At 33.5% G+C, this 72,089-nt stretch overlaps 2 protein-coding genes, 2 long non-coding RNA genes and 1 pseudogene across 4 annotated transcripts; 2 read left to right on the top strand and 3 right to left on the bottom strand.

Moving 5' to 3' along the window:
• Positions 1-3,711: 3,711 nt before the first annotated feature.
• On the bottom strand, positions 3,712-5,004 carry LOC111892162 (uncharacterized). The gene is made up of 2 exons (XR_002850464.3): positions 4,083-5,004; positions 3,712-3,997 (listed from the first exon to the last, which is right to left on the bottom strand). It is a non-coding gene; the product is annotated as an uncharacterized LOC111892162 (long non-coding RNA).
• A 17,636-nt stretch (positions 5,005-22,640) lies between these two features.
• On the top strand, positions 22,641-25,738 carry LOC111892155 (protein FAR1-RELATED SEQUENCE 5-like). Its single transcript, XM_052771180.1, has 7 exons — positions 22,641-22,770; positions 22,845-22,949; positions 23,131-23,445; positions 23,508-23,946; positions 24,015-24,210; positions 24,466-25,109; positions 25,285-25,738. Exons 1-7 carry the CDS (start codon positions 22,641-22,643, stop codon positions 25,736-25,738), a joined length of 2,283 nt encoding a protein of 760 aa, XP_052627140.1.
• Positions 25,739-31,691: 5,953 nt separating this feature from the next.
• LOC122197790 (uncharacterized) lies at positions 31,692-33,008 on the bottom strand. Its single transcript, XR_006191470.2, has 2 exons — positions 32,307-33,008; positions 31,692-32,221 (listed from the first exon to the last, which is right to left on the bottom strand). It is a non-coding gene; the product is annotated as an uncharacterized LOC122197790 (long non-coding RNA).
• Positions 33,009-39,316: 6,308 nt separating this feature from the next.
• LOC111892156 (BTB/POZ domain-containing protein At3g05675-like) lies at positions 39,317-40,325 on the top strand (annotated as a pseudogene).
• A 3,060-nt stretch (positions 40,326-43,385) lies between these two features.
• Positions 43,386-44,967, bottom strand: LOC111892160 (FHA domain-containing protein At4g14490). The gene has a single exon (XM_023888226.2). It carries the CDS (start codon positions 44,912-44,914, stop codon positions 43,670-43,672), a length of 1,245 nt encoding a protein of 414 aa, XP_023743994.1. The 5' UTR covers positions 44,915-44,967; the 3' UTR covers positions 43,386-43,669.
• Positions 44,968-72,089: the final 27,122 nt, after the last annotated feature.

The following is a 72,089-nucleotide window of genomic DNA, read 5'->3' as shown; positions in this document are numbered from 1 at the left end:
ATGTTGTTGGATCCTAGCCTTAATTTCTCATTTGGGTGTTTAATTGGGGATTCCTTTCTAATCACACTTGTCTCCTTTCTATTAACGCGAACAACAACACTTCTGGTTCCTTTGGCTCGTTCTTACTCATGAACTTATGTGGGAGAGTGATCTTTGACAGGTCCAATTTCAATGATTGGATCCGCAACATTCGGATGGTCACTTGTTACGAGGACAAGGAGTATGTCCTCGATGAGAAGCTAAAGGAAATCAACATCAACACTACCTCTGCTGAAGAGATCGCTGCCTATGAGGCCAATGAGCGTGATGCCATGAAAGTCCATTGCATCATGCTGGCGACTATGACCGCAAAACTCCAGAAGTCCTATGAGGACATGTATCCCTATGAGATGCATCAAGATCTGCTGGACCGGTACCACCAAAGCGCTAGGCAAGAAAGGTACGAGATCATCACTTCGATGATCACTGCAAAAATGGGTAATGGAGAGTCCATTACTGCTCATTTGCAAAAGATGTAGAGATATGTCAATTGCCTGCTAAAGTTCAATGTTAACTTTTATGAAGAGTTGGCAATTGACATCATCCTTCACTCCTTGCCACCCTGCTACAACCAGTTCCGCATGACCTACCACATGAACAAGGAGGAGGTCACTTTGAGCAAGCTTCAAGGCTTGCTGAGGACTGTTGAGAGCAACCTCAAAGACAAATATGTTGTATCAACTCCTACTGCTGCCCCAGTCTTGGCAATTGGGCAAGAAAAGGGTAAGAAGAGGAAGGCTCCCTCAAAGGGCCACCATAAGGGAAATTCCCATGATGGTACCTCTTCTAGTGGAACATATGCTGGTTCTGGTAAACCCAACTCCAACCCCAATGAGGCAGACCAACCATTGAAGGCATATAGCAATTCATCAGAACTATCCTGTACATAAAACATAAGCAATCAAATCTATGACACACTTCAAAAACAAAAGTATGTTTATTGTTAAAGTGATGGGCGATGACAGTTTACATGAAAAGATTATGAAGCAACTTAATGCATTTTGAATCTATATATTTTTCTTGCACCAGTCACACTCATAAGTCTGTTGAAGCATGAAACTATCAATATTATTATAAATCAATTGAGAATATTGAAGTATGAAAGCATGAAAACAAAACCTGTAAATACCACAACCACAACAATGATATTTCGAATAAGTAATTTACTTTTTCTTTTGTTTTTATTCTTGCACCAGTCCCCTGTCACCAAGTCAGCTTCTTCTAACTATCTATTGTGTGCATGTAGGATTGATTCTTGACCAATCATTTTAGTTATTTTAAGAAAGTAATTAATTCATATTACATTTTAAAGATATAACGAGTATTAATTAAATCTTCAACATTTAATATGCATTAATTACTTTCTTAAAATAACTAAAATGATTGGTCCAGAATCAATCCTACATGGCGCACACAATAGATAGTAGAAACATTTGAACCCAACTCTCTCTCTCTCTCTCTCTCTCTCTCTCTATATATATATATATATATATATATATATATATATATATATATATATATAAGCTTCTTTAAAAAAAAATTGTGATCATGTTACTCAATCTATTACTTCCAAGTAATTATAATTCTGATTAAAATGTGTCAATGTAAAAAAATGATTCTAAAAAAGGAAATTAACATATCTAGTAACACCAATGTAAAGATTATGATAAAAAAGAGACTTTTCTAAACTTTTTTCCTTAAATTACATTAAAAATAAATAGTTGTAAGCATTTTGACGGAATTGACACTCCAATGAATAGAATCTCAATTACAATTCCACATAATCAAACCAAATTAACTAAAAACCGAATATAAACCGCACCAAATAATTCAGACATCATTCTGTTCAATTTGGTTATTCGGTTTTGGTTTTTTCTCATCACCTAGACACCTCTCAAACATTCGAATCGTATTTCATAATTGATTTTTGAATTTGGTTTCTAAACATTAAACTCTTTATTTCTTATAACTGAAACATGGATACCTATTTGTATATAAGCTCTATCAGCCATTCAATTTATGAATTCCATTCCAGCTTTGCCTATTATAGTCGATTTATGGATAGTGTATATCCTTTGTCCCGATTTCTGGCTTCTTGATACTTTATTTTTAATTGATCTTTGTGATTACTAAGTACTAACTTTTAATCCGGAGAGCAAAAGAGTGAAGACAAGAGTTGGAAACTTGGAATTTAATGTTTTCTTAAACATTAAGAGTTATGGTTTTCTATTCCTGTAAACAGTAAACTTAGTAATGATTTCTCAGAATATCTACATTTATAGAGTTCTGATTATTGTGTTGTTCTTGTGAAAACTAATTTATATCTTTACTTGAAGTTTCCTCGAAGCATTTAGTGAGCTTTTAAGTTGGTGACGTCATGATACTTTTAACGGCATGGGTTAGAATTTAACAAATTTAGTTTTCATGTTGGCATTTAATGGCTTACTGGCTATTTATCATTCTACCTTCTGATTCTGATTCTCAAAGGGGTTGTTTGGTTGGCAGGAATGGAATGGAATTCGGGGGAAAAGGATTCCAATTCCTTCGAATTCCTACGTTTGTGAATTGCCTCGATCTCAATCTCGCTATCTCTCATGCTCTTAATTCACTGTCAAAATCGATGGTTTCTTAAAACCGATTTATCTTCCTGTTTATCTCAACCTCATCTCCTGAAAATCAATGTCTCTTCCTGTTTGTCAATTTCTATTAGTTGAATGCTTGTTAAAATTGTTGTTGTTGTCTACATTCTGTCAAAATTGATGGTTTTTTAAAACCGTTGTTATTGTTTTTTGAATACTTGTTAAAATCGATTTCTTAAAATCTTTGTTACTGGAATGGATTGCTGTCAATTTTTGTTAACTGAATGATTGTTAAAATCGATTTCTTATCCTGTTTGTCAATCTCTTTTTTATTTCACATCATTGTGAAAATTGATTGTGCTATTTTAGTTATATAGATATGAGTTTTACTGTTGGTGAATTGTCTTTTGCAAAAACATAAAAGGTGTGTGAAATCTCAACTTCTTTTTTGTTATAAGTTTACTATTGAATTTAGAAAGATTGGTAACACAATTATGCTCTTTTTTATTGACATGAAAAGATGAAAGAAATAGCATGTAGAAGAATCTTGAACATGAAAAGGAAGTTGCTAAAGATTTCGTTTGATATTTGGGTTTCAATTGTTGAAGAAATATGAAAAATAAGTTTAATGGTATAGTAAATTGGATTTTTTTTACTATTTTAATAATTTATATAATATATATTTACATATAACATAGAAACAAAGCAAATTAAAGCATAACAGACAAAAGGTCAATTATGGCATTTTACATGAATTCCAATTCCATTTCCAACGAACCAAACAGAATCTGAAATTAATTCCAATTCCATTTCCTGCTAACGAAACAACACATGGAATTGGATTCAAATTCCTGACAGATTCATTTTCCAATTCCAATTTAAATTCCTTCAGCAACATTCGGCGAACCAAACAGCACAAAAGACATTTACACAAAATTGAAAAGGAAAACTCTTCCTTTTCAGAACTCGATGTTAAAGGAGCAATAGGAATCAAAAGTTAACAATTATTTATGTTCCATAATGCAGTTTTAAGGAATCAAAGACAAATGACTAACAATTATTTATTTCTCACAATGGTCGCTTAAATGGGCAGTTTGCTAAGAGAAAAGAATATTTCTTTAATGTGTTGGGTATGTATAATATTTTGATGTTGATATCAATTACAATTGCTTCTATAAAAAGATTGAATAGATTAGTAGTTTTAATGTAAAAAAATATCCAAGATTCAGAAAACAATAATACAACTTACCATCAAAAGATTCTACATCTAAGATTAGATCAAGTGCAAAATAAAAATAAGGAACTTGAATGCTTAACACACAGAGGTTGAAATCATCTTGAATGTAATCATCATCAACTTCCACAAACCCCTGAACAGGCTGTCAAGAATATCACAAAAAATTTCAATTTACAATGAAAAGCATATCAAATTGGACAAACATAAACAATTTTTTTATCCTTTACCTGTAGTAAGCGCGGAAAAAAATATAGTAAAGGACAATCTGGTTCAAGCATTTCATCAAGCAGCTAGGATACATTGTGAAACTCAACTTAAAAATTCAATATCAACTGGGTAGGGCATAATTAAATTTCATGTGTAATTGGAGACCTGTTCTATTAAACTGTAATGGATTTGACCTCAGCTGTAAGGAAATTGAGTGACCTACTATCCATTAATCCAGTCACACACTTCAATTTTTCTTAGCAAGAGCAATCCTGCCAGTATTGGGGTTTCCAGGTCTTCAATGAGACATGAAAGGTAGATTAATGTTGGGAAACTGAAAAGGGTAGGCCACCTGATTTCGAATGAACAAAATATGAAGCTACCAAAAGAAGCAAGGAAAATTACCTTGTCGCAAGTAGCTTTGATGGAACCGTCACCGCCAAGAACGAAAACCCACCATGAAGTCTTCAGGCTCGGCACATAAGACTGTTGGTGGTAGTGAGGCGACGAAATTCCACCAAAAGGGGTCGTTAACAAAGAGGCAAGAAAAGGGAGTCGGGAATGGAAACAGGGAATCCGCCGGCGAAACCATCACACGGTGGACGTGAGAAAAGAGGTAGTTGGATTCTGGATTGAAAATCCTTAGTGGTGTGAGTGATGATTGGTTGAGAAGAGTGCGATGAAAAAATTAGAACGATCGGGAAGATATTAGATGAAGCAATCGGTAGCTAGAGAAATGACACCAATCCTAATCTAATTGGCTTACAACGTCGGTGAAGCAGTGGAGGGTGAAATGTATTCACCGGCCAAAGCAGCTCAGAGAAAACTTGGAAAACCTCAAAAGTAAGGGGCGGTGGGGAGATAAAAAAATAGGGCGATGGATAATTGAAAGGGTGAAAAGGCGAGAAGAACCGAGAAGCATCAGAAGAAAAAATAAATTGGTCCAATAAGATTAATTCACTATTCCTAATGGAACACAAAATTATTGTATGTATATAATATTTTAACAATAACAAATAATAACTAGATAGATAGTTGGTTGTGCGGAATTATTGTATCTGATGTATTTTGTGTACGTATTTTTATAAATGTGATATTTACCTATAAAAAAACAATTGTAATTTTTTTCATAAATATTCTTTTAAAATTAATAGAAAGTCATTAGTAATAATAAACAATCACAATCACTTTATCATATACTATTTATATATTATAGTATTAATATTAATCATATATTTATATATACACTTTTAGACAATACATATATATTTTTTAGAATTTTTATATGTTATAAAAGTATTATATATTTTATATTATATTTTATTCTTATAATATATATATATATATATATATATATATATATATATATATATATATTATATTTTATTCTTAATATTTTTTTTCAAAGTAACTACTATTGTTTTGCATATTCTAAATAATACGTAGAAAACTGACTCTCAAAAGAGAAGAAAAACAAGAAAAATATATTTGGATAATAGAAAATCGAAAAATATTTTCGCTACGTCAGTACCTCAAAAATCATGGCGATAATAAATTGCGTTGTTTAAAACATTTGTTATGTATTTTATGTATAATATATATATATATATATATATATATATATATATATATATATATATATATATATATATATATATATATATATCGCTACATATGTTTTAAACATAAACGAGAGCAGTGATATTTTTTGTTTGTTTTTTATTTTTATCTTATTAATTTAATAAACAATATTATTTGTTATGTGAATTTATTAATTCTTTCAAGTAATGGTTTATTAATGTTTATACCCTGATAACATTTAACTGTCTACATTTTGTTTTATAGCATCAAAAGAGGACATTTACCATGCTAATGCTAGAGAGAGTAGAAAGCTTAGAAAATTATATTTAGATCATAAAAAATCTAAAAAGGCTCTTTAGCACATCAACCGTTCAAAGTTCGTATAATCCACATGTTTTTAAATGATATTATTTATGGTTTTGTAGGTTAACTAAAAATGTTAAAGAAGAAATATTTAATTTTGAACATATAAACTTTGGTTTTTATGGGTTATAACCTAATAATTAAATATACGAATATAATATAATTGTTTAATGGCATGAAATGGTTTTCCTATAGTGCACCAAATTGAACAAGTATTTAAGGAAAGTAGTTTATAATTTTCGGTAACAGTCATCAGTTGGAACCCAAAATTGCCTCCTTTCATCTCCTAATAAACCATGATGCTCCCTACCACCTCCATTGGTGTTACTAGTCGGCCACAAGAGTCAAAGTAGGTGGTGATGTGGTTTGAAGGTGTCGATCTAGCATATGTTTTTGTTAGATATATAAGGATACCAATAGAGATGATCTGACTTATCCTAGTCTCGTGTATTTAAGGAAATCTACAACCGTGGTGTAATGAATCCTATCATCCTATGGTTTGTTCTTGGTAAACAATTTTATCCAATTGGGTCGGGATTCCAGAATAAAAAAAATAATATCTTATTTTCATTGTTTATTTTTCATAGTTCACCGATTTGATGAACTGGACTACCGGGATACTAAAAATTATAACCTTTAAAATATTTTGATATTTAGGCTTTTAAGGTTTGGCTTTTGGATTAATTTAAGTATTAAGGTTTATGAAATTAGTTGTTAATCCTAATGGACTGAATTGAAGCCCAAACAACAACAAACAACAATAGACTCTTACGAATCAAAAAATGTATCAATTTATGTTAGCAAATTTGTGGAGTTACACACGTACATTGGATTGAAAAATATGCGAGATGTGTGGAGAAAGTTTATGTTTATGGATGATAAACTATTAGGTATGCCAAACATGGAAGTTTTACTATAAATATTTTAGAAGGTTTCAACATGTACTGAGGTGATATTCTTAGGATTAATTATTCTAAGTGGTGATATTTTTTTATGGTAAAGTATGATAATTTTATAACTTTAGAATTATGATTGTTGGCAGAAGTATGATAATTTTATTACTTTAGAATTATGATACTCTTTTATTGTATTTCGTTTAAGGAGGTGGAGATAGATGAGATATTAAGTAATATGAAATACAGTTTTTTTGTCCCACATTGATAGAAGGTAAAAAGATACAGTGATCTCCAAGCCAATAAAATGATTCCAAGGCTTTGATTCAAAGTACCAAAATCACATTTACTTATAGTACTTGCTTCTTTTATTTTCCTCTCTTTCTTTAAAATATAGAAAAATGTTCATAGCTAATTAAAAGTGTTGATGCATCTTTTTGGAGGGGATTGAGAGAGGTTATCTGTTTTTAGAATTGAAAACACATATACTCCCTACCGTACTCCTAAACTACTTCTTTTGTCTCAAGCGATACTTGCACCATGAATACATGGTTGAGGGGCACCTTCTCCATCGACAATTGATACCGTTACGCTACAAGCCTATCAATAGATGACTTTATGTTATAGAAAAATTTATTATATAGTGGATTTTTTTCTCTATGAGGCTTGTGTTTTTTCTCTGATTTTGGAGTCTTCAATGTCTAATATTGAGTTCATATTTCTTTGTCATTTGTCATTGAGAGGGTTATTGAGGATCTTTGAGATGTATAGCCAGGAGGTGTTCTTTTGGTTTTCAAAACATGGTTTCGAAAAATTTAACCAAAGTTAAATCCGATCCAATCCACCCAAATTATAATTCGGTTGTATTACTTTTTATAACTAAGTTTTCAAGAGGCGTGACAGTAACACTCTGAATTTGGGGTTAGGCGTTTTAATGATAGAAAAGATAAAAGTTACTCAAATTATAAAAGAATGTGAAAAGATGAAATAAGGAGTATGAAATGGACTAAACTTTAATCTAAATTAAGAAAAAGGGGTTTACGTGGAAATTAATTTAAAATACAATGAGTTAGATGTCATAAGGAAGATTAAAATATAAATAATTACATAAAATAAAATAGCTGAAAAGATGAAATTAAGGAGGAAACTGATAAATTTAGAAATCAATAATGAAAAATAATTAAAAGAATAATGATTTAGGGGTATATTGTGGAATAAAAAAAAGTTGAGGTATTAAAATATTAACTTCGACTTTAAGTACATGCTAACGGCTGCAAATCATCAAATTCTTCCACATTACGGTGGGTAGATGATGTATTCTTTTGAGAGAGAGAGAGACAGAGAGAGAGAGAGAGAGAGAGGAATGGTTGTGTTAAAGGATTATTATGTATTATATACATTGTATGTTGGAAATATAAAAAGAGGTTTGATGGTGATATTCTTGGTAGGGTCCACTATTGGGCATCATGCAGAAAGTGAGTGAAATTGAGAAGTTCTAGTGGTTACGCATCTATGGCAGAGAATAAACTATTTGACTTTGTGGTGTGGTTTATCCTTAGCATGAGAGAGGGTTCATAGGAGTGTAGATAAAGTGAGATGAAGGCCGGTAGGGGTGTGATCTACAAAACCAATTTTCGTCAAAGATTAACCCCCATCCCATCATTGTACAAATCAAAGGAATAGACAAAATTTTATCCCTATAGTTAGGTACGATTTGGTGTGATTATGATATATGCTTCTTTGGTACATATCTCTTGTTCTTTTGTTTCTTTCTAACGACAATGCTAAGTTGGGAATTCAGAAACATCATGATGAGTTGCAAATTCAAAAACATCATGATGGTAGGTCTCTAACTTCACAAACAATATTTGGTAAAGTTTCCAAAAGGATAAATGAGATACTCTACAGCTCAACGTCCAAACAATATTCTAAATATAAACTTGGGACTAAGAGAAACAAGACATCAACTATGTAAATAATTGGTACATGTGAAAATCATCCCAGCCCCTACGAACTCCTCTAATCAACACATTTTAAGTTGCATCCCGAATGACGACATAAAGTGTCTTGTTAGATAAAATGAATAAGAAAAGAGACAAAAAAAAATCATTTTTCCTTAAACGATTATGTAAAGAAAGGTAAAAAGTAGGACCCATGTTTACCAAAAACAAACGCTCGAGAGGATTTAAGACAATCCTTTATCTAACCCCTTCACTTCGGCCGAAACCCAAGTAAAGTCATAATACAATCCAGATAAGCCTAACTAATATAGTCTTTAGTTTTTTTTTTTTTTTTTTGGTTATCAACTTAAAAAATTAGTGTCCGAAGTAGAACACCATTGGATAGGACAGTCATGAAAAGGCACCTATGATCATGTTCTTGAAAATAGAAGTAGACTTGTACACATGAATTTTTCAAAAAGCAAATCGAAATCGCTTTATAATCCCCAAAATTGTGTTCGTGACCTAAACCAAGCATAATCTAGAAAAGTTAAACCTTAAATGAAACACGGTGGAGGTGGGATGGGGGTGGGGGTTGACGTGAATTGGAAGCTCCTAAACCCCCTTCATCAATGAATTTATCAAAAAGAAGTTGTATTTCTAGCTTGTCACTTAAACCCCCTTCATCAATGAATTTATCAAAAAGAAGTTGTATTTCTTGCTTGTCACTAGTATGACGCCATTACATGAACCAATAATCTTAGACAAATCTGGGAATCACCATACTTTTTATTATGAGATGGAAAAAAATGTTTGACATTCTCCATCATGTAATATAAATCGCAACAAAAGAAAGATGATTTATGTTGACGATTGGTTCATGCTTTTTTTTTGGGCATGAATCTCAATAAAATACACCATCCTTTTGAAATATTCTTACATTTAGCCAAAACTCAGACTAAACTATCTTCGACGAGTTCCCAAAAAAAGATATTCAAATGACGACATTAGCAACGAAAGAATGATTATTAAACAGGTTCTTCATGGTCTTGAAACGACGACATCGGCGTTTAGTTCGGCGGCAGCGTCATCGGCAGGGTCGTTGGTATTAAAAATTTATTAAATTTAAAATATCCGATCGGCAAATTTTTAGATTTAATTTTTAAATACAGTACCGACTAGTTAAAATGTTTTCAAATGTATATTTTTATTTTTCTTTAATTATGTAAAAACCCCATTTAAATTAATTATTCAAATTTGTATATTATATTAGCAATTAATCATACACGGATCCAAATGTAACATACGATCGAACTTTCTTTATAGTGAACTAGAGAAGGATCCCCGCTTTGCGGGGGTTGGATTTTGGTTGTATTATTTTTAATTCAGTGACATGTGTGTGCATAAGGTGGTAAGAAGTTGATTGCTTATATTATGAAAGTCCATACATAAAATTTCATCATTTAAAACAAAAAAGTTAAAGTTTACAAAGACGATCCCTAAATCTCTCTTATGACCTCTGTTCATAACACCATTTCAAAAGAGGAATCAAATTGTTTTAAGTAAAACAAACCGTTACATATTGTCTTAAAATGAACAAGTTGTTTTAGTTCTAGTTCGTTTAACCTGATTAAGTAAATCTTATATTGTAAATCTTCAGATACAGGTAAGAAACAACAGTTTTGATCAAGTATTTGACTTATTTCTTCTCTGGAGTTTGACTTATTCATACAGACAGCAGGACAGCCTGGTAGCCATGAACATAAGCCTTCCGCAAATACATTTAAAATCCTGTGAACTAATTTGATCTATGTACATGTCGACATGTAATTTGGGCTCTTCTATTCCGGTCCCAATTTGGGTTATCCTGTTCAAGTTCCAAATTAGTTTCCACAGACGAAGGGGCGATGCTATCATTTTGCACCATTTTGTACATGTCCACAGGAGAACCTAAATTAGTTACATGCCTATACATTTTGAACCATAAAGTAAATCTTAAATGTTATTAAATAACATGGACTCCATAAATATACCATTTTACAATGATATATGCAGGTTGTTTTTGAAATATAAATGTGCAATTGGATATTTAGGTAGGAGGTAAGGTGAGGGAGTGGGATTTGGTGTGTGTTTATTTAAATAAATCAAAAAATCAAGGGCAAAACAATCTTTTTAGGTAAGACAGTGACCAAACGCGTAACAAAAACAAACAGTAGGGACCTTCCGAGTTAAAAAAGTAAGTTAGGGACCAAACACGCAAATTACCCCAAACCATAGGGACTATTCGTGTAATTTACTCTTTTGTTTTGTTTTTTTTTTTTTTTTTTCTGAGTTTACTAAATATAAATATGAACCTGTAGCAATAAAGATTGGGCATTATTTCAAATTTGTTAGGAAATAATTATTGAATATAGCTATATTATATCAAAAATATTACCGGACATTATTTTAAATTTGCGATGTGATCATTTATGATTATATGTAACATCACATATTGATCATTTATGAATATATCACTTGATGAATTATTTCAAATTCTCATTCGGGGTGTAATTATTTATGATTTTAACCATATTCACATAATAATCATTTACAAATTCTTCATGTAATACAGTGGTTTTTTGGCCATTACAAAAAAAAAAAAAAAAAAAAAAAAAAAAAAAAAAGAAACAAATTGACGATTCATGGCTGATTGAAAGTCATATATTTTTATGAATATATAAGTGGAATGACACAAAAAATAAGAATTCATGATCGTGCAGATCAAAACCTTACATAGGTTTTCAAGAGCTTATGTAATTGACCACGATTTGCCTTACATTTGCAATGGACGTTGGTTGACAACAACTACTGTATGACTTGGTAAGTTCTGAAACGACGTATCATCCCATAGATTCATCTATTGATTTGGTATTAAACATGTATGTTCTATATACAATGGCTGAAGGTTAAGGCTTCTTGAAGGCAATGGTTGAAGGTGCAAGTTTCTTGAATAAACAGTGATTGAAGGCTAATGAAATGATCTGTGAGAGGCAAATGTTGGCCCAATCTTGAAGCCGCATGCATGAGAGAGAAATTGAGAGAAATTAGGGATCGAATTTAATGTATATTTAGCAACCCTAACAGTAAGTCAATAAGGAAACAATTAAAAGTCAAATCCTCTTTATACCTCTAACATCAATTTATAAGTTACAACTTGATAACATAAGTTTTAAAATTTACATAAATGACACTTCAATTGCGGCCATAGATCTATATATTTGGATGGCGAAGATATGTTTTCGTGTTCTCAACTTTTATGGTGTTCTCAAAATAACTTAAATCTCTCTCTCTCTCTCTCTCTCTCTCTATATATATATATATATATATATATATATATATATATATATATATATATATATATATATATATATATGGAAAAACTGTCTTACGTATTAGCCTCATAATCGAATTAGTCTATATACCTTTTTTTTATTCAATTAAGTCCCAAAAACCAGTAATTGTATTCAATATAACCCTTTTACTGGTCAACAGTTCATCCAACTTTTAAAAATTACATTTTTGGCCTAGATTTCAAAATTTGGTCCAAAATTTACACTTTGGGCCCAGATTTTAAACTTTATTACAAATTTGGTCCAAAGTTTACTATTTTGGCCCAAGTTTTAGAATTATGTTATGAATTCATCCTAACTTTAGTTTTTTTTACAACTTTGATGACCTGTTGACCGGGTCAAATGGCTAAATTGAATACGATTACCGGTTTTTGGGACTTAATTGAATAAAAAAAAGTATAGGGACCAAATCGATTATGAGGTCAATATATATATATATATATATATATATATATATATATATATATATATATATATATATATATATGTCATCTTCGAGTCGGATGTCGCAAGTTTATGTCACCTTAAAGCTCTATAACATACTCACAAAAAAGATATGCACATTCTCGACCCATTCTCTCATACATTTCCAAATACTCATCTGAAGCATCTACGACTATGTCGTATGTCAATTGCCTAAGTGAGGCCGTGTATTTTTGTATTGTAGTTAAACCATATTTACCTCTTGCATCTCATCTCAATTGGAAAAACTCATACTTATTTTCCAAATCTTTAGCTATATGTAAGAATAAACTGCTACTAATATGAAAACGTTCTTCGAATTTCGATAGGTTGTATAAACTATTAGGGGCAAAGTAATCACATATCAAAAGTTCGTTTGCCACGATACGATCTCGGTTAATCGGAGTTCTACGCTTCTTCTTGACATTTAAACTTTCACCAGAGTTTCACAAAGTGGGATTAATTTGAACTGAAATATGAAACTTAAAACTTCAAGAAACGAAATCTTAAAAAATGAGAAAATAAGAAAATATTGATGTACCAAACCAAGCGAGAACTTTGAAATCCCAAAATGAGATTACATTAGCGGGAATTATAAATTTTCAGAAGATACAAACACAAATTCAATCGTCTACAACATATAACCTTAAATTTTTACATGTTAAGATTGCAGCTTCATATGATCTTGAGTGGTTAAATATATCTCCAAAGTTCCTCCATTTGAATCAGAACTCACATCAAATCGCACCTCGTGTGCACCGTTTTTCCTTTCGAACCTTTGTAAGGAGTTCGATCTTCTTGCTGGAATTTTCCTTTTTCTCTTTTAAGAATCATATGGAGAAATCCGGTATAACCCCTCTTATTCACTCAGAATACAAAGCTATAAGCTATAACATAGCTCTTTCACTTTTAAATAATATCATATTAGTTTTTTTCCTCTGAGTTTTTAGACCTACTTAATTACTTTTCTTTTCTCCAAATCATTTTCTAAATTTGTTTTTTAATTTGAATCATAAACTCATGTATAACTTTTAGTTACCGCAAAAAATTAATATTATAAAAATAATTCACAAAAACTATATGATTCATTGTTTTTTTTAGGATAACAATCAAAACTTTATACAAATATTTTAACAATAATAAATAATAACTAGATAGATAGTTGGTTGTGCAAAATTATTGTATCTAATGTATTTGTATAACAATCACAATCACTTTATCATATATTATTTATATATTAAAATATTAATAGTAATCATATATTTATTTATACACTTTTAGACAATACATATATTTTTTTAGATTTTTTAAATGTCATAAAAATATTATATATTTTATATTATATTTTATTTTATATATATATATATATATATATATATATATATATATATATATATATATATATATTATTCTTATAATGTTTTTTTTCGAAGTAACTACTATTTTTTTTGCATATTTTTAAAAAATATGTAGCAAATTGACTAAAAAAGAGAAGAAAAATAAGAAAAATATATTTGAATAATAGAAAATCGAAAACTATTTTCACTACGTCGGTACCTTAAAAATCATGGCGATAATAAATTGCGTCGTTTAAAACATTTGTTTATGTATTTTATGTTTAATAATATATATCGCTACATATGTTTTAAACATGAACGAGAGCAGTGATACTTTTTGTTTATTTTTTTATTTCTATCTTATTAATTTTGATAAAACAATACATTTGTTATGTGAATTTATTAATTCTTTCAAGTAATGGTTTATTAACATTCATACCCAATACTAGAGAGAATAGAAAGCTTAGAAAATTATATTTAGATCATAAAAAATCTAAAAAATGCTCTTTAGCACATGAAGTGTTCAAAGTTCATATAATACACATGTTTTTAAATGGTATTATTTACGGTTTTTTATGTTAACTAAAAATGTTAAAGAAGAAATATTTAATTTTGAACATATTAATTTGGTTTTTATGGGTTATAACCTAATTATTAAATATACAAATATAATACAATTGTTTAATGGCATGAAATAGTTTTCCTATAGTGCACCAAATTGAACAAGTATTTAAGGAAAGTAGTTTATAACTTTCGGTAACAGTCATACGTTGGAACCCAAAATTGTCTCCTTTCATCTCTTAATAAACCATGATGCTCCCTACCACCTCCATTGGTGTTACTAGACGGCCACAAGAGTCAAAGTAGGTGGCAATCTGTTTTGAAGGTGTCGATCTAGTATATGTTTTTGTTAGATATGTATGGATACGAATAGAGATGATCTGACTTATCCTAGTCCCCTGTATCAAAGGAAATCTACAACTGTGGTGTAATGAATCCTATCATCCTATGGTTTGTTCTTGGTAAACAGTTTTGAGATTTTCTAATATGTACTCTAAGGGCATAGATAAGAACTATTAATTATGGAAAATATTACCGTAATTAAATATAAAATGCATTAATTATTAAGAATATTTTCTATAATTAATAATTTTCATATTTAATTATGGTAATATTCACAATAATTAATAGTTCAATTAATGCTTTTTATATGTGCCCGTAAGGCACATATTAATTATGAAAAATCCAAACAATTTTATCCAATTGGGTTGGGCGTCGGGAATAAAAAAATAATATCTTATTTTCATCGTTTATTTTTCATAGTTCACCGATTTGATGAACTGGACTACCGGGATACTAAGAATTATAATGTTTAAAATATTTTGATATTTAGGCTTTTAAGGTTTGGTTTTTGGATTATTATATATAGATTAATTTCAAACCCTATAGGGAACAATACAATTGTTTCTTATTGGACCAAACTTTTTTTTTATTAGTTGCTATAAACACAATTGTTTTAATGTGTTGGACACGTGTTGTGTTAGTATATCACCACCACCACCACGACCAATCGTTTTCCTCCAAATACGGCAAATAGGAAGGTGTTTATGATGCTGAGCCACTTGAAGGAATAACATTTTGAGTAGGAGCTATGCTTAGTGGAGAAGTTTGTATATGGACTGAGACTTCTCTACAGTTGATGCAGGTATTATAACATTTTGAAAAAATATTGCCGTTAGGGGTAAATAAGTAAATATACTTACGGTTTGTTATTTTGCATGATAGATTATCCTTCCTTGAATAACCAGAAACATACAATCTCAAAATAATGGAAGCAGGGGCATTTTTGGTATTTTCACATTTTTTATTTACATGCTTTCTTTTGTTAGCACCCTACTTTCTTTTATCTCTTAAAAGAGTTCATTGCTATTTCTTATTTATAGCTAAAAAATGCATACGGTAAAATAAAGTCAGTTTTAGTTTGTTTTGTTTTATTAATCCTTTCTTGATTGATTATGATTCCTTTAGATTCTAGATTTCTATTTCCTTTGTCAGATTCACTTCCATCCAAACACCCTTAAGAAAATCCTTAACGTTATGTGTAATCCATTTTGATTTTGTTGGAAGTAGGAATCAACATGTTTGACCTCAAAAGTGAAAGCTTATATCGACACAAACAAGATCATTTTGATATTATATATATACTAACTTTTCTTCTATTACTTTATAGCTACATGAAGGTCTAAAGAAATTAGGAATCATGGGATTTTGTGAACTGTGTCCCGTTGAAAAGAAAAAAAAATGCATGTCAGTTACACTTATGGTGGTAATAGATTCGAGGTAGTTCCATTGTTTAGATTTATATTGTTTGGTATGATGGAATGGTATCATCCATTCCATCGGAATGACAAAAAAATGTTTGTTTTGCTAAATGAAATGGAATAGGCTATTCAAAAACTGATATTACCTAAGCAAGAACACAAAATATGAACAAATATTACAAATTTCTGATGAGGTTCCTTATGCCATTTTTGAGTATGCATAAGAGTTACCATGGAAATTAGACATATTTACATTGCTTTTGACATATTGTTCGTTTTTAGAATATGTTTTACTGTAATGTTGATAAATTTCATTGTGCATATAATATGATTTTGATGGTACTTCTTTGTAGGTGCTTCTTTTATGTTGGTGTGTTTAGAAGTCATTTTTCTGGTTTTGCATATTCACTTGAGGCAAAATTTGGTATTTTTTTCTGTTATATGTAGGGCTGACAAAATTATACCATGGAAAACCAACCAACATGTTACCAACCGAACCAAAAAACTTGGTAGCCAATATATTTGGTAGTCAAAATGTTTGGTTGGTAGTACCGTACCAATTGATCAATGTTGGTATGGTAATGGTACAAAAACTAGAATATCATGGTAATACCGTACCAACCAATTCATTTGTTATATATATATATATATATATATATATATATATATATATATATATATATATATATATATATATATATATATATATATATAATGTTAATTGTATTTAGTGTTTACAGTGTTAATAACATTATATTAGTCATTTGATCATATTAGTCAATAGTTATTACCACGTTAAACCACAATATTAAAACGCTACTTTAGCGTTATTTTAGTAGAATTCTTTTGTAAACTAAAAGAATGACGTAACTAATTTCTATACTACACATCAAAATCCCTATGTCTTTGCTTACTTTTAAATCTTACAATAGAAAATTAAAAAAAATTGGTATATATCATTACCAGTTTGTACCAACCAAACTTGTTGGTAGCCAAATAAAGTGGTACCAAGTATACTTGGTACGGTACCGATATCAATTTTTTATATCAATTATAGTTGGTACGGTACACGGTTTAGTGAAAAATGAGTTGGTACCGTTCCAATTCCACCCGTAGTTATATGTACATGGGTAAAAATAGATATTTTGTAAATTTTCACAAATTAGTTGATGGATCTACATGTTTGTTACAAAGCATCCCCTAATTTTGAATTTCTTACCAAACAACTTGCTAATTTAAAATTTTCTTACCAAACAGCTTACACGTGTTCATACCATTTGTATTTGATACGTTTGGTTTCCTCGCACCGGATACAGTAGAGCTTCTTAAAAGAGTACAACGAATCATGCATAGTAATGTTATATCCCCTAGATCTTCGGATGTAGTCTTTAAAGGAATTAGCTTTACCATTCAAAAAGGTTTAGCGCACAGCTTGTTGCCCGTTTGTCATCTCACTCATTGTACGATGACAATTAAAATATAAGAACAATTCATTTACCATATGTGATATTTCGGCAAAAAAAAATGGCAACTACTTTTGAAAATTCTTACAAAACAAACCCCAATTTGATTTTTCCTACAAAGGAGCCCTTTTGAGTTTTTTTGACAGACGATAGCAATTTTTAACATATTTTATGCTTTTTGACATATTTCATTTTGTTGTTTTTACATATTATGGATTATATCATCGGTATTCAAAACTTTCTATTAGAGCAATCAACAAAAGCAGCATATCATGCACTCAGTAACAAAATTAGCAACCAAAAGAACATTGTATACTTATAAAACAACATAAGAGTTATACAAAAAAATTAAGAAATGTGTTTCGTTTGCAATCAACCGATGACTTCCAACCCCGTAACCCGAGGAAGCTTCACTAGTTTTTAGTATTAAGGTTTATGAAATTAGCTGTTACTCCTAATGGACCGAACTCAGGCCCAAACAACAACAACCAACAATAGACCCTTATGAATCTGAAAATGTATCTATATATGTTAGCATGTTTGTGGAGTTACACTCGTACATTGGATTGAAAAATATGCGAGATGTGCGGTGAAAGTTTCTGTTTATGGATGATAAACTTTTAGGTATAGATATTTTAGAAGGTTTCAAAATGTATCGAGGTGATATTCTTAGGATTAATTATTCTGCGTAGTGATATTATTTATGGTAAAGTATGTTAGAATTACGATTGTTGCTAGAAATATGATAATTTTATGACTTTAAAATTATGATACTCATTTATTGTATTTCATTCATTAAGGTGGAGATAGATTAGATATTAACTAATATGAAATTCGTTTTTTTTGTCCCACATTGGTAGAAGGTAAAAACATTCAGTGATCTCCAAGCCAATAAAATGATTCCAAGGCAATGATTCAAAGTACCAAAATCACATTTACTTAAAGTACTTGCATCTTTTATTTTCATCTCTTGCTTTAAAATGTAGAAAAATGTTCATAGCAACTTAAAAGTGTTGATGTATTTTTTTTTTAGGGGATTGAGAAATGAGTTTATATTTTTTTAGAACGGAAAAAAAACATACACTCCCTACCGTACTCCTAAACTATTTATTTTATCTCAAGAAAAACTTACACCATGAATATATGGTTGAGGGGCACCTTTTCCACTGACAATTGATACCGTTAGGCTACAAGCATTTAAATAGATGACTTTATATTATAGAAAAAATTATTATGTAGTGGATTTTTTCTCTATGAGGGTCGTGTTTTTTCTAAGATTTTGGAGTCTTCAATGTCTAATAGTGAGTTCATATTTCTTTGTCATTTGTCATTTGTCATTGAGAGGGTTATTGAGGATCTTTGAGAGGCATAGCCAGGAGGTGTTCTCTTGGTGGGATCAGATCCAATCATAATCAAGTTAATCCAGTTTAATTTTGGTTATCAAAATATGGTTTCGAAACAATCAAACCAAAGTAAAATCCGATCCAAACCAACCAAATTATAATTTAGTTGTATTACTTTTTATAACTAAGTTTTCAAGAGCCGTGACAGTAACACTTTGAATATGGGGTTAGGCGTTTTAATGATACAAAAGATAAAAGTTAATCAAAATGTTGTAAAAAAATGCCAAAAGATGAAATAAGGAGTATGAAAGGGACTAAACTTTTATCTTAATTAAGAAAAGGGGTTTACGTTGAAATTAATTTAAAGTACAATGGGTTAGATGTTATAAGGAAGACTAAAATAAAAATAATTACATAAAATTAAATAACTTAAAATATGAAATTAAGGGGGGAAACTGATAAATTTATAAATCAATAATGAAATATAATTAAAAGAATATGAATTAGGGGTAGATTGTGGAATAAAAAGAAGTTGAGGTATTAAAGTATTAACTTCGGCTTTAAGTACATGCTAACAACTAAAAATCATCAAATTCTTCCACGTTACCGTGGGTAGATGATGTATTCTTGAGAGAGAGAGAGAGAGAGAGAGAGAGAGAGAGAGAGAGAGAGGGAATGGTTGTGTTACAGGATAATTATGTGTTATGTACATTGTATGTTGGGAATGTAAAAAGAGGTTTGATGGTGATATTCTTGATAGGGTTCCACTATTGGGCATCATGTAGAAAGTGAGTGTGAAATAGAGGAGGAGTTATTGTAGTTACACATCTATGGAAGAGTATAAACGATTTTGACTTTGTGGTGTAGTTTATCCTGAGCATGAGAGAGGGTTCATAGGAATTGAGATAAAGTGAGATGAAAGGCCGGTAGGGGTGAGATCTACAAAACCAGTTTCCATCGAAGATTTACCCCCATCCCATCATTGTACAAAATCGAATGAATGGACAAGATTTTTATCCCTCTAGTTAGGTATGGCTTAGTGTGATTATGATATATGCTTCTTTGGTACATATATCTTGTTCTTTTTTTTTCCGACGACAATGTTAAGTTGGGAATTCAGAAACATCATGATGAGTTGCAAATTCAAAAACATCATGACTTCATAAACACTATTTGGTAACAAGATTGCTACAAGTTTCAAAAGGGATAAATGAGATACTCAACAGCTCAACGTCTAAACAATATTCTAAATATAAACTTGGGACTAAGAGAAACAGGACATCAACTACATAAATAATTGGTAGATGTGAAAATCATCCCGGCTACTACCAACTTCTCCAATCAACACATTTTTAAGTTTCATCCCAAATGACTACATGAAGAGTCTCGTTAGACCAAAGGAATAAGAAATAGATAACAAATAATCTTTACTAAACTGATGATGTAAAGAAAAGTTAGAAGTAGGACCCCCGTTTACCAAGACAAACGCTCGAGAGGATTTAAGACAATCCTTTATCTAACCCTTTCACTTCAGTCCGAAACCAAGTAAAGCCATAATACAATCCTGATAAACCTAACTAATAGAATCGTTTTTTTTGGAATCAATGATTCTCGATTATCAACTTAAAAAATTAGCGTTGGAAGTAGAAAACCATTGGATGGACAGTCATGACAAACCACTTATGATCATGTTCTTGAAAAAAGTAAGTAGACTTATACACATGAATTTTTCAAAAAAGCAAATCAAAAACGCTTTATAATCCCCAAAATTGTGTTCATGACGTAAACCAAACATAATCTAGAAAAGTAAAACCTTAAATGAAACACTGTGGAGGTGTACTGGGGGTGGGGGTTGACGTGAATTGGATGCTCCTAAACCTCCTTCATCAATGAGTTTATCAAAAAGAAGTTGTATTTCTTGCTTGTCGCTAGTATGACGCGACTCTGGGAATCACCATACTTGATTATGAGATGGAAAAAAGGTTTGGTATTATCCATCATGTAATATAAATCACAACAAAAGAAAGATGATTTATGTTGAGGATTGGTACATGCTTCTTTTTTGGGCATGAATCTCAATAAAGTACACCATCTTTTTGAAATTTTCCTACATTAGGCCAAAACTCGGACTAAACCATCTTCGACGAGTTCCTAAGAAAATTCTTCAAACAACAACATTAGCAATGAAATAACGAGTATTAAAAAGTTTTTTCATGGTCTTGAAACGACGACATCAGCAGGGGGTTTCCGACGGGAGGGTTGTCAGCAGGGTCGTCGGTATTAAAACGTTTATTTAATTTAAAATAACCGGTTGGATTTAATTTTTAAATACACTAACAAGTAGTAGAATCCAACTAGTGTTTTCAAATGTATATTTTTATTTTTCTTTAGTTATGTAAAAACACCATTAATATATATATATATATATATATATATATATATATATATATATATATATATATATATATATATATATAGGTAGAGGTTCATTTGAGACCACCTATATTTTGTGAGACATGGGGACCAAATCTTAGCCTTTGATCATATTTGATCTTGTGGCTCATAAAAAAAGGGATTAACATTAATTAATCTAGCTGATTAGTTAATTAGGGGTAGATTAGTCACTAGGTTAAATTTAAGATGATCAGGTTAGCTTAATTTTCACATCATCCAGAAATCATCTCACTTGTTCCTGTTTTCTACCAATTTATTCGATGAAACAACATTCCTTGTTCTTCAATTCAATTTGATCGATATTCTATCTCCAATCTTATATTCTTTCAACCGATAATCGATTTGATTTGGACATTGATCGAACGATGCTAAATCATAGCTTTTAAATTCACGATTTTTGTGTTGTTCGAGTTCATGTTCTTGATTCTTCTTCATCTGCAATTGATAAGTTGAGTGATTTTGATCAATTTTAACTTTCTGATCATCGATTTCGGTAGAGGTTCAAGTGTTCAACGATTTCTGCTAATCTTCATCTTCAACAATTGTTTACGATCTTTCAAGCCGTGGATTTTACTCAACATCATGAAATCGTCAATTGATCAAGGTTTGAGTTTTCATCGATTTCACTGTTAGTTGCATATAATGTATTCAATTTTTAACCTAGTTCATGAATTGAATCATCAAGCTATTATCGATTTCTCCAATTTTATATTTGTATGATTTGTGATTTCAGCAATCAAACATCATCTGTTGTTGAGACATCCAATTCAGCAATCAAAGATCATTTGTTGTTGAATTTGTTTGAGCTAGAAAACAATTTAATCTATAATATGTTATTTGACAATGCATCATATATTTCATTGTTTGTTTTTTAACTTTCATTCAATCATTATGTTTTCAGTAATATGTCATCTGTTTTCTTTTGATTAACATCATCTATTTGCTTTTCATTAACATCATCTTAGTGATAAGTTCATGAGACTGCATGTTATTCTTATAGAGTATTGTACATACATTGATATATCAATAATGATAACAGTTATGGATGATTTGGATATGCATGACATCGAAAACAATCATCTCGATGAAGAAAATCATCAGTTTGGTTCTACTGATTCAGAGATTTTTCATAACGAGGAAAATCAATCGGAAACCCAAGGTAATCATTGCTTTCATTGTTAGTTGCATATAACATATTCAATTTTTAATGTAGTACAGTTATGTATGATTTAGATATGAATGACATCGGAAATGATCATTACGATGAAGAAAATCATCAATTCAGCTCTTGTGATTCAGAGATTCTGCATAATGATGGAAATCAATCGGAAATCCAAGGTAATTCTGTAACTGATATCGGTTATTCTTTATAGAATGATGTTGGTGACAAGTTCATGTTACTGCATATTATGCTTATAGAATAATGCACATATAACATTGTGGTTTTTTATGATTACAGTCATATGAATGCAAATTATTCTGATTCTATGTTAACATGGTGGTATATTCTTTTTTGTAGTTCAAAGTGACAATGTTGCAGCACAATATGGCTCTTGCAAACAATTCATTGGAGCTGATGGTTCTTTATTTTGGATTCCAGAGGTTGAAGCTAATTGGATACCTATTGTGGGTTCAATTTTTAAAGATATCAAAGATATAATTAAGTGGTATAAAGGATATGCATTAAGATCTAGTTTTGATATTAGAAAATCAACAGAGAGGAAAAAGAGTGGAATCACAACTTCGAAATATTTTATATGCAATAGAGGGGGGTTGCCAAACACTTCTACCTTAGACACAATTAGTGATCATCATAACAAGCAATTGATAAATAGTAATTGTAAACGCACAAATTGCAAATCTTTTTTGCATTCAAAGTTATACCACATTCTTCAGAAGTTTACCTGTGGCGCTTTGAACAACAACACAACCACAAATTGATCAATCAAGATTGTATGCATCTTTCAAGAGCTAAACGTCACTTGAATGTTGTTGATCAAGCTTTTATACATAAGCTTTCGAGTGCAAAGGTGGGGGAAACTACAACATATAGGCTAATGTGCGTTATAAAAGGAGGATGTGAATTTGTTGATGGACTAGAGATAGATTGGAAAATTTTTACAAGGGATATAAATTGTCACATCGGGGGCACTGATGCAAATTTGTTGATTACAAAGCTTCAGAATCGTAAAGAGAATGTTACAAATTTTACATATGAATACAAATGTGACAAGAAGCAGTTAAATGCTCTCTTTTGGGCTGATGACACTTTAAAACAAAACTTTGAGTTATTTGGGGACGTTGTTTCGTTTGACGCAACATATCGTACAAACAGGTATTTATTCTAGAATTATAAACATTTTTAGTTAAATATTATAATGGTATTTTTTTTGTGTTTTTTAGGTATTGTATGGTATTTGTACCTTTTAGTGACATTGATAATCACAAAAGGTGCATCACTTTTGGAGCTGGTTTGTTGTGTAGAGAAGATACAAATTCCTATATTTGGTTACTTCGGTCATTCTTGAAGTGTTTTGGAAAAGCACCAATCATGGTCGTGACCGATCAAGATCCAGCAATGAAAAAAGCTATTGAGATAGTATTGCCATACACAAAACATAGATTTTTGTATGTGGCATATCACAAGTAAACTTCCATTGAAGGTACTAACATTATTGTTATATTCTTATCAGTATAAATATGACATTATTTTCAATATAAATATGACATTATTGTTCTTTTCTTATCAGAATATTAAATGAAATATTTTTTGTATTAGGATAATAGATTAAATGAAATGCCTTTTTATACTATATTATATTCTAACAGAATAATATATGAATTGATTTTGAAGGTAAGCTGGGAAACAATGAATGAATCGGATTTTAAGGCGGACTTCAATAGTATAGTATGGGACCCCAAAATTTTTGTCAATGATTTTGAAATGAGATGGGATGCATTAATGGTAAAATATAAGTTGCAAGACAATAAATGGATGAAAGATATGTTTGATTTGAGAAGCAGTTGGATTCCAACCTATTTTAAAGATGTACCGATGTCAGGTCTAATGAGAACAACTTCTCGGTCGGAAAGTGAGAATTCAGCATTCAATAGGGTATCACATCATGGTTATACGTTAAACAATTTCATGAATGCTTTTGAGTCTGTTATGGAAAGGCAAAGGAATAATCAGATCAAATTTGATTTTGATACATCTACTATAACTCCAATCATCAAAACACCTCTTGAAGATATGGAGAAACATGCATCTATGGTATACACCAGGACTATTTTTCTCATGGTGCAGAGGGAGATTCTTCATTCACTTGTTTCTTGTTCACAGAAGAGTGTTACATCAGGCGTTGTTTCTGACATATGCATTGTCAAACATAAAAGGACAAATATATCAAAGAAGAAGGTAGTAGTTGAGAAAAAAGAAAAAGTTGACATCGATTATGAATGGAATTTTAATACAAGTGAAGGTGATTTTGAGATAATGTTAACATTTTAGAATATACTTAATATTCTAATAATTTTGAAAAAATATTCTAATTTTTCTTTTTTGAATATACTTATTATCCTAATACTTTTGAAACACGTTGAATTCAACAGAGAAGATCTAACGGTGAAATGTTCATGAATGCTTTTTGAGCGGTTTGGAATTTTTTTGTAGACACATCTTCTGTATTCTAAAGATTTATGACATACAAGAGATTCCGTCAAGATACATTCTTAAGAGATGGAGAAGAGATATTATCCCCACCACAGTTTTGAAAAGGACGTTTAGATATGGTGATTCGTCTGGAAATGTTGAGAAGGTTGCATACAAAGCTTTTTCCATGCTTGATCAATGCTTGTCTTCATTAAGTAATGATGACAAGAAGTTAGAAGAGTTCATGCAGAAGCTTGAAGTTTTTATGACTGGTATTGGTGAACAAGGTTCAGGCAAATTACCGGTTACAAAAGAAGCTCATATTGATAAACTTTACGGAACTACTACGAATCCTGAAATTGTTGATGTTGAAAATCCACCTATGGTGAAGAATAAAGGTTCTGGTACAGGAAAACGTTTAAAAAGTGCTTTGGAGAAGGCTACTATTCAAGGTAACAAGCAATCAAGATCATGAAAAACATGTGGAGTTAAAGGGCATAATTCAAGGAAATGTTTGACATTGTTGAATAACTCCAAGGTACAAAGTGCATATTGTGTCTAAAAATATATTTCGATTTTTTTCGTATTTCAATAAAGTTCAATAATACCATATAGATAAAAGTTTGAATTTTTTAATTTGGATATTTTTCAGTTGTTTTGGTTTGTGATGATGTATGATACATTTGGATTGTGATGATGTGTTATACATTTGAGAACATATTGATTCTTCTAATATTTTCAATCTTTAATTTTTTGAAGTATATACGAATGATTGCAGTATAATGTTTTGTTATCAAAATATTATAATACAAGATTATGCATGTAAGAATGTTATATAGGTATATGCAACATCTAATATAATTCTAATAGAATACTGATGCCATTATACATTATTCTATTAGAATATTCTACCATGGTCATTAAGAAGTGATCATAATACCTACTATACATTAAGCATTAATCACCTAATAAACCATATCAAGTTTCTTACATAATAATAGGCATCATTTTTTTTTTCTAATTTGTTCAAAATAATATAGATATTAGAAAAGGAATTGCTATTAATAATCAACTTGAATGTTCATAATAATCAACCGAAAAAAATAAATCCAAAAAAATTATTTTGTTAAGTGTTTTAAAGAATGATTGTTGATACCTTTTTTTAATTCTTTTTCTATGCTGTGAGGATGAATCAGAAGAAGAATCAGAGTCGCTTTTAGAAGTAACAACGTTTTTTTTTTTAATTTTTTCTTTGATTTTCCTTCATCTGCCTTCTTTTTCTTTTGATTTACAATTTGCAAATCTTTTATCATGAAATTTAACAATTAAAATCAATTAGAATATATGATAAAACAAAATTAGAATATTCAGAATAACTAACTTAGAAAAATAAATCCAAACATTTGTTTTTTTTTTTTTTATGAATTATTTGAAAGAAAGTGTGTTCATACATTTTTTAACCCTATCTTGACTCGCTGAATCTGTATGAAGAAAATTATCAAATAAAAACAATTAGAATATTTATTAAAAGCATTTAGAGGTTAATAAAAGCAATTATAATATTTAATCTAAAAGTAATCACAATTTATATCTATATCGATATAAATTTCTTTCCCTGTTTTTCTTACAGTTGCATTTGTTTGCACTTTTTTAGCTGCATCAATAACAACAAATTCCATTAGAATTCATATTAGTTTATGATATATAATCTGGTCACAGTTCTATAAATACATAATAACAAATTTCTAATTATCAATCAACATAAAATTCACTAGAATACAAATATTTTTTTTTGGCTAAACACTATACTACAATCATAATAAGAGATTTGTGTTACCAAAATCTATAGTATTAGACAATTTATGGATCTAAATCTAATTAAATGATGAACAATTAGTTAGAATAACATAACATCTTTGCTGATTTTGATTAAGAATATTTAGATCAAATGAAATGGGGAATAATTAGAACACTATGTAGAGTTAACATTTAGATACATAGACTCTATATAAATCACACACTGAGATTTAGGTTTAGATTGTATGCTTTATAATGCTATATTCCATTACATCCTCACTTCGACATATAAATCACTAGTGAACTATCTCGATTATTAAACATTTATTGAATACACACAACGATTTAAAGTGAAAAAACTTTCTATAATAAGAACAGATAGGTTTATTGAGTAAGAACAAGAGGTTTGTAATATTATACTTACTTGGAACAGCTTTTGATACAAAATCAGAATCAGAATCTATAGAATGAGCCATTTGATTCGATATCAAATTCAAAATCAAAAGGTTTTTAATGTTCTAGTTGATTATCGAGTGGTTTTCGTGTAAGAATCAGAAGATGAATTTCAGGTATAATCAGAATCAGAGTCTGAAACAATGATCGAGATTTGGATCAAATGGGTTTTAGGGTTCGTACCGGGTGTTTTTGTGTGTTGAAAGAAAAAGAATGCAAAATTCCATTCATGCCCCTCCGTATCTTGATCTAATCCTAAAGTTCCATTAATTCACAAAATTGCCACCGCCTATATATATATAAACACACACACACACACTAGCCGTTTACCCGCGCTAAGCGACGAGTGCGAATAAGTTTTTCTGAAATTAGTTTTAAAAGCGATTAATTCTTTTTCGCATATAGTTTACGACTTATAAACAAATATCAATAAAAATTATGCTAACAAATACGAAATCAGTAAAAAATAAAATATGAAGAGTTATGATTGTTTACAAATGTGTATGAACACATGATTGATTTACGTTATTAATCATGCAATACTTCTTTATACACCACAACCCCTATAAAATCCATCACTTATGCCATGCGCCAACGAATAATACTTTTTTTGCGACGAATAGTTTCTTTTCGGCGGACAACATATTTGTTTTTTATTGGATCTTATACTCTAAAAAATGCATATTGTATTAGCGAGATATATATATATATATTTTTACTATAAAGCAATAATGTTATTAACTGGTTGAGACTTTATTTGTTAATTATAACATTCCCTTTTCAGTTGATTTATTAATCTTGAAATAAAAATGATTTTCATAAAACATCATCTTAAAATAAGTATAACTATAAAATGATTTTATACAATGAAATTAGATTCTATAATGTGTAATTGGAATGGTCCCCATAAGTATGATCATTGAAACATTGGTTTCAGGTGTTTCCAAACACCTGGTGACACATAGCACGATTGATACAATTCTAAATACAAAAATTTTGCATAAGAATGAGATAATTGAAGTATGATAATATAAAAATTAATGAGGCACCAATAGCAAAAATATCATCCTAAAGAATACTATAAGTAATAGCATTCATTGTTTGGAAACTATGCTTACAACACAAAATTCATCTAATGAGAGAGCTCTTGACATCTAACTCAAGTTACTTAAATGTACGTTTAACAGAAAATAAGAAAGCAAACAAAAGCAGTAAGCCTAACCCCAAAATTCAAGTTTATTATTTACCAAAATCATTATATATTCAAGAGTCGAACCAAACAAAAAATACAAGCAAATAGCTTTTTCAACCAGAACCTTTACTTACTCTCTTTACCAAAAAAAAACAATATGCACACACATTTTTTACCAATAACAGCAACCTACTTACTATTTTTACCAAAAGTCAGCAATATACTTACGTTTATTTACTAATAATACAATTGTGCATACTCGTTTTCCTAAAAACATCAACATACTCATATTTATTTATCAATAATGATAATGTACTTACTCTTTTTTACCAAAAACAACAATATACTTCCATTTATTTACCAATAATAGCAATGTACTTACTATTTTTTTTTTCAAAACATGAAACTACTAATATCAACAAATTTACATTCACCATTCCAAGGTCTGAGACCTAATTTCATTTGCTCATACAGGACTAAATATGCTCTTGTATATTATCTTTTATGAATTAAACTCCTAATAATATCAATTATACATAAAAATGACAGCAAAACATTGTAAATGATCAATAAAACAATACATAATTCCAATTGCCAGGCAAGGATTAAAAATCATACTTTTTTGTTTGAAAACTCAAAAATATATCTTTGAGCTTTCGTCTGTTCATCTCTTCCTCTTTTCAACCATCTGTCATTTCCTAAATTAGTCTTCATAAAGGTACAAATCTCGTCTTGCATGTGGAAATTCAGAAAAAACCAAATTTAGGGCAAAAAACATAATTATAGAATTTGAAATCACAACTATTCTACAAAACGGGCATTTTCATAATTCAATAGGGAAACACACTTCCATATTCAAGACTACAAACAACATGGAACAAAAATTAACTTTAGATGGCAAAAAAGCTATATTACTTCAACAACATCTGAATCATTGCATAAGAAGCCATAATCAGAAAAAAGATCATTTAAAAACTTGGAAGAAAAAAACATAAATATAGAAGAAAACTAACCATTGGATGGTTTTTTTGGTCTTGGAAATGTCTTCTCAAAGTGATGATATTCAAAACCCTATAGAGGGACATCATTGATTCTTCCAAGTCCAATTTCTAAACCTACAACTCATAAATAAAAGCAAGGTTGTAAAAATCGTTCGACGGTAGCTCGACGATCGACTGGTGTTAAGGGATTAATCGGTATTGGCGGGGATTAATCGGGGACCATAGATTATTAATAAAATATTAAAATAGAATGCAGGTTGATTTTTTATTAATAAGAAAAAGAAAATATGTATGACTATGAAACACTAATTTAAGTATGCAAACTTCAATATAAATAGAATGCAGGTTGATTTTTTATACAGAAGCTTAAAGTGTAATCCAACATATTCAATCCTTAATTTAAGGCCAGTAGCTCCAATATTAACAATGCTACTGGATTTAAAGAGTGTGTGAAGCTATGATGCATGGAAACGCCATCTAGGGTGACGTACCCGTATCCGATACTTGGAGGAAACGGAAACGCATAGGAAACGGCCAGGAAACGTTTCCTGGACGTATCGGCGAAACTCGAAACGTATCAGGTAATTTTCCAAGAAGTTTCCGATTTTTTTTTTTTGCATGGGCTTTCTAGTCCAAATAAGCTAATGGATAATTGGGCTATCGAAATTACCCTACAACTATCAATATTACCGATCGGTGCCTCCCTAATTCGTTGGTTAATTTTAATTTACTATCCTTTAGACGTTTACCTTTACTGCTTGGCTGCTTGCGGCTTGCTGTCGACGAACACCTTGGTGACTGAGAAATCAGAAATCGATTATGGCTTCTAGATCTAGTTCTCAAGAACAAGAAACACAAGGATCAAGTACATTATATTTTGGAATTTTTTTAATATATATATATATATATATATATATATATATATATATATATATATGTGTGTGTGTGTGTGTGTGTGTGTGTGTGTGTTTTTTCATATTTTTATATTTCCGTATCTGTGCCGTATCCGTATCTTAAATTTTTGAGTTTTGCCGTTTCCCGTATCCGTTCCGTATCCGTTTCATGTTGCCGTATCCGTTTCCGTGCAACTTAGGTGTGAAGCTAAATAACTTGTGGTGTTTCAACCATTCTTCTTCATATTCTTCATAAATTTAAAAAAAAAAAAAAAAACTAAATAACTAACCTTGTTTTAAGAAAGTGAAAGTACACGTGAGGAACAAAAAATGTAATTTCATCGTGTGTGTACCTTTGTTTAACTCTAATCATTCATGTCGCAGTGAGCATTGGTAAGCCCATAATAATACATTCATCGACACTTTCAATCTGATAAGAAATGCATCAGATTCTATGATAACATAATATATACATTTCTTAATCAATACACTTACTTATCCCTAATTCTATATAAACAGGGCAATAAATAAGAATCAAAACCATAGAGCTTAACTTTAACATGTTGTTTATTATGTACAGTTAGAAAAGTAAATGAAATTAGAATGATAAATAAACAAAGAATGTTATGTTATAGAAATGCAATTTAATGAGATAAGATACAGATATAGCTAAAATAACTGCATATGGTTATATTTCATGTTGTTTAAAATATACAATATATGTATTTCAAAGAGTGGATAAAGGTTTATTTATCACTTTAAAAAAACTGTTTACAAAAATAGAAATTAGAAAAATTGTATAGTTGTTTTCAGAAGAAAGAACGAAAATTAATTATTTGAAGTTTTGTTTTTTTAATAAATACTATTGTTATTGAACACTATGTATGAAGAAAGTAATTTGTAATTATAAATATGATTTTTTTTTATTCACTGTAATGCTCAATTCCATTCCCACTTCTATTATTATGTACCAAACACTACTGAAAATCTTCACATGTTCCCTTTTTATTAAAAGACCAAAGTATCCTTGTTATATATAAATAGTACTATATGTTTTAATAATTAACCAAAAAATAAGTTTAATATACACAAAAAAAAAAAAATATTTAATTTTTTTTATTAACTTCCATTCTTAGAGACACATTATGATTCCTTTACATTCCAATTTCTTTTACAGATTTTATTCCTTCTAATAACATTCTACAAACTAATTACCCCGTTAACTTCTCCTATATCAAATCTTTCCCTTTGTCTCAAGTAACATTAACCACAAATTTTATACAAAAATTTAAAGCTTCCCCTAAGTCAATCTCAGCAAAAGTGTTCACAGGAGGTGGGACATTATCACCACTTGTCTCTACTGGAATATCTTCATAAGCATCAACCATGAGTACAATTAAAAAATCTGATATAACATTTGTATATGCAGCTCGAAAGAAAAATGTCAAGAAATTTTCATTTGGTCTGTGCAAAAAGGTGAATGTTGTTTTTCATTTACTGTATAAAGAAACAAAAACAATAAAAGACACAACCTGATGTAGTAAAACCATTTATCAATGAAAGAAAGTCAACATTAATTGTGTTGTACCTGTTGATTTTCATTTGAGCAATTCATCGAACACCTGGCATGCAAAAACCAAACTACAATTGAGCTCTACAAATTCTTAGGCAAACAATGATGAGAGTTCAATATCTTCAGACACAGACATGAATTGCCTACGTTATCTCTAGCTTGATTAATTTCGATACAAAAACTTTAATCGTATGTCTTGAGCTTTTGCAAACCAAAATAATACCTACATACATGTAGATGCAATAAACCCAAAACAGAATCAAGAACCAAAAAAAACTAAGCGATTATAAAAACACTTGTACAAAGAAGCCTTAGAACTGAATGCAGATAATATGCTCTATTCTTTAGCAGGTCGTTTGAAAGCCCTATCAATAACCAATTTTTAATAGGAATACACAATTTATAAAAAGATCGAACAAAAAAGTTAAATACTTTATTTATGTTCTTGATCTTAAGACACGTTAGTGTCGGTATTTCTTCTTCATTCCTTTGGTTGGTTAAACCCCAAATCAATGTGGTGCTTCTCTGTATATTAAGTCATAAGTTTTAACGTGGTGATTGCTCAATCACTAATACTAGCAGCCGTATTTTAGCAAGAGCCAAGTCGATGTATTGCAATGCTTATGTGTCCAAGTCTAACACCTATTTTTAAAAACAAATTTTATTTTCTTTCTTCATAAATTTAATTTAAAGATCACAAAAGGGTGGAGAGTTATTTGTTGTAGTTTTGATATAGTTGATCTATGATCTTTTGTGTGTAGGATCTGTTAGTATGTGTGCTTTTAGGATCCGAGTTGGTGGTGCTTTTGATACAGGTTTGGGCTATGTTCTATTTTGAATGCGGACAGATGATTCTTTTGGTTATTTTCGGACAAAACATGGGATTTTTAAAGTCTGCTAATAGGAATTTTTAGCTTTACCTACGTTACGTTTTTTTCATTCCCATTCAGGATTTGATTTTGATCTTTATATTTTTTTTTATTCACATATGTAATGCAATGTAGTAAATAGGTATGCTTATGGATCTCCAACTTCCGAAACCAGAGCATTGTAGTTTAATGCACCCCATTTAATTATTAATGCACATGGGTGATTTAAATTTCCTAATATATTATGCGATCATGGCTAATTCGATTAAGACATTACGGAAAGTGTCTGCATCGATCTCCTGTTAACTTTAAATATTCCTAAGTTAATACATACATAATCCAGGGGTTACTCATGTCCTAAATATACATATTATATATGTTTGAAATCTCATTTTGTTAAATACAAAAATGTAACTTTTGTTTTCAAATCAAGAAGTTCCATTAATTTTACAATCTATGCTTCACAATAAAAGCTAATCACTTTCTCTACTTACATATTAGTATTTTTACAAGTAATTAATTTACATTTACATCCTAACTTCAATTAAAATCACTTTATATTAATAATCCACAATTCAATATTTTGTACAAGTTTGCTAAATTTGAAAGGTCCAAAAACCGTTGAACATTTCCGTGATTTCGAGAAAAAAAACCATTTTTAACTTAAAACTAATAAAAAGCTAAAAAACATATATATAAGATGTTAAGGAATGAAATCATACATTAGATGGAAAATGATGACATTAAACATTTCAAAATTGACATTTATGACATAAGTAGATAGATCTTTGTAAAAAAATCTTTTTGAAATTATTACTTTCAGTTTTTCTCTACTAAAAAAAATATATGTTCAATTGCTATCTGTTTTTCCTTAAAATATGCTACCATGACATATTCATGTTCAACCATGACTTATTTTGTTTTTTAGTGATTAGCTAATTTTTAGTTTTCGGTTTTCGGTTTTTGTCTACAAGTTGTCCCAAATCAATTCATCCTAAGGGGTCGTTTGATAGTTGCTGACTGGGTTAGAGCTGACTAGGTTAGAAGCTGACTGGGTTAGAAATGTTGACTGAGTCCATATCTGACTGAGTTTATGATGTTTGATTATTTATCTGAATGGTTGTGCTGAATGAAAAAATGACCATATTACCCTTGTGTCGTCTCTTGTGCTGGATAAAAAAATTATAAAACCACAAATTAACATATAAAATCCAAATTAAACATACATCAATTAAAATCCAAATACAAAGTGTAATACAAAATCCAAATACAAATTGTCATACATAATAAAAAAAAAGTACACCGTTTAACGTGAACCATTTGAAAATAACTGATTAGCAATCTGGTCACGCAAATTAGTCATATAGTTAACGGCTTCGGAACCCCATACTATGCCTTCTATGTTTTGACCCTCATTTCCTCCACCACCCACATTATGAGTAACCATAGTGTTTTGTTCAAAGTTCGTAAATAATTCATCTTCAATATCGTATTTCCTTATAAAATTATGGACCGCAACACAAGAAATGACTATGTCTCTTTGCACTGGAAAAGGATAAGGAGTCATTTATTTTAAAATTGGAAATCTCGCCTTCAATACACCATAAGCACGTTCAATGTAATTTCTAAGTTGTGCATGAGCATGATTGAACATTTCTTCCTTAGTCAAAGCTCTGTTTCTTCGAAAATCGGCTAACCAATACCTAGTATTGCGGTAGGGAGCCATAAATTCACGGGTGTTGGTGTATGCGGCATCACAAAGGTAATATTTATCTGTAGATGTATGACAAATTTATCATATAAATAATATTAGATAATAAAACGTATAGTAAAGTTACAAACCTGGTGGAGGGAATGGAAATCCAGAAGTTGGGTTAAATGCAACTTCTTTCAAAACTTTAGAATCATGTGCTATGCTCTCCCATCCAGCCCATACAAAGGTGAATATCATATCAAAATTACAAATTCCAATTACATTTTGATAACATTCACCTTTTCCTCTTCCCCTATAACGAGTTTGTTGATCAACAGGCACAACTGCATGTACAAGTGTTCCATCTAGTGCACCTATTGCTCCGGGAAATATCTGCATTAGCCGTCTATGTCGTTCTGAGGTATTTATTGTTGAATTAGACGAGGTTGGTACTATAATTTCCCGTGCAAAACACATCATTGCACGTAAGACCTCATGAAAACATTGATGAATCGTTTGTGTGGAGTGATGAAATCTTTCTTTAACGGCTCGAAAACGTTCATTATGTCCTATAACATGTAAAAACATAGCCATCTTCTCTTCAACGCTTATCGTCCTACTAGATTGCAACCAATTTCTTTGTGTAAAGTGATTGCATAATAGTACAAATGCATCTTGTGAAAGACGTATTATATCGTAACATTGTATAGGACATCCGTGTATCAAATCTTGCGTATACACATATCCCTTTGCTACCTGTTCGCTAGCTCTTATTCTTTTAATTATTCTTTGCCTTTGTCAGACTAACATCAACCAATACCACGAGAATATAAGAAAATATAAAAAGTCACCTTCTTTATCCATGTGTCCTGTTAGATGTCAAATACAGATTACATTTTAATCAATAACATAACAATCCATAACATAAATTCATATAACATAACATTTCATAACATAACCGCACCTAAGAAAAACATAACATTTCATAACATATAAATTCATATAACATAACCGCACCTAAGAAAAACAATCCATAACATAACTAAACCATGGAATACTAATGTCTAACAATGAACCATAACATACTAAAGTCAAACAATGAACCATAACATACTAAAGTCAAACGTAACATGTCAATACTAAAGTCAACCAACTAATCCAAACTTTTTTCCCGCATTTGTTACCCACGACTCACAAGTTGACAAGTTAAGGCGCAACCAAATTTTCCTATTACCAGCACTTTCAGCAAATAACATAAGAGCAGTGGTGTATTTCGGATCATATTCTCCCCACTCCAAGCTTGTCAATTTCGCCATACAAGCATCCATCTCCTTGTCAAGATTATTTGCTTCGGTGAATGCTTGTGCACCCATGATAATCTCTTTTCCAACTTCTTTCAACTCATCATCAAGTGTGGTTTCTTTAGGACCATTTCGTTTGCCCCCCTTGTTTTTTGTCCGCCAAGATGATTCCTCACTAGTAGGTTGAGGTACTGTTGAGCTTGGGGTATCTGCATGAGGTGCTGGCTCATCCATCTCTGTATCCTCAAAATCATGTGTACTAAAGGTTTCATTGGGATGAGGTAATGTCGATGATGGCCCCCAACTGTAAACACCGGTCGAGGTCGTCGAATAGTTGGGTACAAAGTTCAGGGCAAGGGAGGGGTGCATTTCTCAGCTTATCTACATACTTGTTCAACTGTTTGACAAATTTAATAAATATTATTAAAGTAGTAAAAAAAATAATCTACTTTAAAAAATAAGTATTAATGTACCTTCGCTTCCGCTTCCCATTCTTCATTAGTCATGTTAAAAGAATTCGTAACGGGGTTATAAATATTTCCTGTTTTGTTTTAAGTTTTAACCACACTGCATACTTTGCTTTTAAATAGTCGTATCGGTTTTTCATTTGTTTTTTGTCGACAATAAAATTATGATCTGTTTTCAATTTCTCCACGACCACAACCCATGAGCTTGCTTTTAGTCCGCTACCCTCCCGGCCATTGCTTGTTAATTCTTGTATACATGCTTCCAAAAAAAGTTTTGTCCACCAATTCCGACTTCCAACTAACCCTAATTCTTTTATCTGTCATGTCTATTGTAAAAAGAAAAAAAAATCTAATCATCCAACATATATTTTTTTGTTTAAGATAAAACATATATTTTTTTTGTTTAACCTAAAGATAATACAACTTGAAGACAATACTTTGGAGATATCATATACACACAGTACATAACTTGAAGACAAGATCTCATATATCAGTTTGGTAATACACATATACCTAAAGATAATACAACTTGAAGACAATACTTGGGAGATATCATATACACACAATACATAACTTGAAGACAAGATCTCAAATTCTAATCATTGTCTTGACCATTTTGATCTTACACACATATGCACATAAACATATCATATATACATACATTACACAATTCATTCAATTTAACAATTATATAAGGGCTTGAAGACAAGATCTCAAATCACACATTAGTTGCTGCAGATTTCATACACAAGCAATTAATTCCTTCATATAGATAAAATCAGATTTCATCAAAAACACATTATAAATTGATTTCATGCTAACCCTTTGTTCTAATTGAATCCAAGAATAATGAAAGAAGTAATTTCAAATCCTAATTTCAGAATGAAATTATCAATTTGACAGCAAACATTGAAGGGTTTGTGATTTCAGAAAAAAAAAAAAAAAAAAAAAAAAAAAAAAAAAAAAAAAAAAAAAAAAAACGAAGAAATGTACCTGCAGTCGGGCAGTTGTGGATTCGTCGGGACTATGGCTTCGTCGCCGGAGCTGAGTCCTAGTCGGCGCGCAGGAGGTGAAGTGGCCGGAAGCTGCAGCTTTCAATTCTTGTAAACATTGAAGGGTTTTGGGATTTCAGAAAAAAAACAAAAAAAAAAAAAGACGTACCTGCAGTCGAGCAGTGCCTTCGTCGGGGCTGTGGCTTCGTCACCGGTGCTGAGTCCTAGTCGGCGCAGGAGGTGAAGTGGCCGGAAGCTGCAGCTTTCAAATCTTGTGTCGCGTTGAATATCGAAGGAAGAAAATGAATGAGCGGCGATTTGTGTTAGGGTAATCGGTCAGCATCTTTTTTTTTTGGGACCGAGTCAGCCCTTTGGTCAGGGAGTGCTTACCGAGTCAGCCACAATAAAGGCCCATCAAACAGTCTGACTACTGATCGGGTCAGCAGTCAGCTCTGACCAAACTGGGTAAGTGCAAATCAAACGACCCCTAAGACTATTGTGTGACCAAAAGAATTTTGGGATTCCGATTCACTTGATATTGCACTTTTGATTTTTAACTTCACATCTAAAATCTTTTTTGCATTTTCATTTTCCATGTTTGAGTTTTTTGTTTTAATTAACTGTGTTTTCTTTTGGCAATGAAATTATGGACCTGATCATAAATTTGATTTTTTTTTACAGATGGATTCGAACAAACTTTAGATGATGAATCAAGAAACAACCATCACACCATCACCCACAAAACTGGTAAACAAATGTTTTTGTTTTAAAAAAAATCAAAAATCAGTAGGGGAAATTGGAAAATAGAAATCATTACTATATTTGTAACCTGTAAGGCTACTGATTTCAGTTTGCGTTTGAAATTTTGTTTGACTCTGTGGCTTCATTAGAAACTGGTGCCTACCAGATGTTTGTAAAAATGCTTTTTTCTTTTTCTTTCAGTCCTATTTTCCTTTCAGCTTATTGTGATTATTTTTTGGTGGTTGTTTCAATTTGGGATTAGGAAAACAAAAAAGCTACCCTATCACCTTATGATATCACATATATGGTGTGCGTATATTATTCTGTATAGAGAAAAATAATGGGCACATGTAATCCTGGTTTGAAGCCGGCCCATCTCCATTTGATTTCTTTGTTTCACGATTAGGGTTCACACCCACTGTTTCTATTTCTCTTTAGGTTCGATTTAATATGCTTACTGGATAAGAAGAATCTGATGGTGTGAACTGTTTTCCATCTTTATTTGTTTTAGTTTTTAGTTGAAGAAGGCAACAACACAATTCAATTTCGCTAAAAAAATGATTTCTTTATAAGAAATAAGGAGGCAACAACACAATTCAATTTCGCTAATAAAGGTTTTTTTTTAAAATATATAAATAAAGATTTATTTATATCGTACAACGAGTGAGATGGCAAATGGGCAAGAAGCTGTGCCGCTAAGTCTTTTTGTATAGTAAAGCTAATTCTTTTGAAGATTTTATCAATAGATCTAGGGGTATAACATTGATATGCATGATTCGTTGTACTCTATTAAGAAGCTCTACTGCATCCGATACAAGAAAACCAAACGTATCAAATGCAAATGATATGAACACGTGTTGATTATCCATGCACGATTTCTCATGTTTGGTGAATTTGCATATAGCAGCTTTTAAAGCAGCCTATCCTGACGTGAAACCCCTGGTCCTCAAGCCCATGAGAGGGGATACTCCTGTAAGGTCCATACATGTGTGTTTCCCTCCAACTCATCCAAAAATCAAAATGTCAGTACAAAAAACAGAATTTGAGCTTTTGAAAATGTATCCAGTTTGATTAAACATCCATTTTTTTTATCATTTCTTTGTCATTAGCCATACTTTTTGTAACCATTCTTTAACGGTTGAGCTTGAATGGTAGGAGAATATGTAGACTTTCTAGAAGCATCTTCATGGGAGGAAGGTAAGGAGGAAGAGATTTTGAAAGTTATTCATTGAATTGGTTTGTTAGCAAAACCAGTTTTAGATCGCCTCCAACCTGTCAACCCAGTTGACATAGTTAAAATTTTCCTGTCAGCCATTCTTTTTGCCACGTCAGCACTCCCATTGTCTAGGGTTGATTTGAAAACTTTGGCTCAAGAACATATCTAATACATGCTTACAAAAGATGATGATGCGCCATTGATAAAAATATGATAAAGAGGTAAAATCCAAAGTCAAACAATACTTCAAGGGATTATTGACCAGATTCATCAATGTAGTCAACTTAGCTTGTGCAGTGGATGTACAAATGCATCAATTTCAATGTTTTTTAGTAGATATGTCATGGGCTTGTCAGATATTAACAAAATTATAAATTGTAAAATATTTTGTGGAGAATTAGGTCATGGCATCAGAAAATATAGTCAAAGTTGTTGACTAGATAAGTCAACAAGGCGAAATGCTTGAGACAAAGCTAAAGGTTATTGAGGTAACTTCCAAGGTTTTACAGGCAATAACATATGAGAGTGTAATTCTGCTTACTGTAAAACGACTTCATATGGTGAAAATTTGGCTTCCTTTTGTGAGAATTTTGAAGCCTTTGTTTGTTTCTTTAACAACCGATGAAAACGAGAGTTTAGTAGTTAAAATGGATGGTGAAATATGGTAATCTTTGGAGGCTGTATTAGCTTCAATAATTCTTGTATTGTCGGGTGGACAACAAGTTGAGATTTTAAATGAATGGTTAGAAAATAAGCATATTCGGTATCCAGATCTTACAGAGGTATTTTTGAAGTGAGGTGTTATCGATTCAAAGTTGCCAACAAAAGACTTGCACATATAAAGGAAAATAAGGGTATAATACAAATGTTGTAACTTATACAACACTTCTATAACACTCGGTCCTTGCATGTAAATTTATTCCTTTATTTTAAAGTTTAAGTGTTGGAGTTTGGTCCTATGCGGGGCATAGGGTAGTCTCCTACGCTTTGCGTAGGAGGGATCTTAGACACGGGATCTAAATGATCCACGCAGGGCTTAATAACCAAGAACCAAAACCCTAATTCTTGGGGTTGTAAGCCTTATTTAAAGGCACTAACCCTTTAAGGCCCTTCCATCCTCAACCTCCGTCCTCCCAAACGGCCTCCTTAGAAACCCTAATCCCCATTTGTGAGTTTTGAGCCTTTGGAGTGTTTTGTGTTCACTATTAAAGGAAGAAGAAGATTGTGGAATCATTTGGAAGCTCAAATAAGTATAGATCCAGGATTTGCATCTACTCATCCATCTCAAAAAGGTATAAAGTTCCTACATTGATGTTGTTTTATGGCAGATCTAGTTTTGCTTTAGAATTTCATGTTTTTGTCCCCATATCCATGGTGTATATGAGTAAGAGCTACTCCAAACATTTGAGTACCATTTCCAGACATTTTTAGGGTTGTTAAGTCATAAACATGAGAGTTTGGTCACTCCCATCCATCCATGCATGAGCTTTTGAGCAATCAAAGGCTTTTTGAACCTAGAGTTTAGATTAGTGTTCTTTATATGAATGCAAATGGATAAAGTCAGAGTCTTTATCCATTAAGACGTCCATCTAGTATAGATCTGGAAGTCTGGAGGGTTAACTTCTTGATTAAGCACTTAATGGTAAAATTGAACATCAGCATACTACACAGGGCATAGTTTTAGCTACCTTGCGCGTAGCCCCTTTTGTGTTCGTTTTACCTCCTTGAGTCCTACCCGACGCGTAGAGCTTCATGTATGCGGGACATAGTTTGATTGGAAGTTGACTGTTTGACTTTGACCAAGTTTGACTTTAGGTCAAATGGAGTATTTGGGTTGTAGATTGAGACTTAGTCTCTATTCGTTGTATAGGTGACTGTTAGGCTAGTTATCGGATCGGGATCATTACTGTTATCTTCTAGACTAGACTGAGAGGTGAGTTTTCTTACTGTACTCATTGTCGAAGGCACTAATACCGGCCCACTAGATTGTGTTACGTATCCTTATGTATAGGATGTTGTTATGCTATAATGATCTATTCGATTGATAGATCTTTATGATTAACTGAACTTGCTAGTTATTGATTATTTTTTGCATATGTCGACATAATGTGGTTGGATTGAGGTGATCCTGTTTTGTGTTGAATGTCAAGATACCCGAGCAGTCCAGTTGATACTAAAGGCCCAAAGGAGTAATCCAACTTATGTTATAGGCTCAGGAGCGGTCTAGCTTGTTGCTGAAGGCTCAGGTGGCAGTCCAGCAGTCCAGCCTTATGTTGTAGGCCTTGGGTGCATGTTTTGTATGTGTTGTGTGTAGGGTATATTTGGGAAACTCATTAAGCTTTGGCTTACAATTGTTGGTTTCATGGTTTCAAGTATATCAGATGATCAGGGCAAGACAAATGCATGATCGTACACATCCTCCTGGCTGGTTTATGTTGTGAGAGATCGTTGATACTCTTATTATATGATTTCGTTTTGAAAACAATGGTTGTTGTCTTATGGTTTTATGGAAAAATGTTTTATAAAAATGAAAATTTTTATCAAGATTTTTAGAATGTTTCAACCTCTCCTTTGTTCACTAGGTTATAGTCCAACATTTAACTACATATTCTCATTTCGTAAGTGCTTTGATAGGTATGTTCAAAAGAATAATAGAGAACTACTAAACATACACCAGTTAACATATGATATTTTTAATCTCTTTTCACCGGGGTCAAAATCATCAAATTGGTCCGGTTTTGTCCCACCTTTCATTCATTTATTTTAAATATTTTTAACAATAACGTTTTTAATTTTTTGTATTTTGTTTCTTTTCATATGAACACAGATGATACAGTCGGCCAAATATGGGGAGAGGCGGTAGAATTGTATTATGGCATAGACATACGACCTACTAAAATTGAAACTTTCACGATCCGTGCTTGGTATTTGGAAAATGTTAGAATGTTGATACAAAAAAAAAAAAAAAAAAAGAAAGGGAAAGCTACAGATCTAGTCATGGGCAAAAGCGATTATTGCAAAATGAATTTTATTTCATCCCATTTTCGAGTGTTCGACCATGGGGAATCTTTGATATGGTTTATCAACATGAATGCCTAGGTGTCATACTCGGGTTGATCATGAATACTTATTTTGAAGTATTATCAATTTATCATATTATTCACTCGGGCTTTCAAGTCTGCTCTCTTTTTTATTTCTTTCTTCTTCTTTTTTTTTTTCCCATTAAAATATCTCAAAATAAGTATTTTGGAAAAAGTACAACCAAGTTGAACTTTATGCGTGAAATACATCTCTCATGGCCAAAATGTGACTTCTATAATTTTAGACCGATACAACGATACTTATCAATAAAGTTATAATATACAAATTAATAAAGTACATTTCTATTTCAGTATTTCTCACATTTAGCCCTGTAAGAAATTCGTCCATTTTTATGTCCACTGGTTTCTCTTTCTCTTTCTAGTTTTGGATTCAGAATTACTATTATTATTTATTGGTTTAATGCAAAAAATATCAATGCACTTTGATATATTTATGTGATATAGCATCCTACTTTTGTTTCTTTCTATTACAAGTTTACAACATCATTATTTTCAATTGTTATTTTCTTATTAAGGTATTTTGTACATTGATAAATAAAGAAAAAAAAATCTTTCATAAAAGTAAACTGCTATTTGTTTGAAAATACATTTTACATGTTTATATTGTTAAAAAAAAAAGTTTATTTATGAATTTAAATTTTAAATTACAGAAAAATTTTAATTTTAATTTAATTATATAAATAAACATACCATATGGTCATATGTACTGTTATATTTCTAAACATAAATTGCTAATTTTTGGCATTAAGCCCTTACAATATTCCAAAGAACACCCTTCATTTTCATTTTCTGAATTGAAAAAGCATCATGGGTTACTTTCAAAATAAGCAAAGTAAATAAACTTCGCATTTTCACTTTTAACTAATAAACAGCAAAAAACATTGGATTTCACAAAATGAAAAGCCATAACAATGACCAAATATTCTAACTTGCTTATATCAACATATAGCACAATCAAGACTACTTTTTCTTAAGCCTAATACAAGAGACTAAAGGCTAAAAGAAACAGAGCTAAAAGATACAATAAGAACATAGCTCAAAGATTGACAAATCTAAGAGGTGGAAGTTAGATTATTAGTTACCTGAATAGCTTTGATTCTCTTTGCAATTTCCATTTTTAGTCCATAGCTTGCTTTTCTTTATCCTTTTCATTTCTTTGAAGCCTAGCCTCATGGTATTTCCTGTTTTTTTCTGGTAATTGTGAAATGATTTCTTCTGTCTTCTCAATTATCTCTTTAGGTAAGTACCACTCCAAGTAATCAAAAAAGTCGCCTAATGTCATCTTCTCCAAATCTTGCCACCTACTAGTATCAACACTAGTCTCCTTCACTAAACTTTGATCTACCAAGGATTCCCGTTGTTCACAACTTTCTTGAGTTGACACCAATTTCTCTGCAACATGATCTTGAGAAGGCTCATGGTTGGCGTCCAAATTCTCCTCCAAACCACTGTTCTTTACTACATTTTTCTCATGATCTTCTTGTGTTGATGTTGGCTCCTCTGTCATATGAGCTCGAACAGATTCACTGGTTTGTAAATCTTCCAATGGCTCAGGCTCAGTTAACAACCCCTTTCTTCCTCTTCGTGTCTTTTTGACATTTACTGGAAGAACAGTTTCTGCAGGTTTCCCTTTATCTAAATCAGGATCATCGGTGGTATGTGGCACTGGCAACTGCTTTTTCCTCCCTCGTGTCTTACGTTGCTCTACAGGGACGACTTGATCTGCTGCTTGTCTTACATCTGTACTCGTATCTTCAGAGATTTGATTTAGTGTAGAAATGGAACTAGCCTTATCTTCATTCTTAGAACTTCTCAATGTCCTCTTAACATTCAAGCTTTCCACCTCAGTCTTCGAATCCGCAGCTTTCTTACCTCTAGGGCGGAGGTTCCGCTTTGGTACCGGTTCCTCCACCGCATTTTCCCCCAAATCACCATCGAGCCCTAATTTTCCTCCACTCCTCTCCCTCTCAACATCAGCAGCAACTCCAGATTTTCCTTTCCTCCTAGGGTTCCTTTGAGGTCGAATAGTCGATTGAACTCCTCCAATCTTCACAATAATCGACGTCAGCTCACCGATCTTGATGCAGTCGCCGTCTTCGAGAGTGGAAGGAACGTTAGGCAAAAGCATTTGCCCGTTCAAAATTGTACCATTGGAAGAATCGAGATCAGTGACTTCCCATTTGCTCGATTCATTATCGAATTCGATGGAAATGTGTTTGGTGGAGATGCCGGCGTCTTTGATTCCGATGGTATTGCCACGCACTATTCGACCAATTTTGACGATGGATCCAGATGAATACTCTAGGCTTTCACCTTCTCTTGGTCCCTTCTCGATTACAAGCTTCAAAATTGAGCATTCCATTGTTCACGACTGTGTGTGTTTGGAAAAGAGAGAGGGAGAGAAGAGTTTGAAGTTTGAACTATGAAATGTTTAGACAGGATATTTGATTCTGAAAATTTCATTTAACCCCCTTCGTTAACCTAAACATTTCCAATTATACCTTTTACTTTTATAAATTCTGTTTTAAGTCCTTACTAATTAACTGTGTTAATTTATTAGTAGAACTGTAGAAGTATAAATAATTTTTTATTTTAGAAAAAATTGTAAAAATAGTCCCTGTGATATGTATTTTTTTGGGGTTTTGGTCCAAACCACGAGTTTTTTGGTTTTATGGTCCTTTTGGACTGGTTTGTTTGTGAGAATGGTCCCTGTACTTAACACTCATTAAAAAGAATCCGTTAACTCCCACATGTGCCTTGCACATGAGGATATTTCTGTTTTTTTACTTATAGTGACCATTTTTGCATACGAATGTCAACGCTTCCTTCTACCGTTTATCCGTCAATTACAATCCCAAACACCCGTCAACTCCCAACCTCCCTCCTTCTCCATTAAACCTGCAAAAAAACATCCTTTGTTATCCTAAGAACCTAATCGAAGCAAAAGGAGACAAGGTCATACGTTAAAGTCGAAATGGTGTACGTAATGTGGCAGATCATACCAAAAAATGAAGTTGTCGACGTATCATCCTTATATGGTAAGTTGCTATGTTTTCTTAAACATTCCTATTTTTCATTTTACCCTTGATTTATACTGAAATCCGCCAAATTTTGACTTTGTTATCATGTATAATTTTGACTTGTAGCGGGTGCACCCACATGGTTTAGTATTAAGCTTCATCATGGTGGGAAGTTTACTAAGTTACCTGATATAAAGTATACTGGAGGTGAAGTGCGTTATGTTGATTATGTGGACATAGATGAGTTTTATGTACATGAACTTGATGCCATAATGCTTGACCTAGGTTACCCGGACCCACGGATGATTGAATTGACCGATGAATCCCCAGTGATATACTAGCATTTCAAGATACCCAATGGTGAGTTTCAATTTAGTCTTAGAGCTTTAGGGAATGATCAGGATGTTATCAATCTTTCTAAATTTATTCTAAATAACAAGTTGATTAAGGTGTACACAGAACATGGGAAGACCAATCTACTCACTTACTTCATGTCTCCAAATGCAAAGGGTAAAGTTGTCATTGAGGAATTACCAAAAAATGATGATCAAGGGGTTGAATATGAGGTTGAAGTTCATGCAGAATCTCCATTGAGAAATATGAACTGTGTCAATGATGAGCCAATTGGTGAGTACATGTCTTTGATTCTTTTTGGGAGTAAAAGTGATGCATTCTCACCAGAGGCTTAATTTAGAAGGGGTAGAGTTGGGAATTCAAAAGGAGGGGAAGGTTCTTATAGTAAGAGGCTTAATTTAGAGGATATTGATGATTTAAAAGAGAAGGAAAACACTAATGAGGGTGTTAAGGAGGTTCAGGGGGCTGCAACTGTTGTTAAAGGATGCTACAAGCCATTTACTTCAAATATTGCTAATGTAGGGTATGAGATGATTGGGGTTCAGGATAATGACCATATTGATGGATGCTACAACACCCCACCTATTAATGATGATGAACAATATAATGTGCTTTTTGATAACCTTATGGAGAATTTACTTGGAAGTGATGAGGATGTTGAAGAGTATGAAGGGGATGATGAATCTGAAGAGAGTGATGAAGAGTATGAAAAGGATGAAGGTGATGATCAGGATGGGAAACAATCAGAAAATGAAGATAAAGTGGATGACATAATGGATGAGGAGAACAATATAGATGTAACACCCAAAATTTCAAACCAATTTAAACTTTTAAAAAGACATGTCAAATTCATCAAGCATTACATCTTTGTTTTAAAAATGTTAATTATCAGAGTTTTCCCAAAAACATAAACATAATAGGAGGAGCTGTACGATCACGTCTTTGCCTTGTCGCGATCCCCTGATGTACCTGAAACAATAAACTGAAACTATAAGCCCGAAAGCTTAGTGAGTTACCCCCAAAATACCGATACACATACAGTCCACATAACGATGTCAAATAATAAGATATCATAACAAACGGAACAGAACAGCACGTAACGGGTCCACAGCCCTACAGACTGTAATACCCACGAGCCCACAGTACGAGTCTCCCTTAGCTCGTAACTGGAATGCTCCCGAGCCCACAGTACGAGTCTCACTTAGCCTGTAACTGGAATGCTCCCAAGGTTTGTTGGCTACCGCCCGAAGCAGTACAACCTCAACTTATCCCATATAACAACACATAAATCATAAGAATCGAGCATGTAATATTCAGATAACATCACAGGTAGTCCTACAGACCTACCTAACAAGCATAACCACTAGCATGCAACACTAAGTCATACTCAGCATCTAACACAACTCGAGGTAACATATCAATTGGGACGGCCTTGGTGCCTTAGACCCCTTAGTATAGTGAGGATAACTCACCTCGCAACTGTCGTATGAACTAGAGAGGTCAACTCCAGGATCACCAACACGAACTTCACCACCTATAGTTACCATAAAACCCCTTTTCATAAATCTTTAAATTACCAAAATACCCTTAAAAGTCAACTGGTCAACCGTTGTTCTAAGTCAAAGTCAACAGTCCATGTTGACTCGACTCGTCGAGTGCAGTTCACCGACTCGTCGAGTCCTTCCTGAACTCGAGAAGTCGAGAAATCCTCGATTGGCTCGTCGAGTTCCCCTTTAACTCGTTGAGTTCATACGTGTCCAAGAATTAGGAGAAACCCTAGCCGACTCGCCGAGTCTTCGAACGACTTGCCGAGGTCAAGGCAATCTTCAACGGGCTCGTCGAGTTGTTCATCAACTCGTCAAGTCCATGACCATCTTCAATGGGCTCACCGAGTTGTTCACCTAACTCGGCGCGTCCTTGCAGACCTCTACCCATGCAGACACTTTTTCAGCCATGGCAAGCTTCCAGATTACAGATCCAACCTTCTAAGGCACATTTATCACGTAAAGTTGTAAACTTTACGCACATGCAAGGCTCTAAAGGACCTAAATGACCAATCTAAGCTTCCAATGGAACTTCACACCTTGGGAGAGTCTCATCCTTGCACAAGCTAGAAACTTTATGGACTAAGAAGCCCAAGGGAGCTCAGTTCTGAAGTTGCAACTTCAGATCTTAGCTTGCACACAAGAATAGCTTCCAATCATACCATGAAAACCCTAGGATTTGTCCAAATAGGGGATCCATAATGAAATGAGGTTAGGGTAACGATTTATACCTTCCAGAAGATGCCCAAAAGGTAGATTTCAGATCCCACAAGCTCCTTGCTTTCGAATACTTGTTCTCCAAGCTCCCTTTCTCCACAAAATCCTCTTCCAAGCTCAAAAGCACACAAATGGAACACACACACTCGATTAGGGTTTGAGAAGGACAATAAGAAATAAAGGGGAGGCTGGGGGAGGCCGATGATCCTTTAAATAAGGTGCAAAACCCCAAGATCTAGGGTTTCATCTGCCAGCTCCTACTCGTCGAGTCTTTTCCTGGACTCGACGAGTAGGTCATTAAAATACGTGGACCAGCCCACTGCTACTCGACGAGTAGGGCAATCAACTCGTCGAGTAGCCCTTGAAATCAAGAAATTCACCCATTAAATCAATACCTAAGAAACGGAGCGTTACAATAGAAGATGTTGATGTGGACATGGCAGATTTACGTCTAAATGTTAAAAGTGATGTTGAAGGAGCATGTATTAATGATGGTAATGAACCTGAAGATATAGAAGTGATCAAAAATGAGGAGTTCGAATCATTGGATGAAGGATCAGACCAAGACAGAGAAAGAAGAGCACTTATAAAAAAATTTGGGAAAAGAAAAAAGGTGCAGCCTTGGGTCAGTACATATACAATCATTCTCAGTGGGACAAAAGTTTAAAAGTAAAAAAGAATTAAAGGAGTTAGTTGATGTGCATGCACTAGAAAAAAGAAGGAATCTATTCTTTAAAAAAGATGACAATCAAAGGCTTAGGGCATAGTGCAGAGGAGTTGTACCTGTCATCAATAAAGTGATGGGTTTTGGTCATAAGACATCCTATGTGCTCATATAAACCCTAATGCTTGGATCTAGGTTTCTCTATTGTACATGCTTTGAATCCAAGACTATAAACCCTAATTCTAGCATATGGAAATCAGAATTCACATGTAAATAGGTTTAAGAACATACCTTGATTGTTATATAGCAATAACAATCCAATTCCTCCTTGAATTGACCTTGGAAAGCTGAGAGTCACAAGTGTCACTCCTCTAATGGCTTACAAACACCATAAGCAAGTGGAGAAGGTATAAAGAGAGAGGAGGGAGGTTAGAATTCGTCCTTAGATGCTCTTGGGAAGGGTTGGACGAATTCCTAAGCCCTATGGGGTTTATATAGGTGTAAAGATTAGGGTTTTAGTCCTTATCCTTATCTAGTTGCTTGTCCACCAAGCAACCATAAGATAAGTCCTAGAAATCCTTATCTTAGTCGAATTCTAAGGGATTTACACCTCAAATTCGTTCACCATATATATAAGATAATCCTTACCTTATTTTGTAACTATCATATAATTACAATTCAGCCCCTCTAGTTTAATTAATTACACTTGATCACAAAATTAATTCTTAATTAATTATTGACCAATATTAATTAAACAAATATGATTTCTCCTTTAATATATTATTCTTATAACATATTAATAAATCATAATAACCTCTCTCTCTATTTATTTCTCCAATCAAGTTGCATTGGTGAAGGCAACCCAAAAGGACCATGCACCATCGGGTCAAGTACATACCAAAATAGTTATGGACTTAGACACTAATCCAACAGTAACCCACTTGGATAAGTCTAACAACTATTCTGCGTATGACTTCGGATCCCGATCTGCAATCGTAGCTTTCTAAAGCCGCTGTCAACTCTGATCATATCAAATACGCGTGTCCTTAGATAAGGGATCATATATTCCTCCATTCTAGATATCGTATGAGATATGATTTCAAATCATTCTCTTTGTACTATATCTCGATTTCCGATTTATGACGACTGACTAATTGAACAAATCAAATTAGCCCTAGCCCGGCCGAGCATTTACGTTTGTCATCACTAAACCATCGAGGGGCCCAAAGATATCGCTTTTATCCTACTTTGAATAAAAGGAACGGATAAACTTTGATACAATGCTCGCTTGCACTCACGCACCGAATCACACACAACAATATGTTTTATAACACCAAGTTACTAGTGCGTTTACATATTATCAATGTGCAACCGATTTGCAAGATACAACTCACACATCTCGGTTTCAAGAATATAAGATGTTATCGTCTCACCAATCACTCTTGATACAATCCATGGAGTGATCCAAGTGAGCGTGGGTTTAATCCAATGCTCAAATCATATTCGTAAGCACTCATGAACGTTGCAGCAAACATTTGCTTATGTCTAATACTTTTCTAGACAATCCACACACCAATTCACGACAGTCTTCATTCATATCTACTTCCAACATATGAACGACTGTGGCCCGTTTGAATAATTCGATTATTCTTAATAAACTCAATTATTCTGGAAGTCAAAACATGCAAATGTGAAACACAAGAATAATACTAATCCCATATGGCCTCAACCCTTTGAGCATAAATAAAACACCTTTTATTTATCACCATATTGATTACTCATTATTTGTAGTTCCGGGTAATCAACTTCTTACTTGAATTACAACACTTGTCCCATGCTCCTAGCATGCACACAATGTTTACCTATGGTTCTTACTTTGTGAAATAGATCATATTGAACACATTTCCAATCATTCTCATTTCTCAACTCCAAATCCTTTTTCTCATAAGTTTAAGAATGTCAAATTCTTGCTTCTTATAGATTATGCTAGATTCTAACATTCTATGCAACTTATCCTTTCGTAATGTCACTGCACCAAAATCACAAAGATTATTGCCAATGATATTACAAAGTCCTCTATCGGAGATTGTTACAAGACAATTCCATAGACGTGATGTCTCTCACTCAAAGTACATTCTTTGAACATCCTTTTGCATAGAAGTTTCTAATCTAATCATAGATTTCTCAATATTCAATTCCCAATATGGACACACTTCCATATGTTCCATATGACAACTCATTCTTAATAGAATCTTATCTATTCGTAATGATGTCGATATGGTCCATCCAATATGGAAACATTTCCATATTTTCCAATACTATACTTCCAACTACTCACAAGCGATCAATCCTCGTCGAACTTGGATTGTCCTTTGATAGTTGTTTAATTATTTTAGTCAAAACCAATTCTAGTCCCTTTTCCCTCTAAATGCGCTCGACATTTGGAAAATTTTAGAATGGTCAAACATTAAAGCATTTGCAATCGATCCTATACCCGAAGCGTATGGGACACGACGCATAATGTTTTATTTGCTATGTTCTCAAAATTCGAATTGTGAAGAGGAATGCCGTAATCATAATCGAAATTTTAAGAACACACTTTGTACCTTTGACTAAATTTTATTAACATTTCTCAACCTAAACCTTTAGATTTGAAATGAAGCATAATATTCTCTCCCTTAATTATAGCAAAACAACTCTTCAACTATTGCGACTTTGCAAAGTATGACTCTTGTTTTCTATAATTAATATTGCTAACCTTGCAATACTTTCCTTAATAATCATACAATCATAACTTTTATGCTCGCACTATCATGATGATTATTATAAAACATATTATGCTCCCACTAGCTTTGACATGTATTCAGAAACATCTTAACTTTCAGAAAAACAATGCTTATTGAATTTCTTAAGTTCATGTTTCTAATACTTAGTGCTTTGATAATCTTTTATCAATGTTTCTTGAACTTATACACCTTTGCCTTCGATAGTTCATATGTGTGTCTAAACAATTAAGACTAATTGCCAAACCTCACAATTCAAATTATGGAAAGGGATGTCGTAACCATAATTGAATTCGAGAATGCAATTTTACAATCACTATCTTCTTAAAATCTGTCTTAGTGAAAGCATTTCCTCACAATCATTTTCATGAAGGAAGAAATCTTATGACACTTAGATTTAAACAGTGTATTTGTTCCTATCCATGTGAATTTGTCAAAACCAAAGTTTACGACAAATTCAAACTCTTATGGATCGAACTTTCTTGATCTCGATTTCTTGCCTTTATGGTAGCATAGTTGCCCACCATGTCTTCCAAGTAGTTAAGCAGCTCACCCTTTCCTATCAATGTACCTTTCATTGATTAAGGTGCTTTGCCTTTTATGCATTCAAAATGAGAACTCATAGAACTCACATGCATAATTAACTCGATTGGATTGGCACAGAATCAAAATAATGTCAACACGATAGGTTGTAAACCTCAACTCGTGTGCTAGTGATGATCGATAAGGTTTATTTGATTTGTTCTTGAGACCTTTCAAGACCATTAAGACTCCCACTGACTCCTTGACATATAAGATTCTCTTGTCAAAAAACCATTTCTTGACAAATATTCAGGAGTTAGTGTAGCTTTTATCAAAACACTTCATAAATTGGTCCTAGTTGGTCTTTGTCTTATCCAAGACATCACAACTTTCCACATTTAATGAAAGTTATAAACCTTCTTAATACCTTTTCACTCAATGTCACAATCTTAACTTTAAGACTTGTTTTGGAACGAAGTATGATTGACTTTTTAACCATTTCTTCAATTCTTGATTCCTCTTCTTGGACATACAATTGTACCAAGACTCACTTAGAGGATCAATTGAGATATGGTTCTTAATCATTAAGACCTATCATAAAGCATAAAAGGTACTCTCCCTTCTTCTTAGAATGGAGAAACTTTTATCTTTCTGCCTTTTTGATTCTTCTTATTCGTTCTGCTATTGATCTAAACCCTTTAATCAATTCAGAATTACACTTAATCTTGTAACTATAATCATATTTACTAAACCTTTAGTAAATCATGACGAATATCATTGTTACTCTTATGGTGGACTTGATCAACACGCAACATTGTGTGCTCGATCTCTTATTCCTTCACTTGACACTTTGTCAATGAATTTGTCTAATTTCCAAATATGAAATTTCTCATTCATCGAGCAACCAAGTTGCGTGATTCCAAATTTCTGTCCAATTGAAACTTTGGGCGATGAGAAACTCTTCCTATTTGGTAAATTCTTGACTTTCCATAAATAACAATATAAGAACCAAATCCATTATTGCTAATAATAGAAACATTTTAACATCAATTTTTCATACACGCCATTGTGAGGATAAATAAATAAAATTTAAAATCAAAATTTATTTTATTGCGGAAAAATTTGTCCTTACAATGCAACTCATTGAAAAACTTATGCTAATACATCTTTCTTAGCAATCTAATTCTAACTCTAAGTAGTAGCTCAAGAATCTAATCTTCGAGAAACGCGATTGAAATCCATTCCTTCACGGTTAGATTCTGCTCACTTCTTCCTTTAAGCTTCCTTTCTTTTCTTCGATCCTTCAAAACATCTATTGTAATCTTATCACATTATGTATTCAGAATCTAGAATGAAGCTTAAAAGAGTTAGTCAATGGATTTTACCTAAATTAGAGCCATACGTTTCGACTCTCCCATCTCTTAGATCTCTTAGGTAAATAGGGCAGCTTCGTCTCCAATGCCCCTTCTCTTGGCAATAAAAGCAAATCGACTCTTTTGGAACAGGACATGGAGCTACTTCAGACATCGCCTTTTTCTTATGATCAAACTTTTCGATCATAGCATGTCTTTCGTTGCCGTTGTCTATATCCATAGAGGTCTCGAAGGCAGATTCACCAATCAACTTTGCTTTTCTATTGCGCCAAATCATTGCAGATTCAGCAGCAATAAGCATATAGGTGAGATCTATAAGGGTCACGTCATAGTTCATCATATAGTACTCTCTTACGAACTCACTATATGAGTTAGGAAGTGACTGAAGAACCCAATCAACAGCCATTTCCTCACAGACAACAGATCCCAACATTCTTAACCTATCAATGTGTGACTTCATCCCTAGGACGTGTGCACACACCGGCTTTCCTTCTTCATGTTTACTTGCCAAAAGGGCTTGAGTAATCTTGAACTTTTCAAGCCTTTGAACTTGTGGGTTAGGGAGAATAATTGGAGGAGGAGGAGGAAGTGAAGCATAATCTCTTGTTCCTCGATCGAATCGTGGAATATCATCTTCATGTGGAATGCTTGTTCCATGGGATTTGAGAAGACCATAGTTGTCAAACTTTGACATCTACAAAACGGGAGAAAACAAATTCAAGTTAGTTGATTGATTGAGTCCTTAGTAAATCACCCAAATGAGATACTAAGGCTAGGACCCAACACAATATTCTACAACTCGGGAGAGGGATGCCGTAACCCAAATTGCAGAACATTTGAAGGTAAGTGAATGACGATTCACTAATTTCCACCATGAAAAACGAAAAAGAATTTAAGTTTTAAATCTATGAAAACTCCTAGATCCTTTGAGATTCATTGAACTTTCAATGGCATGTTTAAATCTCGATATGCCCCTCTTGTTTGTGACTGGGATGCCGAGGATCACAAAGCGGGTGTGAATAACCATGCAAACTTACATGGTGCCCTCACATGTTACAGTCACCTATTTGATGTGCCGGTAAACCACACACGCTCCACGGAACTATGACAAACATTGAGTAACCCTTTGCTACCTTTGCTTAGACCCATTTAGTGTGCCGATTAACCACACACGCTCCACTAACGTCTTCGCAAGGGCATAAAGTGTAATTTCATGGAATTGCATCAATTCACTTTTTCCTAAGTAACTAAGATTGGGAATTTTATGAAAACATTTAGTTACTTTTATACTTCATTATACTTATAAAGGAAGGTTTCTTCCTATCCTACCCGTTCGGCTAACGACCCTCCACTGGTCAAGAGTGCGGTGGGTAAGAGTGGATACCCATTTAATCGCCATTTTATAGGCAATTTCCTTAAACACCCCTTATAGACCAGCTTCGTGAATGAGGCCTACTAACGGTAAGACTGACTTTTACTCATACATATATATAATGTTAGACTTTTAATGTTATATATAGTATAGGGTGTATTTTACACTTTTAAAATATTAGGTGGTCCAATTTAACAATTATACTTTTAATTCACTTAAATTGTAAACCTAAACTTTTATGGATTTATTAAACCTTTTTAATTAAACACCTTAATTAGTTAATAAAACCATAAGGGTGTGATTTGAACTTTTTCAAAACTACACTAGAGTTTTAGAATTTAACATTCCTAATTAAACTTTTAATCAACTTTTAAATTCCAAAACTTGAGGGCAAGTTTTGAAACATTTCAACACATTAGGGTTTAGAATTTAAATATACATCAAAATTAAACCATTTAATCAAAATTTAAATTCCAAAACTTGAGGGCAAGTTTTGAAACCTTTTTCAAAACATAAGGGTTTCAACTATTTAAATTTCAGAACAACAAAACTATTGGGGTTCAAATTTAAACTATAAAACCTAAAGGGTCAAATATAAAACTTTTCACAACAACAAGGATCAAATAAGAAATAATTTAATCACATAATTATCCATATTTGATGATTTCTTGCAAAATAATTTATCAATTTACTTAAAATAATTAATCAATTATCTTATAAGGAAACAATTATCTTATTAATTGATAAATATCTTCAATTAGATTAAAAATATAGTCAAATATATCATATAATCGGATTAATATTAATCTAACATGATAAGGTAATTATCCCAATACAAAAACAGCAAGAAATCCCGAGATAAGCACTGTCTGACGCACCGACTCGCCGAGTCACCCTCTGGAACTCGCCGAGTAGGGCTGACTCGCCGAGTCCAAGAGTGACTCGCCGAGTCAGGTCGAACAGTGAGGCCAAAACACGATTTTCAGTTACATCAAGCATTAATACAATAGAAACCAATCATGGCTCTGATACCACTGATGGGTTTTGGTCATAAGACATCCTATGTGCTCATATAAACCCTAATGCTTGGATCTAGGTTTCTCTATTGTACATGCTTTGAATCCAAGACTATAAACCCTAATTCTAGCATATGGAAATCAGAATTCACATGTAAATAGGTTTAAGAACATACCTTGATTGTTATATAGCAATAACAATCCAATTCCTCCTTGAATTGACCTTGGAAAGCTGAGAGTCACAAGTGTCACTCCTCTAATGGCTTACAAACACCATAAGCAAGTGGAGAAGGTATAAAGAGAGAGGAGGGAGGTTAGAATTCGTCCTTAGATGCTCTTGGGAAGGGTTGGACGAATTCCTAAGCCCTATGGGGTTTATATAGGTGTAAAGATTAGGGTTTTAGTCCTTATCCTTATCTAGTTGCTTGTCCACCAAGATACCATAAGATAAGTCCTAGAAATCCTTATCTTAGTCGAATTCTAAGGGATTTACACCTCAAATTCGTTCACCATATATATAAGATAATCCTTACCTTATTTTGTAACTATCACATAATTACAATTCAGCCCCTCTAGTTTAATTAATTACACTTGATCACAAAATTAATTCTTAATTAATTATTGACCAATATTAATTAAACAAATATGATTTCTCCTTTAATATATTATTCTTATAACATATTAATAAATCATAATAACCTCTCTCTCTATTTATTTCTCCAATCAAGTTGCTTTGGTGAAGGCAACCCAAAAGGACCATGCACCATCGGGTCAAGTACATACCAAAATAGTTATGGACTTAGACACTAATCCAACATAAAGGTCAAGTGGGGACTCAACTTACCACTTCAAAAAGCAAGGGCAAAGAAGTAAAGACACAAAAAGAAACATGTGGTTGGTATATACATCCATCTAGGTCAAACCCCAAATCTGACTAGTTTATAAGGACCTTAAACCAAACTCATACATGCTTACAAACAAGAAAACCCAGAGCTTGTACTGCTTCTTTAACTTGCAAGAAAATCAAAGATCAAGTTGAGCCAGATCCGAAGATTCCTTTGAGATCCATACAAGATCACTTTCAAAAGACCTACCAGGTGGGTATTTCGATGGATAAGGTGTTTAGGGCCAAAGATATGGCAAGAAAGCATGAAACTGGGGACTACACAAAACAATTTGAATTTTTGAGGGACTATGCTCTTGAACTTCAAGCTACAAACCCAGACACAACAGTCAAAATAGATGTGTGTCCTAATGGCAACCCTGCATCCCCAACAAGGCAGTTTAGAAGGATTTATGTATGCTTGGGTCCACTGAAAAAAGGTTTCAAGGCATGTCTTAGAGACTTAGTAGGTTTGGATGGTGCCTTCATGAAAGGCCCATTCCCCGATCAGGTTCTTACAGCAGCTGGTCTAGATTCCAACAATGGAATTTATCCCTTGGCTTATGCAATTGCTGAGTCTGAAAACACAACTAACTGGAAGTTAGGAATGTCAACGGGGTGTGTTCGTGGCGGGGCATGGTTTCCCAAACCCGCCCTGATATTTTTTGGGTTTCTTATCGGGGCGCCCCATCGGGTTTCGGGTTTTTCTGTCGGGTTTTGGGTATCTTATCGGGTTTATAACAATTCATAACGAAATCTTTATTCTGTTTTAAGATACCCCGATGTCTTATAAAAAATACATGCTCTAGCCTCTCTTTTAAATTAAAAATATGATGCATCACTTTAGCAAAATATATTGGATGTTATATTAAAAATTATTTGATTTCAGTTTAATATAATACGTCAAAACATAAAAAATTGTTAATAACTAAAAAGATTATTTGATTTAAGTTTACTGTAATACGTCAAAAGATAAAAAAAAATGATCATTCACACAATATTTTTAAAAACTAAAATGATTGTCCACACAAAGTATTTTATCTTTGAATGTTTGCAATTAACATCAAAAGGATTCGTGTGTGTGTGTGTGTGTCTATATATATATATATATATATATATATATATATATATATATATATATATATAATCGGGGCAGGGCGGGTCGGGGCGAGGAGAACCCACTCACTGCCCCGAACCCGATAACGACCCGTTACCCGCCCTGAAACGATCGGGTTTCGGGTTTCCCCATCGGGTTCGGGCTTTTTTGCCATCCCTACTGGAAGTCATTTTTAGAAAACCTTGGGGATGACTTGGACCTTGGGAGCAACTCAAACTATACTTTCATAAGTGACAAGAAAAAGGTAAATTGCAGTTCCTCAATTTATCATTTAGATTGTGTTTTTTTACCAAGAAATTAATTCTTATTATTGTCTGTTGAGTCATTTAGGGACTACAAATTACAGTTGATCAATTGTTTCCCAATGCTGAGCATAGATATTGTATTAGACATATTCATGAAAATATGAGAAAGAAGTGGGGGCAAACTGAGTACAGGGACCATTTATGGAGGTGTGCATCAACAACCACCATTCTTGAGTTTGAGCATTTGATGAAGGAGTTTAGTGAGTATGATAAGGAGGCATGCCAATGGTTGAAGCAGATTCCTCCTGTACATTGGGCAAGGAGTCATTTATCAGGTAATTGTATATGTTTGCATATAGTAATGATTATGTGTTTCAATTATTTATCAGCATTAATTGTATGTTATTGTAATGTGCATAAAGAGTTGTTTCTGATGTGTTGATTTCAAACATGTGTGAAGTGTTTAATGGGAAGACAGAGAAAGGCAAGGACAAACTTGTAATTTCATGTTTAGAGTTCATTAGGGAGTATTTAATGAAGAGGATATTCAATGTCATGAAGACAATGAAGAAGGCTAAAGGTCCACTAACACCTACAACAACAGACATACTAGATGCAAGGAAAAAAGGTGCTTCACAATATATTGCTAGGTGGAATGGAGCAAACAAGTATCAATTCATTGGAGCATTGCAAGATCAGCATGTGGTGGATGTTAGGAACCAAACATGCACTTGCAGAAAGTGGGAATTAATGGGAATACCTTGCAGGCATGCAATTACAACTCTGAATGAAATGAGCAAAGACCCTGAGGCTGAGCTTGACATTTACAAGTGGGTACATAAGGTGTATTGGCTAGATACATGGCAAAAAGCTTATTCATTTAAGGTGGAACCAATTAAAGGGAGACTTATGTGGCCTAAAATTAATTGTCCAACAAAGCTAATCCCTCCTCCACATTGCACTCAGGTTGGAAGGCCTAAGAAAAAAAGAAGACAAAGTGAGGGTGAAAGGTTAAGCAAAATGCAGAAGGGAAGGCAAGGTGATGGAGTCAATGTGATGCAAGGAGAAGATTCCTAAGGGCCAAAAAATGATGGAGTGTAGAAGCTATCAAGGAAACATATCAATGTTACTTGTAGCAAATGCAAGAATAAGGGACATAACTCTAGGACCTATAAAGGGCAAAGTGGGAATCAATCCAAGAAGTGATTTTGGTTGTTTGTTGTGGTGCAATGACTATTTAGTTGCTTGTTGTTAAAAACTGTTTGTTTTTGAAAACTTTAGTTATGGTTTGATAATGTGGTTATGTATGGTGCACAAACACTTGTATGCTTAAACTTGGTAATGATTTTTGGTTCCACTCGGGTGGTTAATGAAATGTGCATTTTGGTCAATTTATGACACGTATTTTGGTAATGTACTTTTGTTATAGTTTGGTTCTATTTATGTGCTTATATTTGACAATTGATACACATTTTTACACTTGAATATCATTTATATCATTAACAACATTGGAATTCATTACAAACATGATGAAGTCAACTTACAACAAAGTTATACCATTTTTACCCTGCATCACTTGATCAACAAAAACCCCCACATTTGTCTAACCCTATCCCTTACATAGACCAAATACTAAAGATAAAAATCACAAACATAAACCAGCTTGCACATAAATACATCTTTAACTTGAAACCTTCATCCTTCAATGCATCACATCTTGCCTCCAACATGTTGTTCCTGCTCAAAATGTAACGACCATAAAATTTAAGCCAAATTAAAACATTTTAATCCATTAAAAAACCATTAAGTTCATACATCTTGTTTTCAAAATAGTTTAAACATCAGAGTATCCCCCCAGAACCATATCACATAAATCATAAAACATGAGGAGCGGTACGATCACGCCTTCACCTTGCCACGATCTCTTGAAGTACCTGAAACAAAACACTGAACTGTAAGCCCAAAAGCTTAGTGAGTTACCCCCAAAATATCAACCACACATAAACATACTCATAACATAGCACAAATATAATAGCCATGCACATCGGGTCTACTGCCGGACTAGTTTGCCGCACCGGGCCTTCAGTCCACCTGGTCCACCCTCTGAGTCTAGCCATGTATAACGAGTCTACAGTGTGATTGGTCTGCCCGCACCGGGCCTTCAATCCATTTGGTCCACTCTCTGAGTCTACAGTATGACTGGTCCGCCCGCATCGGGCCTTCAGTCGGCCTGGTCCACTCTCTGAGCCTCGATACGTCTGGCCCGCCCTCTTGGGGCCTTCAGCCTATCCAGACTGCTCACTAGGCCTTTAGAATATCCGGTCCTCCCTGGGTATGTTGGCCTATAGCACAAAGCAGGACCCGCCTCAACCCAAACCCCCATCAAACAACCATGTGCACATAAAACAATTAATCACATAACAAATCCTTAACCAGACAATAGTCTATCAGATCACATAGCATATCAACATCCTAACCAGGATTCCGACCTAACCGGTCACTAGCATAACATTACCCTATATACCGGGTACCGACCTTAACCAGGTCACTAACATAACACCATCCTAAATACCAGGATGCAGATCTAGAAAAGCAATAACATAACAAACAATACCCGGATTTCCATCCGATAAAGGGCCGACCTTGGTGCCGTAGACCCTATTGATATAGTGAGGATAACTCACCTGTAATTGCCGACTGAGGATAACTCACCACAAAACACTACCAAAGAACCAATTCCATAAATACCAAAATTACCAAAATACCCTTGGGAGTCAAACTGGTCAACTGTTGGTCAAGGTCAAAGTCCTCAGTCAAAGTCAACCTTCCTGGTTGATTCTACTCGTAGAGTCACCCCGTCGACTCACCGAGTTCCCATACCCAGAAAACTCTCATTACACAACTTAACTCGCTGAGTCGCCCCAAGACTTGCCGAGTCCAACGATCTCTGAGTCCCATCCTGTTCGACTCATTGAGTCGCCAACCGACTCACTTAATCCAAGGCTTTAACCAAAAGAGGTTGGGTTCTGTGACCAGACTCGCCAAGTCCAAGGCAATCTTCAACAGACTTGCCGAGTTGTTCTTTCAACTCGCCGAGTCCATGCTTATGTTCATACAACTCGTCGAGTACGCCCATGTGACTCACCGAGTCTCTCCAGTTCTCAACCTATTCAGAAGCTATTCGAGCCATGCAGAGGCTCAAATCCATAGATCCACCCTTCTACAATCTAACCCTCACATAAAGTTGCAAACTTTACGTGAAACCATGGAGATTTAGGCCCAAAACACACTAGGGCTTGGGTTTTGGACAAAGGGGCTTCACCAACAACTCAGTGACTGAAACTTTATGACATTATGGACCATCACAAGCCTAGATCTGAAGTAGCAACCTCAGATCTAAGCCTCTAACTCAAAATAGCTCTTAAGCATACCAAAAATGCCCCAAAATTTCAAATGATAATAGATCTAGATGCAAAAGAACCCATGCAACAGATTATTACCTCCAATATAAGCTCCAACTGAAGTAGATCATGGATTTACACCACTCCTTTACAGTAAGCCTTTAATTCCTCAAGCTCTTTCCCACTAATTTCCTCTTCCAAGCTCCAATATCCTCAATAATGAAGCCTCACATGAAATTTGGGTTTTCTGGAACTCTCTGGGGGAATAAGAGGTTGGGAGAAGGACATAAAGTCCTTTAAATATGGTGCAAACCCTAAGATTAGGGTTTTTCTCATTCCAGCACCAACTCGTCGAGTCCAGCTTCCGACTCGGCGAGTTGGTCACTTAATTCGCGACCCAAACCCCTCCGACTCGGCGAGTAAGCGTACCTACTCGTCGATTCCCTTCTTCGAAGTTAGACTTTAAACCCTTAAATTATACTTCTGAAATTTGAAATGTTATACAAAAGTCCATTGCACTATTCCTGTAACATGTTGATACTTCTCACCAGCCCATTACATCTTCCTCCAACGTATTTATGTTTCTTAGAAGACCAAGTATGATGATTTTACTCCTAGCACACATAGGCAGGTCAACCCACCCGGTAAACCCACAAACATAATATTTAGTGGGGCAAGCATAAAACCTCCTTTCAGGATTCAGTGGTGTCCAAGACGTTTTCACCAAAGCGAGCTTTCCACAAAAAAACAAACCACCATTCTTCGATTGCAGGTCAGGAAGGAGAAATAGAAGAAAATAGTCGTTGGGGAAGAACAGTTAAGAACGTTTGGGAAGAAGATTCGTTGGGGAAGAAGCTGGGAATAGAAAATAATATATAAAGGAGGTTTTATTTTTCCGTATGCAAAAATGGTCCCTATAAGTAAAAAGACAGAAATACCCTCATGTGCAAGGCACATGTGGGAGTTAACAGATTCTTTTTAACGGGTGTTAAGTACAGGGACCATTCTCACAAACAAACCAGTCCAAAAGGACCACAAAACCAAAAAACTCGTGGTTTGGACCAAAACCCCAAAAAAATGCATACCACAGGGACCATTTTTGCAATTTTGTCTTTATTTTTATTTTGTAAGCTACTTTAACTCAACTTAATCTGGAAAATTAAAAGCAGGTGAACTTTTGAAAAAATCCAAAGTATTTTCAGCTGATGGCATTTTCAAGGATCTAATAACTTTGGATAACATAATTTATGTTTTGTTCACCTTTAGTCTTTTGAATTTATTTTCATCCATTTATTACCATTCAATTTTTTTAGATTGTTCACATTACGTCTTTATGACCGGTTGGTATAGGTTTTAGTCGGTTATAAAGATATAATGTGAACAAAACTTAAACTATGTGAACATTATACATCATTAACCCTTTTTACAATAGTTTATTCACATCACTAGAGAAACGGTTTTGTATTTTTGGAACCGGTCTCATTGTTTGATGAGTTTGTGTAATATTAGGTAGTTGGTCAAGTAATGGTTGACAAAGTCAATGATGCTCAATTGGAACTAGGGTGAACAATCTGTCTGAAATGAAGCCGAACCTGGTTTGGAACCGGAACCGGTTTAGACCAATAATCAGAACTGATTACCATACTAGTTAGACTACAACGGTTTCGGTTTCAGTGTCGATCTCAAAATTTGGTTAAATTGCTGGTTGGAATCGGTGCATGTTTTTATATAGTTGGTACAACTAGTTAATGCTTTGAACCAAATGATTAGAATAATACCAAATCAACCAACACAATTAACCCATTATATAAATAAATAAGATGTTTATAGAGTCTAAAACAAAGTGTAAACAGTAAACTCAAAGCTAAAATAACAAAATTAAACTTTGATATCATATGTTTATGGACTCATAACTCAATTAACATGTAACCAAATAAGGTGTTTATATAATCTAAAATGAAGTGCACACAACAAACTATGTGTTGAAAAAAAATCATGGCATTTTGACTTCAAAAGAAATAGTTATGACAGTTTAAAGAATATGAAAGATTAAGTATGACCAAGCTCAAATTGAGACACGTCTTATACAGGCTAGTAGAAATATGGTTCAATGGTAATATAGAAGATGACAGTAACTAGTATGTCATAAAGATGTAATGTCAACAGTCCAAACAAATTCAAAAGGATGTAATGTCAACAGTCCATAAGTTTAATAGTAATATGTGGACCAAAAAAAGTTAAGGGGCTAAATATTAACAAAACATAAACTGTATTACCTACACCAATCGATCATAGGTTGTAACGTTAATAATCCAAATAAGTTCAATAGTAATATCACTAATATGTGAGAAAAAAATGACTAAATATGAACAAAACTTAAAGTATGTTACACTTATAAGTCATTACATTCTAGTTTTAACATCAAAATAGTAGAGTTATTTTTAATTATTTTTGTCAAATTTGATGTTATATTAATTCTTTATATTAAAATGACATCAAAATTTTATTTTATGGATTATTTTAGTTACTTAAATTTTATTTTATTAATCTTAAAATTTATTAAACATGACTAGGTATATTTTAGATATAATAATTATTATTTATAATATTATATTATATATTAAATTGATATTAGCTAACAATAACTATAAAATTTAAACTTTATGTTTCGAAATTATTTAAAACTTCAAATACATTCAACAAAGAATAAATTAGAGAGTGTTTTTAATAATCTACATAAAACTGAAAATCTATATAATAGAGGGTATAATTTTTTCGTGCAACAAGTATGTAAAAAAAAAAAAAATAATGTTGGAAATAAATATAATTTGGAAAGATTCTCTGGTTGGAAGGTATTCATTTATAAAGGGTGTGTAACTAAATTAAAATGACCTTTATACAACTATACTCTAAATCTCGTGTTCTATATATTATGTATTTATTATTACATAAATTAACTATATCATCCCTTTAATGTGTTTTTGGCACTTATATAATAAGCAAAATATTTACCATATGTAGTTCTATATCCACCCAACACCCAACATATCACCGATTTTACTTAAAAAAATGCATTTTCATAAAAATATGAGAATAAACCGACATTAACCTTAAAGCTGTTTATGACTTTGATGATTAAACTCATGGGGCATCCATGTTTTCCTCTTATTCAACCTCCTTATCGTGCAAGTTCAAACATTCTCTTAATTAAAGTATACATGGGGTTTATATGATATAAATTTTATAAAATTATACATAAAGTTCAAAATTTTACATGCATCCCTATAAATCTGGAATAAAAGAAACAAAAGGAAAGATATTTATCTCAAACCTTGTGTTGAAGCTTTTTAGTGTTAACCTCTCAAAAATCTTTACTGTGATCTTCAGGTCAAAATGTAACACCAACAATCTCTAAAATCATAGAATATATACATAAGTACCTGAGACGAACTCATCTTTCTACTTTATTTGCCAATTTTCCATACACATGTTTAAAGTTTTGAGATCAACATCAATCTAGTTAAAAAACGTTTCATCATTTTTAATTGGAATAACATGATTGTAACTTGAAATGTAAACTAATAATTCTGTTATCCTATGTAACATCCCAAAATTTAGAGCCAAAATTTTTATTTTTAATTAAGTAATTATAAAAACCAATAGTAGGAAACATTAATAGTGTCAACTCATTTCATAATCAAAAACTAGTATTTCAAATAACCGAAAACATGTCGTAGAAAAGTAATATCAGAGTACAAATCTCAAAGATCTCATAATGCGGAAGTCATAGTGGGATGCGCTGCAATCATGTCGGCTCCTTTCCTTTTGAAGAAGAAGTACCTGAAACCAAAACTAAAAACCCTAAGCACAAAGTTTAGTGAGTTCCCCCATCATACCACATACCATACAATAAACATATTGTCAGGCATATCTGGGTGTCCGACCTACCCTGTTGAGCATACATGGGTGCTCAACCTACCGATGTCAGACATACCGGGGCGCCCGACCTACCCCTGTCAAGCATACCTGGGTGCTCGACCTACCCATGTCAAACATATATGGGTGCCCGAACTACCCTCCGGTTTATTTCAACCAGTTACGAGGTCTATTTCACCCCCTACCACTACTACATAATATCATATCATAACATATTGTCAGGCATACATGGGTGCCCGAACTACCCTCCAGTTTATTCCAACTAGTTACGGGGCCTACTTCACCCTTCCTACCACTACCACATAATAACATAACATATAAGCACATAAATCCCAATGCATAGTGACATACCAGAAAATTATCACAAAGACAATCATCTTTACTATAAACAAATACTAGTGGGTCGACATTGGTGCCTTCGACCCACTCATACAAGGAATGTAACTCACCTCACACCGCTGAAGCTCATTGCAAGAAATCCTTAGTTGCTGCCCTGGCAACTCCTCGAGCTATTTATACCAAAATATCACCCAATTAGCAATTGGTTCCCAACCCATGATCCATAATCCATAGTTAGGGTAAAATGACCATTTTACCCCTGGTCCAACAAGATTCATAACTAAGGCCCAAGCCCAAAACTCCAAAATCCATAAAAGCCTACTAATGGCCCAATTTTCCATATTGGGCCCAAACCCTTACATAGGCCTTACCCTAAAGCCCAACAACCCTTGTCAAATAATAATTCTCCGATGGCCCAAAGGTCCAAGCCATTAGGCCTACTAAAGCCCATAACCATTAGGCCCACCAAGGCCCAATACAAAACCTAGGTCTAGGCCTAGAGGCCTTACTTCACAGTAGGTCATGAGGCCCAACAAACTCAGGCCCAGCATCCTAAGGCCCAAAAACACCTTTGATCACTCTGCATGCGTACGTGTGGCATACATGGCACGTATGCCCAACGTACGCTGGCCTTAACCAACTTCAGGGAGGTTGACCTAGTACGTGCAGCGTACTAGGGGTACCCCCGGCGTATTGACCAACCCCCTAATTAACTCCTTTGTAAATTAATCCATTAAGTCCTAAAGTCCAAAACATAGATCCAGGCCCTTTAAGACGTGTTAAACCATAAAGTTACAAACTTTATGTCTTTGTGTGCATAGATGGGGGTTAAGACATGATTTAAGTCCTTAAACACACTTTGTGACCATCTAACTCTGGAATGGTTGTGGTTTAACCATCAAGGCCCGATTTTTATGGTTCTAAATGCTTCCAAGAGCTCAAAAGGATAGTTCTTATGGACTGGAACTACCAGAACACAAGAAGTCTCAACTTGTTGGATTAGTGTCTAAGGCTACAACTATATTAGGCAAGTATTTGACCCGGTTGTGCATGGTCCTTTTGGGTTGCCTTCACCATAGCAACTTGATAGGATGATTTATTAAGAGAGAGTAAATATTATTAATATATTATGAGAATAATATAAAGAATAATATATTGTTATTTGATTAATATAAGTCATAGAATTAATTGGAATTAATTTGGTGACTTAAAGAGATTGATTAAATAAAAGGGTATAAACTGTCAATTGTTTGATAGTTAAACTTTAGACTGTAAATCCATATAGGTATGGATTGGACGGATTCTAGAAGATAAAGGATAGCTCAAATCGTCCAAGACTTATCTAAGGAATGGATTTGGATAGCCTTAAGAGAAGATTATCCAGTTAGGGTTTAGGTTGTAACCCTTAAGGAGTCTACAAGTATAAATAGACCCTATGGCTGAGGGAATTCGTAACTTCACCTAAATTAGAGAAGCTCTGGCCGAATTCCCCCCCTCTCCTCTCTCCCAAATCATCCTCCTTGCTATTTAGTGTTTGTAAGCCATTAGAGGAGTGACAATTGTGACTCTAGAAGCTCCAAGACAACAAGATCAACAAGGAATTCAAAGGTATGATTCTAGATCTGTTTCAATGTTGTTATTTAACCTAAATAGTCATTAGAAGTCTTGGATTCAAAGTATGTTTAATTAGAAAGCCTAGATCCAAGCATTAGGGTTTTGCATGCGCACATAGGAAAGTTCTTATGGCTAAAACCCATCAGTGGTATCAGAGCCTAGCTTGGTTTTCATTAAATTGTTGCTTAATTGTCTGAAACTAAACTGCAAAATTCGATTTTTGTGTTTCTGAGTCATGGACTCGGCGAGTTCCAAAGTGGACTCGGCGAGTTGAGCTGACTCGGCGAGTCCCTTTGTGCACTCGGCGAGTCCAAGCGTCAGGAATGGCCAGATTCGGGATTTCTTCATAATTATCTTATGGAAACTTTCCTTAATCATATTAGATCAACCCTAATCCGATTTTTTGATATATATGACTATAATCTTGATCTAATTAAAGATATTTATCAACTAATAAAATATTTAATTTCCTTATAAGATAATTAATTAATTATTTTGATTATTTTGGTAATTATCTTAAAAGAAATCTTGAATAAATCAAATATAGATAATTAGAAAATTAATTGTTAATTGAAATTATTTGTTATTTGATCCTCCATGTTTTAAATGTTTAAAACTTGTCCCCAAGTTTTGAAATTTACGCTTTGTGATTAAAAGTTTTAATTTAGACAACTTAAATTTCAAACCCTAGATTTTAAAATGTTTAAAATACAACCCTATACTAATATAATATTACAAGAATATATATATATATATATATATATATATATATATATATATATATATACATATATATATATATATATATATATATATATATATATATATATATATATATGTATAACTAAAATGCTAGTCTTACCGTTAGTAGGCCTCATTCACGAAGCTGATCTATAAGGTGGGTATAAGGTTGCGGCCTATAAAATGGCACTTAATGGGTGTACACTCACACCCACCGCTTGCTTAATCGGTGGAGGGTCGTTAGCTGAACGGGTAGGATAGGGCAACCTCTTCCTCTCATTAAAAGTATAATAAGAAATATGAAGTAACTACATATTTTAAAATTTCCCAATCTTAGTTACTTTAGGAAAAGTGAATTGATGCAATCTCATGAAATTACACTTTGCACCCTTGCTAAGAAGTTAGTGGAGCGTGTGTGGTTTACCGGCACACTAATTGGTTCTAAGCAAAGGTGGCAAAGGGTGATTCATTGTTTATCATAGTTCGATGGAGCGTGTGTGGTTTACCGACACATCGAATAGGTGATCGTTACAATGAAGGCACCATGTGAATTTGCATGGTAATTCACACCCGCTTTGTGATCCTCGGTATCCCAATCACAAACAAGAGGGGCATATCGAGATTTAAACATGCCATTGAATAGTTTCAATGAATCTCATCCGAACCTAGGAATTCTCAATACATTTAGGACTAATAGTTAAGTTTTTGAAATGGAGAATTAGTGAATCGTCATTCACTTACCTTCAATTTATTTGCATGTTAGATTACGGCATCCCTTTTCTAGTATGTAAATATTATTGTTGGATCCTAGCCCTAATTTTCTTATTGGGTGATAATTAGGGATTCTTATTCTAATCTATCTTTGTCCTTTCTTCCTTTTGTAGATGTCGAACGCAAACAACGCTGCTGCTAGTTCTTTCACGTTGATGAGCCTTTGCCAAAAGGTCACCTTCGATGGAACGAACTTTAGCGAATGGATAAGATACATTCGCACCATTGCTCGCTATGAGGATAAGGAGTATGTCCTCGATGAGAAGCTCGAGAAGATCAACCCTGAAATCGCTACTCCAGCTGAAATCACCGCTTTTGAAACTCATGAGCGAGATGCAACGAAGGTACATTGCATCATGATAGCCACCATGAACTCCGAATTCCAAAAGTCCTACGAGGACATGTACCCGTACGAGATGCATCAAGACTTATTGGAGAGATACCACCAGAACGCGAGACAAGAGCGTTATGAGATTTTCACCAACATGATTTCCGCTAAGATGGGTCATGGAGAATCTCTTACCGTGCACTTGCAAAAGATGCAAAGGTATGTCGACCGCCTTCGCAAGTTAAATGTTGCTTTGGGGAAGACTTGGCGATCGACATGGTGCTTCACTCTTTGCCTCCAATGTACAATCAATTTAGGATGACCTACCACATGAACAAAGAGGAGGTCACCCTAAGCAAACTCCAAGGTCTCTTGAGGGTCGCTGAGAGCAACTTCAAAGACAAGTTTGTTGCACCAACTCCCAATCCACCTGTTGCTCCTGTCTTGGCTATTGGTCAAGGAAAAGGAAAGAAGAGGAAGGCTTCGTCTAAGAACTATCGCAAGGTTAAAGCCCGAGATGGTGCCTCTTCTAGTGGGACCAAAGTTGATCCCGCTAAGCCCTGCCCTAACCCGAAGGAGGCAGAGTGCCACCACTGCCACAAGATAGGACATTGGAAGAGAAGCTACCCAGAATACCTGCAATCAATCAAGGAAGGAAAGATCTAGCCATCTTTCGCAGGTATATACACAATTAAATCTAACGATTCTAATCATGCTATTTCTTGGGTTCTTGATACCGGTTGCGGTTATCACATTTGTTCTAATGTTCAGGGACTAAGAAGAAGTAGGGATGTGGAGCAAGGAAGGATACATCTAATCATGGGGAACAGAAGATCGTCGCTTGTGACCAAGATTGGAGTGTATTCTTTAGTGCTTAGGAATAGTTTATCTTTAGATTTGAACAATTGTTGTTATTCGCCAGAAATGGCTAGAAACATCATTTCATTTCATGGTTTGTTTAGACAAGGTTTTAGATTTTCTTTTAATAATGAGAATGGTTCTATTTTGGCTTATCTAAATGGTGTCTTTTATTTTGAAGCTATACCATGTAATGGAATTTATGAAACTGTTATGATTGTTGATAACTTAAGAAATGATGTTTTAAACATAGATTCTTCCACTAGTATGGATAAAGCATCCTTGTGGAATTGTCGTCTTGGACATGTCAACAAGAAACGCATAGCCCAACTCCAAAAGGATGGAGTGTTGGAGTCATTCGACCTTAGGGAAGATGACACATGCGAGTCTTGTTTACTTGGAAAGATGACTAAGTCACCCTTCACGAGTGCGTGTGAAAGGGGTGAGGGTCTATTGGACTTAATACATACCGATGTATGTGGACCGTTTAGATCAACCACGAAGGATGGAAACCGCTTCTACGTGACTTTTACCGATGACTATAATAGATATGGGTATATCTATTTAATCAAGCAAAAGTCAGAAACTTTTGAAAAGTTCAAAGAGTTTAAGAATGAAGTGGAGAATCAATTGGGCAGGAAAATCAAGATGCTTCGATCTGATCGAGGAGGAGAGTACCTAAGTCTTGAATTCCACGATTATCTCAAGGAGTGTGGAATAGTTTCACAATTGACGCCACCTAGGACATCACAATTGAATGGTGTGGCAGAAAGGCGTAATCGAACCCTATTGGATATGGTTCGCTCTATGATGAGTCGTGCTTCACTATCAATCTCTTTCTGGGGGTATGCCTTAGAGACTGCCACCCATATCCTTAACCGAGTCCCTACTAAGAAGGTTGCCAAAACACCTCACGAGATGTGGACAGGGAAAGCTCCCTTGTTGGCACATATCAAGGTTTGGGGTTGCGAGGCTTTCGTAAGACGAGATACTCACGACAAGCTTGAACCTCGAAGTGAGCGATGTATTTTCATCGGCTACCCGCAGACATCTTTTGGATATCTCTTCTATAGACCGAAGGACAACGTTGTCTTCGTTGCAAGGAGAGGAGTTTTCCGAGAGCGAGAACTCATAGGCCAAGGAGACAGTGGGAGGCAAATCGAGCTTGAAGAGATTCAAGAATCGATAGATGAAGGAACCTCTACCGCTGGCACTCAACCCGAGGAGGAAACTCCGGTTGAACCAATTGACGTATCGTTACCTCTTAGACGTTCCGAAAGAGTTAGGTTTCAACCCCAATTATATGGTTTTCATATTACTACCGAAGGGGACACGTATATTAGTGATAGTACACTAATAAACCTAGATGAACCTAATAACTTTAAGGAAGCCATGGCAGGCCCGGAGTCTGCGAAATGGAAAGAGGCAATGGATAGCGAGATCCAATCCATGTATGATAACCAAGTTTGGAATTTGGTTGATAATGTATTTGGACGTAAGACCGTTGGGTGCAAATGGATCTTCAAGAAGAAGACCGACGTGGATGGAAAAGTACATACATATAAGGCGCGATTGGTTGCGAAGGGCTTTACTCAAACTCCCGGAGTTGACTATGATGAGACCTTCTCACCAGTTGCGAAGATAAAATCTATTAGAGTGATGCTAGCTATTGCTGCATTTCATGATTATGCACTACAAGAAAAAAGGCCTTTTACGACGCTCATTGCGCGTCGTAAAACGCTCAGACGACGCGCAAATGCCTGTCAAGGAAGGCCCTGTCATAAAGAGAGACGACGCACTTTTGCGCGTCGTCTATAGACGACGCGCATTTACGACGCGCATTTACGACGCGCGGTTACGACACGCAATGCGTATCAAGGAAGGCCCTGTCATAAAGGAAGACGACATGCATTCGCGTGTCCTAACCTTACGACGCGCG

Source organism: Lactuca sativa, chromosome 4 (assembly GCF_002870075.4).
Source record: "Lactuca sativa cultivar Salinas chromosome 4, Lsat_Salinas_v11, whole genome shotgun sequence".
NCBI classification, from domain to species: Eukaryota; Viridiplantae; Streptophyta; class Magnoliopsida; order Asterales; family Asteraceae; genus Lactuca; species Lactuca sativa.
Note: the sequence above shows the minus strand (reverse complement) of the source record. Positions and strands in the feature narration are given on the sequence as shown.

Bases quoted from the DNA above. Each gene is read 5' to 3' on its own strand.
- LOC111892155 (XM_052771180.1), top strand. From the start codon at position 22,641: ATGATAACAGTTATGGATGATTTGGATATGCATGACATCGAAAACAAT. The intron at 22,950-23,130 runs GTAATTCTGTAA...TCTTTTTTGTAG, and splicing joins AAATCAATCGGAAATCCAAG to TTCAAAGTGACAATGTTGCA. The intron at 23,947-24,014 runs GTATTTATTCTA...TGTGTTTTTTAG, and splicing joins GCAACATATCGTACAAACAG to GTATTGTATGGTATTTGTAC.
- LOC111892160 (XM_023888226.2), bottom strand. From the start codon at position 44,914: ATGGAATGCTCAATTTTGAAGCTTGTAATCGAGAAGGGACCAAGAGAA.